Source organism: Melopsittacus undulatus, chromosome 5, assembly GCF_012275295.1.
Source record: "Melopsittacus undulatus isolate bMelUnd1 chromosome 5, bMelUnd1.mat.Z, whole genome shotgun sequence".
NCBI lineage: Eukaryota > Metazoa > Chordata > Aves > Psittaciformes > Psittaculidae > Melopsittacus > Melopsittacus undulatus.
Window position 1 is genome coordinate 72,325,821 of NC_047531.1, and position 71,633 is coordinate 72,397,453.

Here is a 71,633-nt window from a genome sequence, read left to right on the forward strand (position 1 = left end):
TTGTGCCAGTGAAAGTTTCTTAAGAGAGAAGTACGTTAACTAGCCATTTGTGTTATTAGCGTTCTTTGTGGGTTATTTACAGATAAAGAAATTGTCAGACAGAATCAAGGACCTTATTGCAGCTACTGTCAGCTACTGCAGTGGGTCTCATGGCAGGATCAGTTAAACAGATTTATAGGAATTTGCACAGATGCAGGGAGTCAGCTGAGTTCAGGTTACAATATGATGATAACTAGAAGTTTATTCTAATCAGTAGGCCCACATACACTCTAGGATCTGAGAATAAAACTGTAGTGGTTGAGAGCAGATGAAATTCACTGGCTGACTCCATCAAGATAAGCAAAGTCACAGTAGCAGTAGTTACAGTCATATCAGTACTTCTTAAGAGCTTTGATTTATAGACATTTAATTGTTTTTGGTGGATGTGGAGGCTTAAGTATAGCAAAACAAAACACTGACAGTTGCCTTGCTTTATAGGTTGTCCATTATATGCTTCAGACATTGTCTCCGATCGCAGTTAGAAAGCACTATTAGGACAGGAAGACATCAAAAAACCTCACCATTACTTTCTCAGTACCATAGTTTGGACACCTAAGATATGCTTTAGAGACTTAACCTCTAAGAAGGTCTGGTTACAGCTAACGTCTGCAGTGAGGAGGCAAGAACCCTAGCTCTTCATTTGGATGAAAATCTGAAATGGTGTAAACACTTTTTAAAATAACAAATTATTACGTCTCAAATTGTGTTCCAGTGACACGATGATATAGAAAATCATTCTTCTTCTGCCCTTAGGCTTATAACTGTTTTATCTTGAGTATTATGTTCATACAGAAATTGTAAGAGATTAAAGAAAGAAGAGGCAGCGGAGCTTTGTCTTCTTTTTATTTGTGTGAGTAGCATTTGACAATTCACTAGGCTGTTTTTTTATGTACTCGGCTTTGTGAACCATGTCAAGGCAGCTTGCAGACAGCACATTTCTTTTATTTAGGAAATGTATGCTTAATGGCTTTAGTATCTGAATCAAGTTTTGTGTAGTGCCAGCTTTGGTTTCATTTCATTTGGAATCTGGCAGAAAAGAAGTCACAGAAGGGAAAACAACAAAACCCCACATTCCTTGTTTATGTCCTTTCCCCAGCCACAGTTGAGACAGACTATGAATTAATTATGTGTCCATATGAAGCCAATACCTTGGTGACTGAGGTTTTTATGTGTTTTGATGTTTTATTACAATATTATATTCAGTGGTTGTATTTCCTTTGTTTTTGTTTACAATTGGAGTTGCAAAGATCTATGTGCATGTGTTTCTTGGAGTTTCTTTTAACAGATGAGTTATGTGAACATAGTTAATTTAAGTGCTAAATACGTTCATTTGGTTCATATTCAAGTAGTTGCTGTAAAAAAAAAATAACCAAAGAGGAATGCTGAATAGCTTATTTAAGTCTAAGAATTGCTATTCCCCTGCAAGTCCAAATGAGCTATGGGAATTAATACTTTTTTATCTCTGGAAAGAAATACAGACCTGTGACATTAATTATGGATGTGTCTTTATCGAAAGTATGGATCAAAAGAGAATATATACAAATATAATTATATGGCAAACATATACAGTACTGTCCCAGAAACAGATGCAAATCCCATTGTAACTTTGCAATAAATAATTAGAAAGTTACTGTTAAAGAGGAACATGAATCATTAAATAAGCATTTACAGTGCTACGTTTGTTACAATGCAGTCAAATACCGGAGACCTGTGTTCAAGAATTCAGATGCAGGTTATACTCTTAAAATACAAATACACCCTTAGGATACTCAGAAAGGTTTCAAAAAGCTTGTAAGTTATTGTCTCACAGCTCTCCAGATCTTCTAAAAGAGGTAACAATAACCTTAAAAGATCTAAACTAGGAATATTGAGTTTATGTGGGAAATGAAGTCATGTCTCTGCAACAACAGATGCTTCTTGGGCTGTCTACTGTGTCTCACATAATCTGTTTCTCCTGCTTGGACACTGATGCTGCAGATTTGCAGTATCATACAGCACAGCTTGATACAGCACAGCTGCATGGCCAAGACTCAGATCTCCTAAAAATTGTTATTGCCAAGCTGAAAGAAAGTTGCTAAGCTAAGGCCATTGCAGATAATAAAAGTAAAACCAGAGTGTAGTTGTTGAGATAGTGAGTGGCTCAAGGGTTCAGGAGGAAAAATACTGACATGAAAGGATATAAAACTCTTAAGCTGCATATAACCTGTTTTCATTGTACACATAAAAAATCTCAAACAAAAGTGACCTACTGAGCTAGATTGCAGACAACATCCTACCACAAGCGGTGTAAGACTTCAAGTCTTAACAAGCCTTTGGATTTGATGTAAGAGAGCAGTGTAAAACTTGAGAGCCTGTCATACTGAGTAGGTAAGACTACATGATTTAGACATCCTTTTTGAGCTTAGCTTCATGAATTTAAGTCTCTCTCAAGGAAAGGATAGCTTTGATTTTTAAAGAGAAGCAGTAATAACATTAGAATGCCTAGATGATAACAGCAGCATCTTTCCCAGGCTGGCAAAGACTTTGTAAGCAGAGGACCCAGAATAACCGTGTGAATAGCTGCCATAACAATACAGGATTGTGCCTGACAGTGGTATGAAAGAAAATTATCCTGTAGAATGCCTTAACTGCCTGAAATAAAGAGGATTTTTTAGCCATGTTTAAAATATGTGTGTATATTATTTTCCAAAAGCAGAAAGAGCATGCAAGGAGAATCAGCCCACAGAGATAACAGCCTAGCCAATGCCTAGGTGGCCCTGAAATGGTAGCATCAAAGAGGTCAAAATATTTCATATTTTGGCCAAAACAACCTTCCTTGCTGCCATATTTGTTTTCATCAAGAAGCTATGAAAGTGCAAATGAGCCTCCTACAAATCTCAAGTCTCAAACCTTTGAATTCAAAAAGTGACTTAGAAGTAAGCTAGACAAAATTTTATATGAAGGCATTTTCAGAAGTGCAAATATTGTCAAGATGGGACAGTACAGAGATCAGTGATTTAAGAGTAAAAATACTAACACAAAAGGATAAAAATCTTATCCGGGAAAAAAAAAATGTGAAAAATAGGCAGCAACACAACAACATGAAGGATTATCCTATACAAGAGAGCTGCAGAGGCTAATACCTCCTCACTTCACAGGCAACTCTTGGGTTAGCACAGTCCCGTCATTGGACCTGGTGAGTATATTAATACTTACCCTCCTACCTAATTAGTCTTAGCTATCTATCTGTTGTGTACAGTCACCAAAAAACAGAGACTCTGTGATTGGTAAAAGATCTCCAAGTGGCCAAGGCTGGGTGGAAAGACAGCTCTCAGCACAGTGTGCAGGTGTCCAGGCTCTATCCTATTTTGTATTCAGCTAAATTAACCCTGAATTATTTAAAAGAAGTTGAGATAACAAAGCCATATTTTCCACATCCTATTATTTTAACTATCAGGAAATAATGTAAGTGCAGTACCAGACTGTCCCTACCCTCTCCTTCTACAACAGTCATGCTTTGAAAATTCAGTGATTAGCTCTTACCGTCCTTTCAGTGAGTGCTGAAAAAAGGTTAGGGGATTACTCTCAGGATAAGATTCTGCTTCCTGAATTCCAAGCAGAATCATGTCTTTTGCAACGAGTGGTCTGACTTCAGCACTAAAGCTCCACAGAGGAAACAGAGATTATACGTTGTGCATAGCTGTTTCCAACCAGCTCTAGGAGGCCTCCAGCCAAGTTTGGGATTTTTTTTAATTCACTCTCTGAAGTTCTAGTTCTCCCAACACATTATATAAGAATCCTCATCAGTCTTCATAATTCTCCCTGAGGCCATTCAGCTACAGTTTAGGATTCTGAGTACGTGAAATTATGGACATGTGCAAGCTGTTAAGGATTGCAGCCTGGCCTAATGTGTATTTGTGGAGACAGAATAACTGATTAGTTTTGCCGATTTCAAGGACAAGCCATCAACATTAAGTCAAATATACAGTACACATTAAAATCCACATAGATAAAAAAGCATTGAGTCTTACTAGGAGCCCTCTTCCTGCAAACTTCAAAACCGTGAAAGCAAAATTAAAACGAAGAAAAACAAATAAGCAAACACAATAAAACACTACCCCCAAACCAATCCTTTTTATTCATTGAACTCTTAAATATTTATTACAAATTGGAAGGATCGAACCACTTGGGCAATCAATAATTAATCAGTAGAAATGTTTCAGATCTCTTATAAATATCAAAGGCTTTTAATAATTACTTTACAAATCCAGATCAGCACAAGTAGTGAAGACTTCAAACGCTGTGGGAGGTGGAAACACAGTAAGTTGAGAGCTTTAAAATTTATAGAAGACGAATCAAATATGTTTTGATCCTATACTGTCTTGTTACACATGAGGCAAACACCATAAATATGATGCAGCATGGATTTTCTGATGCTCACCGAAGTTACCAGTAAAGCTTTTCACAACATTAACGATCCAGAACTAGAGCCATAGAAAAGTCACTATATCCATGACAAACAGTTCAGGTATTAATAGCACTTCAAAGCAAGCGAGCTTGCAATTGCTGTTAGAAAATAACCTCATTTTTGAATCTGAAAAATGAAAAACACATTAAAATGTGTTTAAAAAACAAAAAACAAATTAAAAAATGAAAAACACATTAAAGGTTCCTAAAGTACCATTTTATTGGAGCAAATTAGTAAAACTCCAGTAGTTCTGACAGTTGTCCTGCAAAGGCAGGATATCCATGAAGAGTATTTTTTAACTGTATGCAAAAAGTAGGAGTTTTCTATATAAATGATGTGAAATCTTCTTTTACAGTTTTGAAATGTATGCTACAAAGACCTGAATTTGAAAGCTGCATTTGTCACTCTTTCCTTCCATTCTTCTTTCAGTTTAGGAAACAAAACCATGTTTTCATTATAGGTTATTTGGAAAAGCCTCTTTCTCTTTGGTTTTACTTTCCTTCCTCTCTTTGCCAAAGTCCACCACATTATCATCAGCTAACCTACAGAAGACATCAAAATCCTATGTTCCACCTCAAGTGAAGCAAAACACTAGGGCATAACTTCCCTTGTGTTTTTTGTGTGCTTGCATTTTTTTCAGGCATCCAACAGCATAAGCTATCACACTTCTGATAAGGCAGGTATTCCTCACATAAATCATACACGGTAGTAAGTGCAGTGTTAAGTTTACCTTTGATCTATGCATACTTAGCAAACCTGACACATCAGACATTCTCAGCATGCAACAAAGAATCTGTTAGAAACAGTGGAGTATATCTGTCCCAGCCTATAAACACCTCCGATCAGTACCACAGTCAGTAACCAAGAGGATTAAAATAAGTGGGGGAACAAAAAGTGGCTGGTAACAAGTGCACGATCCTGCAGTGAGGTGCAGACATATGGAAGTCCGGACATTTATTTTAACTTGAGCAGTTGAGTCTGTTTGTCACTGTCACTTTATTCAGTCACCAAAAATCCCTTCATTGTCAAAACATACCCTAAGGTATGCAATTATATATTACTTCTTCGCTTGCAAAAGAAGGCAAAACCATTTCTCTCTCACATTCCATTATAGCTCAGTAGGTTGAATTTGCACCTAGCATTTGGAATTTATCTATGTTCCTTCATGCAAAAATTGAAGGTGTTAATAAATAGACATTTCTAATTTAGATCTTATGCTGTAGTCCACCCTGTTTAGTTAAGAAGCAAATGCAATTAACTGTCATAACTGGCATAGATTAATTCTGGTTATTTATTCAGAGGAAGAAGAAGCAGCAATAATAATCTAGTAGACTAAACTAAGCTAAAGCAGTTGGATAGAAAAAAATCAATCCTGGTCTTAACTGTAGCAGTAGTACAGGATGGCTCTAACTTTTATTTTTCAGGAGAGCCACAGTCTATGGCCCACCCTATAACATCACCGACACCAGTGAAGGGGAAAAGAGCAAACTAAGAGGTCAGCTGCATTTAAAAGCATTTGCCAGTGGAGTCCCCGGTAGAACCTGCACAGAGCTTCTATTTCTTTGTGAAAAAAGATCACTCTGTTGTAGAGTTATTTTCTGGTTTACAGGAATATATGGGTTGTGCCTACCTGGTATACCATGAATTAATCCTGTGCTGTATCTGTCCATATTTCACCAAAGAGGTCGTATTGTGTTAACTCTTCACTAATTAGGGGTTTTCTTTCTTAATTCTGTCAATTCTGTCAAGTCTACTTTCTCACACTCTGTGTTTTGTAAAAGTTTAAATACAAGCTTCCTACTTGGAAGCTAATGGTTCAATTTCCAGCACATTCTTTTGGCTGAAGTGGATATCATGCAATGAAAATTGAAGTCTTAATCCTCTTAAATTTAACTCTGAAGTTGAGGTTATATAACAGCATTCATCTCATGAGTGATTTATTTGTAGAGTGAAAGCTGGACAGAAAGTAATATAATTACAGTGATTGCCTTTGAGATCTCAAAAGGCAGAAACTTGCAAGACCTAAGAGTTTAACCTTATCAAAGATATAGCAGCATCTCAGAGGAGAAGATCAGGCAAGGCCAGAGAAGACTGGCCACAAAATAAATGTTTGATTGTTGCTGAACTGTTTTCTTTTGGCAAAATGAAAATGATTTCTTATTTATTAAGTACTGATACAAGGGTGACAGCAGATATTCATAAAAAGTTGGGTATAGTACCATAGCACTGTTTTCTTCAGTACAGAGTACCAAGGGCAGAGGATAGAAAGAAAGAGTAAGACTTTGATCACTACTTTGCAGCTCAAATGAAACAATTATAATAGCAGTATTTATTTTAATTTGAAGACCCAGAAGTATAAATCAACAGTACCTTCTGTTTTATTTTATAGCTACATTCTATGGTTTGTTCTAGATTTTAATCTTGTTTCAGAAAGAAACCAGCTAAAAAGAAATGGCTACATTAGCATCATATTTTTCTATTTTTACTTCCATCTTGTGCAAAATAATGTTTTGACTGCCAAGAAACTTGTAGAACAAAAGAAGAACAAGAGTGTAACAAAATATCAAAGTTCCCATAAATGCTGTTATAAAGTAGGTGGCCAACTACAACGGGAAAAAACAAACCAAATCAAACTAACCCCCTTTGCTTAATTCTGCTTCCTCTTCCTAAGTCACAGCAGGTACTGAGTTGATATTAAGTATCAAAGAACCCACAGAAGTCCTCAATCTCAAGATGCATTTCCAGGAAAAGCTCTTTGAAAACCTCACCTTGTTCACCTGTTTGGTTTGTTTGTTTTGCTTTGCTGACTTTAAACTTTCAAACGTATAAAAACCACTTGTAGGCTATAAGCTGTAGTTGTAAGCGTCCCATCCAAACTGAATGGCCACAAAATAACACCTATTCACATCAAATTCACAAAATGGTTTTTCCTCTTGACTTGTTCTCCTTCAACTCCCTCACCTGTTAGTACTTGTCTTGTATTTCTCAGTCATGTACCTGTTTTCAATTATTTCCTTCTTGGTCTTATGTTAGACTTTTCCCTCCTCCCACTTTCAAAGTTTTTCCTCCCTATTTAATCAAACTTAATTAAAGTTTCATCAACTCTGTTAGAGCAGCAAGTCTCAAACATTATTCAAGATAATTATAACAATATTATTCAATATTACTGTGTTCAATATTATAACCAGGGCAGTTAGAACATCATCTAAATGTGTTAACAAACCCCTGGCTGCAAACAGGTGACACACACTGGGTAGACAGGAGTGAATTTGGGTTGATAATCAGAGGTTACTGATATGTACCTGCAATCTACCATACAATAAGTATGCAGAGAGAAGGGTGCTCCCATTCCTTACAGACGGAAAGCTAAATACAAAAGGCAATTCAGAGTACTGAGAAAGAAGAGGTACATCCAGCTTCTGTAACAGGTTCAAAAGCCCTGCTGCTTTTATTATACTTAATGTCTGACCAGCTTCCCATCCAGATGCTCATAGAGGACTTTCCCAGAGGCATTTTCACCATAACTACCTGGCAGCCCAAGTGCCAATTCATGCTTGGGGACTGTAGAAAGCAGAAGTTGTCAAAGGGTCGGGTAGTGTATCATTTGAGATACCCAGTGAATTTCTTCCCCCACAATGAGTCTTTCTCAGCTCTTTTGCCTCCAACATTTCCTAAATAACTTCTGTGGTTCATTCTTTGTCTCTACCTGTCCCACACCTGGCCCTTTAGTTATCTTGATTAACATAGCTACCTCAGTTTTTTATGACAGAAATTAGGTTAAATCTTCGTCATAGCTACCTCAGTTTTTTATGACAGAAATTAGGTTAAATCTTCGTCACTACACACTCTTCACAGTTTTTGTGCAGTTACACTGAGACCTCACTTCTTTCCCATTAGCCTCAACAAGACTGCAGGGTACCTCCACACCCCAAGTCATGCCTTGGACAGTGACTGTAAACTGCTGCAGCCTTTAATCCTACCTAGAGTTTACTTTTGTCTAATTCACAGCTCACGCTGCAAAGAAAACTCTCCTCTTTAAGATGTGGACCAAACCAACCGTCCTCCCTGATGCCCCCCCGGGGAGTATTGCAACTGTTCTGCATTTGTAAGTGAAAATCCTGGGAGCAGGTGAGAAAGGAGAAACAGGGGAGCAGAAAAGCACTGTCTTACCTAAAGGTAAGGGAAGTGTCACCTTACAAAGAAGGCGTCATTTACCCAATCACTGTCACACTTCTGCAGTTAAATTCCATTAAGCTACAACAGAACCTATGCAAAATAAGCAGTGCTTGTATGCTCCCTCCCAGCACAGCAGAGAGGCTGAGCAGGATGCCGCCACATCTTATGCTTCATTAACAAGTGTCCTGGGTTCAGCAGCAGCAGTCATTTTTTCTCTTTCTTAGTAGCTGGTGCACTGCTGTGTTTTTGAAGTTCGGCCTGGGAGCAGCGCTGATAACATCAATGTTTTAAATTCTTGCTAAGTAATGTTTGCTCTGACCAAGGACGTTCTGAGTCTCATGGTCTGCCAGGGAGGAGGGGAAACTGGGAGTAAGCAAAGACAGGACACCTGACCCAGACTAGCCAAGCAGGTATTCCATACCACAGCATAGCATGCCCAGGATTTAGAACTAGAAGCAGTGACCCAGAAAGGAGATCACTGCCAACACTGCCGCGGTCAGGCTGGGTATCTGTGGGCAGGTGGTGAGCAGTTGTATTCTCTTCCCTTGTTATTTCCCTTATCATTATTATTATTGGTGGTAGCAGTAGTGATTTGTGTTATACCTTAGTTATTGGACTGTTCTTATCTCAACCAATGGGAGTTACATTCTTTGGATTCTCCTCCCCATCCTTCCAGGAGCGGAGAGTGAGCTAGACTGTGTGGCTGACTGGGTTTAAACCAGGACAACAAGCCTTTTAGGGACTGTAGTGATAGGACAAGAGGTAACGGGTTGAAACTTAAACAGCAGAGGTTTAGATTGAATGTGAGGAAGAAATTCTTTCCTGTTAGGGTGGTGAGGCACTGGAATGGGTTGCCCAGGGAGGTTGTGAATGCTCCATCCCTGCTGGTGTTCAAGGACAGGTTGGATGAAGCCTTGTCTGGCGTGGTTTTGTGTGAGGTGTCCCTGCCCATGGCAGGGGGATTGGAACTACATGATCCTTAAGGTCCTTTCCAACCCTAACTATTCTATGATTCTATCTGCTAAAGTCTGCTAAGATTACACCTTGGCAATCCTGACTGTAGGCCCTGTGTTTGCCAAGGTGCTGCTAATAAATCAATGAGAAGAGTGGAGTTTGCACGGGCGTCATAGAGAAGTTAAAATTTGATTCCTCATCATTTTCAATATAGATCATTCCTTGGGAAAGAAAAATAAACCAACAATTCGATATTTCCGGAGGCCTAGTTGAATTTTTAGTGTTGGTAGCTCATAAGACTGGCGTTTGGGGTCTTTTTTAGTGGGTTGACCATTAATATCAGGAGATTATTCAGAGACAATACTAATTTATACCATATTTCATAGAATCACAGAATCGTTAAGAGTTAGAAAGGACCTTAAGATCATCTAGTTCCAATCACCCTGTCATGGGCAGGGACACCTCACACTAAACCGTGTCACCCACGGCTCTGTCCAACCTGGCCTTGAACACCGCCAGGGATGGAGCATTTATCACTTCTTTGGGCAACCTGTTCCAGTGCCTCACCAGGTTAAACTGGTCTCTCAGTAGTTGCCTACTAGATGTAGAAAATGAAATTAAATGAAATCTAGAACATATATTCATTTAAATGTATTTCTGTGCTGACCACTCTATTATTAAACATTTTTAAGGCAAAAAGAAAATAAATCCATGTTACAATAGATTTTGCCCTTTTTTTTCTTTAATTTTTTCATTTGCTTTTTGTATTTGTCTGTAGGAGACAGTCTGTGTTGGTTGGCTGGTGTGCTTACCTCACAGCAAGTAGGTGGTGCGAGAAAGGGTAGTTAAAAGCACATAATAAAAAATCAACAAAAGCCCCAAACACAGAGATTTTCCACAGCAGCCAAGAGGTTATTTTTTCATGAAGCCTTCAGATCCCTTAAAACCAGAACATTTAAGCAAACACCACAGACAGTTTATGAGACTGGGATCAGCAATTTAAATGAAGGAACTCATCTTGCCAGTTCTCATCCTAAACCATAACACTGACCAGTTATGTATCAAATGATTTTTAAAGTAATACAAGGAAATCATTTCATCGTACAACATGCAGTCTGCAGTAAAATCTAGGCCTCTGAAGCACAGCTCTTTGAGAAAACTATGGAAATGTGGCCTTCCTCTTAGTATTTGCTCATCTAGTAACTTGCAACTCCGGTGTGTAACTCTGAGAGGAATGGGGGTGCACACTTGAGGATGAAGAGGACAGTTCTCTTTGGGGAAGACATTTCTTCCACGCCTCTCCCAGATGGCTGCTGGTGCAGTGTGCTCAGAGTCCCAGACCAAATTTCAAGCTGTGACCCTTCAGTGTAAGCCTGATTGCAGAACCACTTCCTGCCTGTTTCACAGGGCTCAGAAGTAAAAGACAGTGACAGGCACTGGGAAGAATAATCTGACCTACTCATGCAGCTTACATCACTTTACAGGGCTCTAAATTACCTGCAACCACAGTGGGGAAAAAAAGGACTTGAATACTTTTGTGAACAACTCAGTCACAGTCTCTGCTCAATACATGGCATCAATCAAAAGAGCAAACAGAATGTTAGGATGCAGACAGAGCAATGTTGAAAATGATACTGGAAGTGAACACCCTCGTATAAATCAATGAGAGAGATTCCTCTGAATCCCTGTTCTGTGCTGATTACTACATCAAAACGGGATGTGGCAAAAAGCTTACAGACAGGCAACAAAAATGAAGACAGGCTTGGGAAAACATTGATTATGCGCAGAATGAAATGACTGGGACATTTCAGTTTTGAGAGGTAATATTTAGGGTGCCATGAATAATACATTCACTCAATGGAACTCAGGGAGAGCTGGTGATTTTCTAACTGCTTTGTTCCAGTAGAAATTGTGAATGTGTCAAAACAAAAGGTTTTTGTGGGAATGGATCATTTTAAAAAATATTGTCAAGGGAATCACAGTCAAGGTTTCTGCCCGTCAAGAACTTTTCTGCCATTAGAAACATTCCTTATTTTCTCCAAGCTGGCTATCTGTGATCTCAACTTTCCGTGACAGATCTGTGTCCTGAGCCCCCTAGACAAAAGGCAAGGGACTATTTATGCTCAAAACTCCAGGGCAAAGCCACTCTAGGGGCAGCCAAGTACTTAAAAATCAAAATTCCCAGTGCTCAAGGACCTTGGATCTGACAGCTCCCCCCAGGTGGAGTCTCTCAGGATTTCATGAGTACGGCTTGAGCATATATGACCCTTTGTGGCTCATGTAGCATACTCTTCTTCATAAAGGCAAATGAGTAGGCACCTACAGACAAGAATCCAGGGAGAGCCAAAGGATGAAGCACCGTGTCTTTCCCAAGAAGCCTTCTAAGACAACAGTGACCCTGCATGAATAGTCCTCCAAACCCAAATAGCAACTCAGTGGTAGATCTCACAGTTTAGGTCTGCTCCTGTGGCTTAGGTGCTGGACTGGAAGAGCATGATATCTGCAGAATTAGTTCAGGCACTCCCAGTGAGAAACTGTGTTGATGGTCTCAGTCATGTTTTCCATTAACACTATCCGTAAGAATGGGCCTGGAGAATTGCTACAGATATCTCGATGATAGTTTTTTATGTCTTCGTTTGTATTTATCTACCTCAAAATGGCCAGTTGCTGAGCAGTCACGTTGGCTCAGTCAGGCTATCTAGGGTGATAACCACTGTCTTGAACACTTGCTCCTGAAATGCTGTTGAACAATGACAAAGACATGGTACTGTTCTTGGCAGAAGGCCTCCACTCTGCCCCTCCGCATGCAAAGGGCTTCCAGCATCCATTGCTAGTCATCGCCTGTCCGGAGGACACTACCCCACAAGCTGGATGTTGCCTCATTCTCTAGACACAATCTCTGATCAATAAGAGGCAGAGCAACCGCAAGGACTCTGAGGATTTTCTTAACCCATCTTCCTGATTTGAGAAAGTTGAGAGCAGATGTCCTCTCAGAAGTATGCTGCAGCTGTTTGAGTAAGCTTGTCACTCCCTCATCTATCATTGGGCCTTTGCAGTGGACATCAGCATTTCAGACAGCAAGTATTTCAATGTCGTCTGTAAGAAAGCTGGAAATGAATGAGCAGGAAGAGAATTCACACTTCATTGAGGGTGATGGTCATCGGGACAGTGATGTGCAATCATCATCTGCGTGGGACAGGTGAAAGGACACAGTAGCAAATCTTCATTAGGTCCACTGTCCTGACGGCAAAGGTTTCAGGAAAACATTTCCATTGTGAGAGCTTGGGAATGCATCTTTTCTCCAGAGCACTCTAATACGCACAATTACAACTTCCTACCCCAACCTGGGGAACACCTACTTTATACTTAAATAAAAAATAAATTTACAATTCCACAGTTTTCTGACAACAGCCTGTGGAAAATTGCCTTTGCAGGGAAACACAGGTATAGTGACATCACAAAATTCCTAAGAACTGAGAAAGCCAAGTGCTCTGATTTCACAAACATTATTGGGGAGGAATTAGGAAAGGGGAACATGATGACACAACTTGTACAAAATGAAACATTTCATTATAACCTTTTTGAAATGTCAGAATTTTTCACAGAATAAAAATACCAATTGTCTGTCTTCAGTGTAGTTAGTGGTTTATAGAAAAAGGACACATGATTTAAGGGGAAAAAAAATCAAGAAGCTGAAATCTGATTAAAAAAAAGAATATGTTAAGTACCACAGTGGAAAAAGAGCTGTGGAATTCACCATTGCAGTTACATTGGGCAGGAGGAAAACATATTTAGAAAGAAATTAAAAATCATGCACTTCAAGCCCGAAGATCACTCCTAAACAAAGAAACGTGCTGCTCATCGTATCTCTGCTTTGAAAATGCCTGCAGTTTGCCTGAAGCACCCTCTTTTGGTCACTGCTTGAAACAGATTATGGGGATAGCTGCATTGGTAATGAGTCTGTAGAGTTTCAATCAGTATAAATATCCTACACATGCAGTGACTACAAGTTGTAAGCATTGTCAGTTGTAGGTCCTAAGATGAAAATGGTACAGTTTAAGAATTTACATTACAAGGTCACTGAAACAAGCCTTGTAATGCAGTAAATACTAGTCCTATCAACAGTAAAACAGCGTTCATGTAAAAAAATATAAAAATCAGGAAACCTGCTTTTCAGGACATGAGCTCTTTGTTACTGTTTGCCTGGAGCCTACATGGGACTTAAGAGATTGGTTTTGTCTAGAGCAGCTCTGATGAGAGTCATGTATGAAATTCTTGAGAGATGAATAACATGACCTGGTAAATTAAAACTTATTTCAATTATTTACCCTAATGAAAAGTGGTTGCTAATGTATTAGAGTAGATCTTATGCATTGCTATTCCTTGACTTTTAAATAACATTAGTGTCTCTACTATTTAAAGGATTTTAAAACAATGGCTTTTAAAACAGTTTTCCAGCAAATCAAATATGGGATCAATCATGCTGCAATAAGAGGAGTGAAGTCTCCTGTGAGTCCTTGAGGTGTGTTACTTGAAAATAGCTCTGTGCACTCTAGGGCAAATAAAACATTTGTAAATCAGGAGAGTTCAACTCTCAGTTTTGTGGCTGTTTACAGCAACTTCATGTCAAGCTACACTGGTTGTTTTTCTAATGCCTTAAGTAACTTAACAACAGATATCTGTGGCCTCAAGGTAAGAAATACTAAACATCTGCTAGTTTCCAGACTTGAAACATTGCAGCTGCCTTAACTGAAGGAAATTTTGCTGTTGGTATACCAGGAACCTCAGAGCACCATTTGGTACTTTTTCACTAAGTAATACATGATTGTCACTTTATAAAACACTGGGAAACTCACTCTCCCAAAGATTAAATTTTAAGCAAGTTGAAAAACATTTTGGTTATACTTCCCTATGCTTGTCACAAAAATACAGCCACAAACTATTCCATTTTAGTTCTTTAACAACCCCAAGACTTCTCTTGACTGCTGGCAGTGACATTAGTGTCTGTTTCAGCAGTCCACATGTCCAAGCTGTACTGGCACTATGCCTCCCGAATTCTGCTTTTGCCCATGAGAAAGACCTGCAGATGTTAACCTAATGGAGTAAACTGAATAATCCCCCCCAAATTAATATTTAATTTCCTAATGTTAGTGATGTGGTACTTTTGAGCACAAGCTATTCGTGTCTTCTGTCTTCTCTTCACCATCAGGTTCTCCCTATGCCAAAAGAACATACGTTTTGATTGGCACCTACCAACTGAAAGAGCTGTTTCAAAGCACGTTTTATCTGACTTGCAACTAGTTGTCACTTTTCCATACTTTATTGCTCCTTCTGCACTCCTCTACTATATTGGCCCAGTCTGCAAATTTTGCTTCGAAAATTAAAGTCTTGCTGCATTATATGCTTTCATTTATCTCCAACAGCAATACCAATTTGGCAGGCTGCAATGTGTGCTGCAATGAAAACCTTGGAGGTCACTCTTCTGTGATCACTCAAAATACACTTGGATTTCAGAACAGGAATAATTGTGTTGAAATCAATAGAATTACCACGGGTCATGTCAGATTACTTACTCCTGTAAGGCAGAATAATCTTCAAGATCTGATCTGCAGATTCTCCTGGGGGACAGGAGGAGTTGTAAAGGTGTAAGCAGCATATTTATACTTACAGTGGGAATCCATTAATAAAACTTCATCATGTAGGAACAGCAACAAGAAGGATACCAACCTTGACAGCCATTGCTTTGTTTTGCTCCAAAATGAGTCCTAAAACCCCTAAAACAAGTGTATTTTGTATATGTGCTCTTAAACAAAGTGAAGTCTTGGCTGTTCACTTTACCTTCTCAGTCCATAAACTTAGTTCTCCTCATTACCTTTTTCTTAGTCATTCAAAAAGAGGAAAGAAGCAGGAGGAATTCACTTGTGTTTGAAGCATAACAGGTGTCTCAAATATTACATACCGTAGTAATGTTTCTATCATTATCTTCACCTGTAAAACCAAAACCAAACAAAAAACCAGAATGTGGAAAGATATACAATTATCTAAAAGGTTTCCAGACTGGAAAGGTTAAAGGAGGCTCTCAATCTATGAACACCTCATTTGAAAGACTATTTCACTGAGAAGAAGCTGTGGTGAGGGCTGTCCAGATCAATAGGTAACAGAAATGCCTTTTGGAAAGCCTGTAGCAAGAGGGAGAAGTAGGGAGACATCATGCCTGTGTTTGAAGAGACTAAAAAGAGCCATTTAGCAATTTTAATTACAGGTTGTTGTACCGACCCCCTGAATTCGGAAGCATAACAAGCCTTCTCTACCCTTTTCTCTTAAAGCTATTACAGAACACTGCAGAGAGGGTTAAGCTCTGAAGAGCTGGAATGAAGCTCACGCTAATTCAAGTTCGCTCCTGGGCGTTGCTCGAGCCCACTCCTGGGGCTGCACTGACCCCTAGTGACTGCAGAGATACTTAAATAATCCACAGCCTTTTTGAAAAAGAAATGTAGGAGTTTACATAAAGCATTGCTATACAAGGGATATTTTATAAGTAAATGTCTTCATTAGAAGGATATTGTAAAAATCCTTCGTTTCTAAGCGATCTTTATAATTCCTGGGGAAGTTTCGCTTTGTTTTTATTTTACAACAACCCATTTTTTCATATTTGGGTGTTGACTAGAGATGGACTTTGCTACCTTAAGTAATAAACAGCTGATGTAAAACACCAGTGCTGCTAAGATGCTGGGACTTGGTGGTTTCAATTCAGCTGTATAAGTTTATTCAGGAATGTAGAATCTCTGGCTGGAATCTTTGCAAACTATTAATAAAATATAGGTGGTACCTCTGTTAATCTGTTGACTATTTAAGATGATTCCCCTATTCTAAAGGTCTGATGTGCTGTTAGAAGTACCATCTAGAAAAAGTGTAGAATGCTTTAATATGTATAAGGTGAAAGCAACAAATTTCTTTCCTCTTCTCCTTTCAATTCACCAGCAGATAATGCACATGCATACAGAATACTAGGGTAAATTCAACTCTCTTGCAGTAGCCCTCCAACTCTGATCTTTGGCATATTATCTCAGAACTTACTTTCAAGTACTGTTAATTTTAACCACTGTGGGAGATCTGTCATGCAGTGGGTATATGAAAAGAGAAATACAATCTTTAGGACCTCATTGCATGAAGTGATGAATATCCTCTGGCTCCTCCTTGGGGCCCTAATGATGGAGACAACCAGGCACAAGGGGATTAAGGAACATAAGATGGAATTCACCTGTGATCTGGAAAACATGCATGTCTTTTTATTACGTTAGTGGATCTTGGAATGTGCTACAGGAAAATCTTATATAACAATTTCATCATACAACCCACTGATCCCTTCCTGTTCCTCTGATATCAGCCAAGAGTAGTAAACACCTCACAGGAACTGTTAATAGATTGTTGAACTGTATATTTATTGTACAATGATGAGGTGTTTCACACTATCTGTGACCTGCCAGCTTGAGCAAGTAACGACTACAGAGAACTGTATCTGTAATTTCTCTGCAGGAAGATCCAGTGAAAAAGGAACAGATATTGTAATGAGGCTCTGGTTCCACAACAATCCATGATCAGACAAGTATTGCTCTCATGGCCAAGTCATTCTCCTCCCAGCATTTCTGGTTTTTTCCCTTGAGCTGGGCCTGACACTTAGCCCAATACTCTGCTGGGAACAGTGGCATGTTAAGAGACTTGAGAACTATTTGCTTTTGACTTTGGCTTGGTAGGTTGACTTCTCAGGGCTGGGGAGTTGGGTTAGACTGCACCAGGAGGTGCTGTTTCTTTATGATCTCAGCTAGTATGACGCTCAGATCCTATAAAGCAGCTCTTACAACGTAGGGGTTTGGAGATCACACAAAAAAGACCAGGAGGATACTATGGATAATCATATTACCGTTCAGATGCTGGCAGCCCCACATTGTCCAATATCAAATCCAATCTATGCCGAGAAAAGCCTGCAGATCCTGTCCAGAGAAAAGTGACCCCATTTGAGATCTTACAGGACTTCCCCCAAAAAGCAACTCTATTCCTCAATTCTACTGTCAACCAGAACGGATGATCATCTGAGAACTTCTCGTTGCACTGTCAGAGATGGGGCCAGGCAGGAGGTCTTATGTGACTGGACACAGCATCCCTCTGAATTGAGATTTTAAATTGCCTAGGGCATACACTATATAAAATATTGCTGCAAGGCATAATGTACTACAATGATGTCCACAGCTCTGCTGCTCTGCTAAAATGGCAAAATCTCAAGATCAAACTCTGACTGAGCCCCAGAACGTCAGCCAAACCACTAAACCATCTAAGAATCTGGTTTCACCCCAAAAGAAGCTACTTTCTGGAATGCAGTATTGTTGCAATTAACATTAAGTCCTCTGCAATTGCTAAGTAAAACTAATTGCTTTTATTCATACTACTCATTATGCATTAAAAAGATTTGCAAAAATCAATACACGGAACAAACTTTTGTAAGAGATTAAACTTCTTGAATATATTTATGAACTTTATATGTGATAATTCAGGGCACTCTTTCAAAGTTTCTGAAGAGTTCTGACACATCACGTGTACTTCCTGCATCTTATTATTTGAATTTGCAATATTATCATCTTTGGTTTTTTCATTTGAATATTTCCTTATTTCAATTCAGATTTTTCTTCTGAATTCAAGATATCGCTTCCTCTCCCTCCCATCTTCACCTAGTTTTCCTTTTCGGTTCACTTCCATGTCTTCTTGTCTCTGTTGTCAAAATAGAAACACAGCATTTTGTGCATAATTTCTTATGGCAAAACTATACGTTCTTTCAGAAGCAGTTTAAGTAGTAAACTGTCAACACAGGAGACAAGGTCAAGTTGTCACCTCTGCTTTCTGCTCAGCTGTAAGATCTATTAATTTTGGGCCCTCAGGGCATCCTGTGAATGTTTGCTAGCCTGACTCCTTCCATGAATTTGGACCATGGCTGATCAGTGTTTGGCTTTTGGAGATGCTACATAAGCAAAGAGAGACAAATAGACCACACTCATGCAGTGTCTCTGCTGAGCTTTGTCCAGTGCCACAAGCCTAAGCCCCTCCTGTAGCTCCTCACTTTAAAGGCAGGTACAACTTTTGCCTTCAGATCAGTAATACTATACAAAATTAGGAATCAGGCCAAATTTCATGTCTGCCAAGCAATATGACACTTAACTGTTATTTCAGACTGCTCAGCATTGCCTGGAATCTTTGGGGATTTGGCTGGGGAACTTGTTACTGTGAAATTTTGCTTTCTAGGAGGGAGAGACCAGATGGTCAAAATCTCTATCAAGCAGTTACCTGAATGGTTGTTTTAGTCTTGGAGAATGTTTTTGCCTGTGGATTTCTATTCCCCCAAGTTGGTGCATTATAGGATCCTGAGGTGTATTTGTCTGTGGGAAGAGCATAGACATGGTTTCCTCACTTGAGATGTGCTTTCTGGGAAGACTTTCTTAGCCTGACAGGTGAATCAGATACTACATGATTACAAATACTACATTATCTGAAGTATCCATGAATGCATCAGGGAGTCCTGTAGCACCTCTAAAATAGAAGCTAAGATTAAGTACAGATTCTGTCTATATATATATATATATCTTTTCAACGAGTTTTTGTAATCTTGCAGGCTTTCCATGAGGCTCTGAGGACCTTACAAGCAAGGCATGGTTTAAGTCCAGCTGGTAACTCAGAACCACACAGCCAATAGCTCACTTCTCCTTCCCCAGCTCCAAGAGGGATGCGAAGGAGAATTGAAAAAACACAACTCTCACGGGTTGAGGTAAGAACAGTCCAGTAACTAAGGTATAACACAAAACTGCTATTGCTCACCACTTGCCAACTGATACCCAGCCTGACCCAAGCAGCAATCTGGGCCTTCTGGGTAACTCCCCACAGTTTATACACTGGGGATGATGTGCTGTGGTATGAAATACTCCTTTGGCTAGTTTGGGTCAGGTGTCCTGTCTCTGCTTCCTCCCAGCTTCCCTTCTTCCCTGGCAGAGCATGAGACTGAGAAAGTCCTTGATCAGAGTAAACATAACTTAGCAACAACTAAAACCATCAGTGATATCAACGTTGTTCCCAGGTTAAAAGTCAAAAAACATAGCACTGCACCAGCTACTAAGAAGGAGAAAAATGACTGCTACAGCTGAACCCAGGACATTCTGCCATGGCTGTTGAGGACTTTAACTAAGCACATGTTCCTGTACTGAAAATCTTCCAAAAAGCTGCTTTTAGAGGAAACTAATCCATTATTCAGTTCTCCTGTTTTATCCCTGCTTGTGAATACACTTAGGTGAAAGGCAACGCTATGTTTAAGTACCCTTGTTTTCTCTTATTTCCATACTAAATGCATTAATTCACGTTATTAATTCCAGACTAAACCTGAAATGTTCAGTTTACACCCAACACTGCAGTATTACCATAGTTTTCTGTTTGTGTCCCACGTCTCCTATTTTTGCCAGGCTCATTCTTTCCTTTGGAGCATTTCTGAACAGATGGCTCAGGAGCTGCTGAAAAAAAAAAAAACCCAGTAACCAAAATGGTAACGGTTGTTCTAAGAATAATGCTGATCACCTTGTTTTAGACGTGCTGTATCCTTTTTTAACCCAGAAGCTTGATAAGATGTAGTCTTCACATTAAGAATGCCATTTCTGTAATTGCTGCACCCAACTGTCCACATTTTATCAAAGCAAACATTAAAAGCAAAAATAAAAACCCCACAACTGCTAGTTTCTGAGACAGAGTACTGATTTTGGGATTCATTCCCTTTAACCTATCTTCTCCATATGAATGAAGTTCCCTTCATTGGAAAGACCTGGAGGCACGTCGAGATGGAGATTCAACATGGTTTAAGATAGGTGACCAAAACTGTTTAGAGGAAATGACTTTTTAACTTAGGGTTATTGAAATACTTTAGAACTAATTTTTATGAAGTGACAGATAAACAATTTTCCAGAGTTATCATGGACAGGGCAAGGAGAAAGGCACATAAATTCAAATTATGTACTTGATTATGAGAAGCTCATTTCTTTGTGTGTGTACTCCTGCAACCTACTTGTGAAATTTACGTTGGATCAGATTTACTCTTGCCCATCTTTAACCATAAATCTTCATATTCTACCTGCAGGGACACAATCAACTGTAGCACAACACAGGCAGGGCTATTAGAGGTATTTTAAAAATCTTCCATTTGAAGCAGGAACTCACCTCTAGGTTCAGCGAACTTAGGTTCTTGGGTGACAGTGACAGTACGGTAGACTACATATGCGGATCTTCGCGGTTCTGAAGAACTGAAGTAAGACTTTCTCCCGGTTTCTCTCTTATGTGGAAGAGAAGAAGTTTCACCATCCTTACATTGGCCATTTGTTTTGGAACTGGGCTGTACTTTGGGGCTGGCAGTGTGGCTTCCTAAAAGGGAAAAAACAAATAATAATGTTTATTTCATGCTGGAAGACAAGACTGAAGGCAAAAAAACATTTTACTTGTGGACAACCCAATCCAAATATACACACATATGTCATTCATAAGGGAATGTTCAGCTATGAGAAGTTCACGCTCAAGTATCTTACCTCCATTTTCAAAGGATCTGCAAGCTGTACTGGAAATACTCCCTTTTGCTACTCTCCTTCCTGTACTCCCTCCTTCTCTACTTGTGTTTTTGAGTTCTGGAGGAACTATGTTGCTGTCACCTGTGAAAGCATCAGAAAGAATATTTCTGCTGCTGGTATTTAAACACTGGGAAGGTGACAGAAGGGCACTGCCATTCGCTTCCTCCCACCTCTGTGAGCATCTCATGAGTTCAGTGCAGTTGCCTTCCAACTCTCTTTTTATATTCTTCTCTCTCTTTTGGCTGTTCTTTGGATCCTGCCTGGAGTAACTCCACTAGCTGAGCTATAACACCCATGCCCTCTAAGAAAATACCATCGTACATAGAGTAAAGAAGACACTGGCTCCAAAGGAAAGAACCAGCTAACAAGTTACCTGCCTTTTCTTTGGCTTCTCACTTTTCATGACTGATATTTATGAATGCTACCTGACCAAACTGATGTTATTCTCAAGGTACCTGTCATCACAGAACTTAAAGCCTTAGAGAACTCAATTAAAGAAATGCTTTGGGTAAATCTTTCTATCCTTTCCTCAGAATGTATCTTATGACAAATAAGGAATTGCCTTAAACCCAGATATTTCTTACTATTTCTCTCATCTGTACTCTTAAACATATATAAACATGTGCCAGAAAAAAATCATCAAAACTATTAAATAACATGCATTTTAAATGTAGAAATGAGAAAGCCAAGTATCTGCCAAATTCTGTGAAATAATTTAGGGTTCCAAATTGGTCAGTCAATACTATAAAGGGAAAAAAAATCTTAGGATGGTTCAAATTACACTACATAAATCAAGATTGTGAAGAAAAATCAAAAGAAAGACCAGTGTTATGCATCTCTGGAAAGTATATGTGGGGTTAAAAGCTCATTTGCACATATTCCATTAACAAGTGATGCAGGTAGCCACCATGTGTATGATACCCACACACATAAATAACAAGAAAAATTATTTTTATGATACTTGCAAATGCCTTAGACTCCTCCTTAGAGGAGGAGCAAACTGTGTCACAGTTTCTCCTTGTAAGAGTCATTTCACAAGTGGTACTCATTGTCCGAGGTGATGAAAAGTACTTGCCTTTCTGCAAGTCCCCCTGGGCAGCTTCCAAGCGCCGTAGCTCCTGAGATGGTGACACACGATTGGGTGACTGCTGCTGCTCAGGGCGCTGAATCCCATAAAAATCTCCTGAACATTATCAAGAAGGAAAAAAAACCCAAAGTTCACTGTGTGCGCAGCACAGCTGCTCAGAAAAGAGTGACAACTCCTTTCATACTTACCAGATTTATAGCATATTTCCTTTATCACTTTTTCCTCTTCGATGGCCTGAGTAGTCTTAGGCACCCAGTCAGAAACATCTGTGGGAAACATTTTTAAAAGATTAGGAGATAACTAAGCAAAGACCTTCAACAATTCCTAACAGTCAAATACATAATGAATTTCACTTGATTACGGTTTTTGGGGGTTAGTTTCTATTTCCATCCCAGTTACAACCTCTGCTTCCAGACAGTGAAATCATTCCTTTAGATAGGTACTTCCAAGGGCAAGGGAATTGCAGTTACAAGCCTTGTAAGAAGGTAACATGTGTTGAGTTAAAATTATTAGTAGTGTGATTTGTGCAATGTGCGCCTTAGAGCAGGCTGTTCTCTCGCTTTCACTCTCTGGCAATGTGCAATTCATCCCTTCCCTATGGATCTCTCATCCCTAAATGAGATCCACTGAATGGTTCAACCACATTTAAAAACTTTTAAAACATAAGGACCTGAGTATATAAACATACACATTCAGGTAAATGAGGAAAGAGCTTGATATGGATTTTGTTTGCTAGATTTCAGAATAACGTTCTGTAATGAGACTACCTACGGAATTGAGGAAATCAGTGGCACAAATTATTTTAGTTGAAGTCACACAATTGCCTTTTGTAACCAAACCAGTGACTTCCATCACGTTCACTGGTGAGTGAGTACAGCCCTAGCTCAGAAGGCTGTTTCCAGGAAAAGAAATACCTCTTAAGCCTGTAATGTCATCCCTGAATTACGAGGACTTGTGAAGACTATTTGATGGCCATCTGCATTGTGGATCATATTATCTGATTTGGGGATCACCTTTAAAGTCTAGTTAATGAGAAAGAGGAATGTGAGTTATACCACACTGTTGAAGCATACACCTGGGCATTTCACAGGAGTGAGAAAATGGTGCCTCACTCACAGCTGGTGACTGTCAGGTCTGAGAATTTGGAGATTTGCTGGAAACTCTTTTAGCAACTTGTCAACCACTCTTTTTTTCAAATAATGTTTATTCTAATGATCAGTTGACTGAGAAGTACATAGTAATGTTTTACAAAACCCATTCCATTAGCTTATAGAGGATAGAAAAAACTTGCTTACAGTGCTCTTCATCATCCTCTTCATTATCTTCCTCATCATCCTCTTCATCATTGAGGTTTATAATCAGTGGAGGGTGAATTGGTATTACAATATTCTCTGGACCTGTGAGTGCACCCTGACACTGGGCTGGAGACAGAATCTCTTCTTCATCACCCTGTGGCAAAGGAGCATCTGCAGAAAAGAGCAGGAGCAATACCAGAGAGATTTAATCTACCAAATACTCAAGTCAAAAACATTGCTGCTCTGTGGATCTAAGCAATCTAAGCTACCATTCATGACTTTATCTTTCATATCAGTGGTAGCTATGATGATTTGTAACATGTTAGGCAAAATTTCTGTAACAAACCTATTCCAATGCCACAGCAATTCCATTCCTTGAATTCGGTATCTTGCTATAGCGTATCATACCGGACTGTCTTGCCTGGGTACATTCCTTACCTTAATATACAATATGGAAGCACTGGAACAAGAGTAGAAGTATATTTCCTGAATTCTAATGAAAAATCTGTTGAGAAAATATTTTTACTCACTGGTAGTAGGTGGCAGAAAAAGTCCATTGATATGACGAGGTTTGCTGTGCCGAAAGGCACAGTTAGTCCTCATACAGCCTGAGGGTTGTCTTTCCCAGAAGCAGGCAGTGTTCTTCAACTTCTGCTGCAGGAGGAAACAGTTTTCAGGTACTGTAAATGAACTAGTAAAAATGGACTTAATGGATTACTACGTGATGTAACTACTGTGCACATACAAGTAAGACTTGCTGGGAGCGTATTCTGATATTTTAGAACACTTAAAGATACGTTGAATAAAATCTGCTGTACATGTGCAAACCTTACATAATTACTCTCTTACTATTAGAGTACATGGGTCTGTGGGGAGATGAGAAGTGAAAATCAACCCCCACAAAGATTCCCAGCAGGAAACAAAAACCCAAACATTTGAAAAGTTGTAATCCTTGCACAGACCTGGCACACTCAGACTTAAAAATCTGGTAAAAAATCTTTTTTTCCAATTCCCATTGGAAACTTCAACTTGGCTGCAGAAAGTCACTTTTCAGACTAAAATATGTGTTTTGAAGGGACTTGCTCCTTTCCACCTGTATTTCCATATCTCTAAATCCACTGAACAGATGTGAATATCTCCATTTCCATAGCGGGTGCACAGTATCACACCCAAGAGGTTTTCCTCACTGACAGAATCTGCACCCCAGGAAAATTAATTTCTGGATAGTCACACTGGTTTCCCATACCCCCGTGGCTGCCACAAAGGGGACTCTGCTCTTCTAAAGGATTTTGGTTTTAATAAATGGGGGTGATGATGCAGTAGTCCCTTTATAACAGTGTCACAGTGACAAATGTAAACTCAGGTTTCTGTCCTGGATACAAACCACATGCCAGCTTAGAGTTGCATATGCCAGGTGACCTGTTGTTTCTCAGTGAACTTTTAAGGCAACAAAGACACACTTAAAAATATTAGAATATTTGAAGGTCGGTTTCACCCAGTTCCAGACATTTAGAAAGAGGCCATGTCTGGACTGTAGTCAGGAGAACTGGCCTTTACCTGGAGAACTGCTGGGATCTGAAGCCAAAGCCGATTTCCCACCCATCAGTGACAATCATCCCCCAGTGATGAAATGTGGGCAACCACGAAGAGTCCATATAGCCACCCTGATTTTCACTCAGTGGAATTTAAGGTTGGTTTTTTTTTTTGAGGACAATCCCTTTTGGAAGAGTTTTATTTTAAACAAGAGATACTACAGGAATTCTGGAAGTTCCTACAAAACCAAATTACAAATATGGTCTATTTGTTCAGAATTAGGATTATGTTGACTCAGTAAGAAAGTGATGAGTGGTCTATAGGTGTGATTTCTAACTTCTGTGTCCTTTGATTGCCTGTGCCCAGTTGAAATTGTATAGAGTTTAGATTACCTTTAGCTCTTCTCGTCACCTCCGAAAATGATGTATTTTGATTTATTTTTGATTTACTGCCGTGACACAGAGTGCCATGTCAACTTGAAAGTTTACATAATAGTCCTCCCTTTCAACATGGAGATATCAAGAAAATCAAGGATACAAACCACTCTAAGATCTAAAGTATTTACCTGTGCATAGGGGGAATAAAACTGGAAATAGCATTCGGTCCCATTCATGGCCATTTTCACCTCCGTCACACTCTACAGACGTGCTGAGCTGACGAAAGCAGTCGCAGCCAGTAGTCTGTGTTCCGTAGAATGTTTCGTGGTTGTCAACGGCTCCTCTAGTTGGTGACATCAGCGTGATGGTTCCATGTGGCCTGTCCAGCTTGAGCATCTTTCTTGATCTCATTTCATCAAAGTAGAGAAAAGCAGACCATCTCAAAGAGGCTCCTATTCTCCCACCCCAATTTTCTTTCACGTATACTGAAACAAACCCATCTTGTGGTGCTTAAATAATACTCAACTTCTTCCCGTAGAACCTGCGGTCTTGGAAACAAATCTTTGAGAACACCAAGATGAACATTATTCTTTGAGCGGTTTTAACCCAAGTCATTGTGCCCCACGTTTCTTACTGCACTTCTTTCTGTGGACTGCTGCTTCCCGCTAGTAGGGTGCTAGGTGTTAGCTGCCTACACTGCTGGGGTTCATTGTTTTTTCTTGTTTCTGTGATGTCCAGTGCCACAGCTACAGCAGAAAGAGCAGCGGACACTCATGTCCCTAAAGAACAGCTCTGATCCCATTCAGGTCCTAGGCATCCTCTGAATAACAAGTATCTGTGGGGGAGAAGAAGCTGTAGATTTGACATCAGGGACTTGGAGATGAATGTTTCCGTGCACTGTGGGAACAAAACACGGGAACTTGGTAGTAAAACAGAAATGGAAGCACAGAAAAGGAGAAATGACCTCTGGAGAGAAAAATGCCATTGCTTGGAGAGTAATAAGGATAGAGATGAAACCAAACGGGAAGATACAAGGTAAACTGCAAGAAAAAGAATCAGTGGCTCATAGCAGCATCAGAAGTGCATCAGACCAGTGGTTCCTTGAGAGAAGGAACAACAAAAAAGCACAAACAACACAAAACCAAACAAATCAGAAAAACTCCATGAGAACCCAACCCAGCAGTGCATGGTGACTAGACTCACAGGACAAGTCAGCAGAGCACAGCAGTGCTGTACGGCATTGGTGTGCCAGGGTAGGACGGACTGGGGCACACAGGGGAAAGAATTCAGGAAAGCAGGTGAAGGCCATGAGTAAGGAGCCATCAGTGGGCAGGAACAGCCCTAGGAAGGACAGATCAGCCGTGCCAGGGGCTATCCACACAGAGGCTCTGTAGTTGTGCGGCTGAGCCTACATGGGGCACAGAAGCAAGGCTGGTCAGGAAGAACTGCACTGGGTTTGTGTGGCAAAGATGTGGTAGCTGGGGGCTACAGGGAGAAGTTGCTGGAGGCTTCCCATGTGTCCAACAGGGCCAGTGCCAACAGGAAAGACACTGGTGGGGGGAAGGCATTGGCAGATTTGACTTTTATTTTTTCACGCCCCTGCTCGGTTGCGATTGGCAATAAACTGAGAGAAAAGGGTGAGTGATCTCTGCCCGTGTCCTTGTGTCGACCCCCGAGCCTTTCATTGTGTTCTCCCCTCTGTACAGCTGAAGAGGGCAGTGACAGCAGCTTTGGTGGGTGCCTGGCGTCCAGGCACAGCCAACCCGGCAGACACTCAAGGGTTGTAGGCCGAGGCAGAGAGCCTGGGGAAGGACAGGAGGCGGCTGTCCTCATGGAGAGGTCCCCACAGCTTGGGGCCTCAGGCTGGCCTCGGCCTCAGCCTCGCGGCCGTCTGGACCCATGTCCGAGCACAGCTGTGGCGGCCGGGTCGGCCCTGGCCCGGCGGGAGCTGTCGCCGCTGTGGAGAAAGGGGCTGTCCCAGGCCGGCAGGCGGGCGGGGCGCCGCAGAGCGGCGGAACCGACCCCAGGCTGCGAGCCGCTGGAAACGGGCAGCCACGTTCATCCCACCGCGCCCAGGGCCGTGCAGCAGGTGCCGGCGGGAGGGCAGGATCGGGCTCCACCTCCCGTGGCGCTCCGCGGGAGCGGCGCAGGCGCAGTGTGGGCTCGGCGCGGGGCTGGCTGCGGTGGTCCTGAAGTGGCGGTGCAGCGGGAGGTGCCGTGTTTGTTCGTGACGGAGGTGATGGAGGAGCCGCTGGCCAAGCGGGAGCGGTCGGTGGCCGGGGCGGGGCGGGGGTTTGGGCTTCACGGGGCTGGGCGGGCGGCAGGCACTTGGTGTCCCAGCCCCCGCCGAGGGTCCGGTGCCGGCCGAGGGAAGTGAGGCCGCCAGGTGGCGAGGGGTTTGTCTGCAAGTCTGTGGCGAAATGGACGGTGATGCATCCAGGTGCTCACGCAAGTGTTGTGTTTGCTTTTTGTAAGTGTCGGGAATGGTCCCGGCGAGGAACGGTTCCATTCCAAGATAATGGTACTGGGAAACTTTCAAGGGACCCAACCAGTATTCTGACTTCCCGAGCTGGAAAAGGAAGTCTACAGACAGACTGGGAAAACAAGAAGTAAGGGGTGGGGGGGAGATGTTTGGCGTGATGTTGCTTGTGTAAAAGACGAACTCCTCTACACAAGATAACAAGGTTTTATTGAGGGACAAAGTCAATAAAGCAAAAGCAAACAGCGCTGGGAGCATGACCGTAGCCAGAGGTGCAAATGATTAGCATTTGTTACAGGTTTATATATTTTCACAATTCCATTAGTCACATACATATTCATAATTCCAACGTATAGGCAGGGACTATTATAACTAGGTCCAGGATCCTATTACTATAAGTCTCCTCTGAAACAAGGGGAACACAAAATCACAAAATGGAATTTATAAACCTTTAGAATTAGTTTTAAGCAATGTTAAGTTCAATGGCTTTGGAACAGTAGCAGTGGAAAATTACTGAGGTGCATAATACATAGAAAAAATAGAGTACAGATAGAGAACATACTGGCACAAGATAAATTGTTACAGTTGATGTGGTCTTAAGAAAACCAGTCTAGAAAAACAGGACACAGGGATAAGGAGTATCTGGGAATAGCAGGTATCCAGGATAGGCTACGGGTAAAGTAACTGATAAGTAGGAGGATTATTATGTCTCTGGTACTAGCAAACCAATTAAACTGGTATAAGCATCTACTGCGCGTGCTTCAAAGGCTGCCAGAAGTGATGAAGATTGTTGGAAGAAGTAAATGACCCTCAGAGACCACCACCACAATTCTGTACGCATGCGGGGAGCTTTCTGGAAAATGATGAAATCCATACGTAGCCTCATGAATATGTATGTATGCCCAGGGACTATATAAGGATGGCTTGTGTAGCAATAGGGAGACACATGTTAGGAGGAGTTATCCCCCGTGTCTGCCGGTGCCGCAATAAAGAATACCTGCTTGTCAGCTTGAAAACTTTGTTGGCAAGTTTGTTCCTGGAGTTTTCTCCGAATCGCCTCCTCTTAGCGTCTGTGTGCTGCTCTGCGGTGATTGCGGACAGGGGTCTCGAGGATGAAGTAAGCAGTCTTCCTCATGTGAGTAGGGGTCTTCAAGATGAAGTAAGCCGTCTTCCTCACAGTGTACTTTTCCCCTTTGGCACAGTTGGACGCCCCAGTAATCGCACAACTCGCTAACACCAGCCATATCTGTAATTATTCTGATAACTAGCAAAGATTTAAAACAGTGTGACCTTCCTGCAAGCTTTATAGCAGGATGGGCAGACAAGGAGTATCCCAAGCTAGCAGATGTTTGGGAGGCTCTGTCTCTAAACTAACTGATAAGTAGAAGGATGGTGTGAAATAACTCATTCATGTTCAGTGAACAGTCACTAAAAATCCTATTATCTCACCACAGATTTACAACACAAACATTGTTCTTTAAAACTAAAGATACTTCAGAAGACTAGTGTAAAACAACTCCTGTTTAGTGGGGCCACTAAATTCCACAGATTTACAACATAAACATTGTTCTCTTTCTACAACCTAAGTTAAGCTAAAAGTACTTTATATTTTCCAGGCACTAGCTTTTCTTATGTCAAGCCCTGCCCCCTCTTTCTTTACAGATTCTTTTACGATGTGACTCCGTTTTGCTCAAGAGTTCTGACCCTTTTTTAACTTGTTGTCTAATCTTGTGTCTTTAGCGACCTTTTTTTGTTACTGTAAGCTTGTACAGTTATATCCACCACCCCTATGATTTGGAAAAGCCAATACATTTGTGTGTTTATCACACTTGTCTTCCTGACCTGTGATGGTGCCCACTTTCCCTGGAGATGTCTGAACACCTGCCTGCTGATGGGAAGTGATGAGTGAGGTCCTTGTTTTGCTTTATTTGTGTGTGTGGCTTTTACTTTACCTATTAAACTGTTTTCATGTGAATCCAGGAGTTTTCTCACTATTGCCCTTCTGATTTTCTCCCACAGGTCAATGGGGGGGGGGCAGTGAGTGAGTGAAAGAGCAAACTGCTGTGTGGGGCTTAGTTGCCTGCTGGGGTTAAACCATGGCACTTCCTCAGTTGGTGTTCCTTCATAACGAAGAATTTGACACAGGATTAGATCTCAACCTGGCCCATGCATATTCAAAGATTCTGTATTTTATGCTTATGGATGCAAACCCAGTTCCTAAAACAGAAAGTATTGAACAGCAGGATGCGCTTGCCATAGTTCACTGAACTGGCATGGGTATTGCTTGGAATAAAATGGTGCTGTTGGCTTTCAGCTCCAAACATAGAGCTCAGAGCAGCTCATTGGGATGAATTCCATTGCCTGTTGTCATAGAGGAAGGCACATCTCCAAATATTTCAGTGCTAGACTGGAAACCCTTCTAGTGTATATGCACTATTTGACCTGCATACAGAGGTAAAATTATCTCTAAATAGGAATAAAGAATGGGAAAGGCAGAGACAGTTTGCAAGGAGATTGTCTTTCTTCTTTTGTCTTGGAGCAGTTTCCAAGCTGGCATGTCTTCGGGAAACCCTGGAGTACATAGATAGGATTAGAAATCAGGAATAGGATGGGTAGGGCTGGGATTGTAGAGTCCAGTTGTCAGGTACAAGAATCTGCATGAGAACAAAGCAGTAAAGTAGACATAATGAAGGATTAAAATTTAATCACTTTTGAAGTATTACAGTGTACTTCCTACATGGTGTTTTTGGAATTTGCATTCTTATTGTGTTTGGGTTCTCCTCCTGAGAATTCCCCAATCTTTCTGCAATTTACGTTGTCCTTGTGAAATCAAGATATCGCTTCCTGCCCCTCCCGTCTTCACATAGTTTTCCTTTTCGGTTCACTTCCATGTCTTCTTCAAGAACAAGATTGTAACAAAATATCACAGTTCCCAAAAATGCTGTTATAAAGTAGGTGGCCAGCTACAACAGGAAAAAATAAACCAAATCAAACTAACCTCCTTTGCTTAATTCTGCTTCCTCTTCCTAAGTCACAGCAGGTACTGAGTTGATATTAAATATCAAAGAACCCACAGAAGTCCTCAATCTCAAGGTGCATTTCCAGGAAAAGCTCTTTGAAAACCTCACCTTGTTCACCTGTTTGGTTTGTTTTGCTTTGCTGACTTTAAACTTTCAAACGTATAAAAACCACTTGTAGGCTATAAGCTGTAGTTGTAAGCATCCCATCCAAACTGAATGGCCACAAAATAACACCTATTCACATCAAATTCACAAAATGCTTTTTCCTCTTGACTTGTTCTCCTTCAACTCCCTCACCTGTTAGTACTTGTCTTGTATATCTCAATCATGTCCCTGTTTTCAATTATTTCCTTCTTGGTCTTATGTTAGACTTTTCCCTCCTCCCACTTTCAAAGTTTTTCCTCCCTATTTAATCAAACTTAATTAAAGTTTCATCAACTCTGTTAGAGCAGCAAGTCTCAAACATTATTCAAGATAATTGTAACAATATTATTCAATATTACTGTGTTCAATATTATAACCAGGGCAGTTAGAACATAATCTAAATGTGTTAACAAACCCCTGGGTGCAAACAGGTGACACACACTGGGTAGACAGGAGTGAATTTGAGTTGATAATCAGAGGTTACTGATATGTGCCTGCAACCTACCATATAATAAGTATGCAGAGAGAAGGGTGCTCTCATTCCTTACAGACGGAAAGCTAAATACAAAAGTCAATTCAGAGTACTGAGAAAGAGGAGGTACATCCAGCTTCTGTAACAGGTTCAAAAGCCCTGCTGCTTTTATTATATTTAATGTCTGACCAGCTTCCCATCCAGATGCTCATAGAAAGGAGATCACTGCCAACACTGCCGCGGTCAGGCTGGGTATCTGTGGGCAGGTGGTGAGGAGTTGTGCTCTCTTCCCTTGTTATTTTCCTTATCATTATTATTATTGGTGGTAGCAGTAGTGATTTGTGTTATACCTTAGTTATTGGACTGTTCTTGTCTCAACCAATGGGAGTTACATTCTTTTGATTCTCCTCCCCATCCTTCCGGGAGCGGAGAGTGAGCTAGACTGTGTGGCTGACTGGGTTTAAACCAGGACAACAAGCCTTTTAGGGACTGTAGTGATAGGACAAGAGGTAATAGGTTGAAACCTAAAAAGCAGAGGTTTAGATTGGATATAAGGAAGAAATTATTTCCTGTTAGGGTGGTGAGGCACTGGAATGGGTTGTCCAGGGAGGTTGTGAATGCTCCATCCCTGCTGGTGTTCAAGAACAGGTTGGATGAAGCCTTGCCTGGCGTAGTTTTGTGTGAGGTGTCCTTGCCCGTGACAGGGGGGTTGGAACTACATGATCCTTAAGGTCCTTTCCAACCCTAACTATTCTATGATTCTATCTGTTAAAGTCTGCTAAGCTACACCTCAGCAATCCTGACTGTAGGCCCTGTGTTTGCCAAGGTGCTGCTAATAAATCAATGAGAAGAGTGGAGTTTGCACGGGCGTCATAGAGAAGTTAAAATTTGATTCCTCATCATTTTCAATATAGATCATTCCTTGGGAAAGAAAAATAAACCAACAATTCGATATTTCTGGAGGCCCAGATGAATTTTTAGTGTTGGTAGCTCATAAGACTGGGGTTTGGGGTCTTTTTTAGTGGGTTGACCATTAATATCAGGAGATTATTCAGAGACAATACTAATTTATACCATATTTCATAGAATCACAGAATCGTTAAGAGTTAGAAAGGACCTTAAGATCATCCAGTTCCAACCACTCTGTCATGGGCAGGGACACCTCACACTAAACCATGTCTCCCAAGGCTCTGTCCAACCTGGCCTTGAACACCGCCAGGGATGGAGCATTTATCACTTCTTTGGGCAACCTGTTCCAGTGCCTCACCACCCTCACAGTAAAGAACTTCTTCCTTATATCTAATCTAAACGTTCCCTCTTTAAGTTTAAACCTATTACCCCTACTCCTATTGCTACAACTTTTGATTAAGAATCCCTCTCCAACACCTTTGTAGGCCCCCTTCAGATACTGGAATCCTTTACACCCCTTTGCAATCCTACAGTATTCAGTAGGATATGTAAAGCTCCTCTTTTAGGAGGAAGAATTTCTCCCAACACTTGCTTTTATCATACTTTCAGGACATGACTGAGCAAGCTAGGATGAGCAGGTTCTCTCCTGGACAGTAGGTTCCCAAGAAGTAATTGACAGGTAAATTGGAAATACAAGTTGTGTTGCTATTGAGGTATAAATGTATGCAAAGAATCCTGCCTACTTTGGTGCTTTAGTAGCTGACAAATTTCTCTCATGAGCATCCACTGGCAGGAAGAATTGAGCTGGGAATGTGATGGAAGACAGCTGTTGGAAAAAGAAATCTAGTTTAATCCATGTTGTTTTACAAGAATCAAACTGTTACAGTGCAAAAGCCCAAGAGGTTAAACTGATCTCTCAGTAGTTGCCTACTAGATGTAAAAAATGAAATTGAATGAAATCTAGAACATATATTTATTTAAATGTATTTCTGTGCTGACCACTCTATTATTAAACATTTTTAAGGCAAAAAAAAATAGATTTTGCTCTTTTATTTTCTTTATTTTTTTTATTTGCCCTTTGTATTTGTCTGTAGGAGACAGTCTGTGTTGGTTGGTTGGTGTGCTTACCTCACAGCAAATAGGTGGTGCGAGAAAGGGTAGTTAAAAGCACATAATAAAAAATCAACAAAAGCCCCAAACCACAGAGATTTTCCACAGCAGCCAAGAGATTATTTTTTCATGAAGCCTTCAGATCCCTTAAAACCAGAACATTTAAGCAAACACCTGTCCTGGTTTGAGCAGTAGCAGTCATTTTTCTCCTTCTTGGTAGCTGGTGCACTGCTGTGTTTTGACTTTCGGGCTGAGAACGGTTGCTGATAGCAAGTATGTTTTGAATTACTGCTCAAATGTTTGGTTTTGTCCAAGGCCTTTTTCTGAGCTCATGCTCTGCCAGGGAGGAGGGGAGTCCAGGAGGAAGGAGAGACAGGACACCTGACCCAGGCTAGCCAAAGAGGTATTCCATACCATAGCACGTGATGCCCAGGATGCATACTGGGAGGGAGCCGGAAGGGCGGGAGCGCTGGGTGGGAATGGAGGAGGTATCGGTCGGTGCTCGGTCGGGCAGGGTGGGGTGAGTTATGGGTCGGTGGCTGGTGAGGTGTTGTATTCTCTTTGCTTGTAGTTTGTTTTATCATTATTATTTGTAGTAGTAGTAGCAGTAGTGATTTGTGTTATACCTTAGCAATTAAACCGTTCTTATCTCAATCCGTGGGGGCCACATTCTTTGGATTCTCCTTCCTGACTCTCCGGGAGTTGGGGGAGCGAAGGGGGGGGAGTGAGTAAGCGAAATGTGCGGATTTGGTTTAAATAATGACAACACCACAGACAGTTTTATGAGACTGGGATCAGCAATTTAAATGAAGGAACTCATCTTGCCAGTTCTCATCTTAAACCATAACACTGACCAGTTATGTATCAAATGATTTTGAAAGTAATACAAGGAAATCATTTCATCATACAACATGCAGTCTGCAGTAAAATCTAGGCTTCTGAAGCACAGCTCTTTGAGAAAACTATGGAAATGTGGCCTTCCTCTTAGTATTTGCTCATCTAGTAACTTGCAACTCCGGTGTGTAACTCTGAGAGGAATGGGGGTGCACACTTGATGATGAAGAGGACAGTTCTCTTTGGGGAAGACATTTCTTCCACGCCTCTCCCAGATGGCTGCTGGTGCAGTGTGCTCAGAGTCCCAGACCAAATTTCAAGCTGTGATCCTTCAGTGTAAGCCTGATTGCAGAACCACTTCCTGCCTGTTTCACAGGGCTCAGAAGTAAAAGACAGTGACAGGCACTGGGAAGAATAATCTGACCTACTCATGCAGCTTACATCACTTTACAGGGCTCTAAATTACCTGCAACCACAGTGGGGAAAAAAAGGACTTGAATACTTTTGTGAACAACTCAGTCACAGTCTCTGATCAATACATGGCATCAATCAAAAGAGCAAACAGAATGTTAGGATGCAGACAGAGCAACGTTGAAAATGATACTGGAAGTGAACACCCTCGTATAAATCGATGAGAGAGATTCCTCTGAATCCCTGTTCTGTGCTGATTACTTCATCAAAACGGGATGTGGCAAAAAGCTTACAGACAGGCAACAAAAATGAAGACAGGCTTGGGAAAACATAGATTATGTGCAGAATGAAATGACTGGGACATTTCAGTTTTGAGAGGTAATATTTAGGGTGCCATGAATAATACATTCACTCAATGGAACTCAGGGAGAGCTGGTGATTTTCTGCTTCGTTCCAGTAGAAATTGTGAATGTGTCAAAACAAAAGGTTTTTGTGGGAATAGATCATTTTAAAAAATATTGTCAAGGGAATCACAGTCAAGGTTTCTGCCCGTCAAGAACTTTTCTGCCATTAGAAACATTCCTTATTTTCTCCAAGCTGGCTGTCTGCGATCTCAACTTTCCGTGACAGATCTGTGTCCTGAGCCCCCTAGACAAAAGACAAGGGACTATTTATGCTCAAAACTCCAGGGCAAAGCCACTCTAGGGGCAGCCAAGTATTTAAAAATCAAAATTCCCAGTGCTCAAGGAGCTTGGATCTGACAGCTCCCCCCAGGTGGAGTCTCTCAGGATTTCATGAGTATGGCTTGAGCATATATGACCCTTTGTGGCTCATGTAGCATACTCTTCTTCATAAAGGCAAATGAGTAGGCACCTACAGACAAGAATCCAGGGAGAGCCAAAGGATGAAGCACCGTGTCTTTCCCAAGAAGCCTTCTAAGACAACAGTGACCCTGCATGAATAGTCCTCCAAACCCAAATAGCACCTTAGTGGTAGATCTCACAGTTTAGGTCTGCTCCTGCGGCTTAGGTGCTGTACTGGAAGAGCATGATATCTGCAGAATCAGTTCAGGCACTCCCAGTGAGAAACTGTCTTGATGATCTAAAAACTCAGGGGTGGTACGAAATCCACAAGGGATGGCCTGGTATGTCCAGGATGTCACAATGATAAACCACTGGGCAATGGAGGAGAGAGAGCAAATTCAACGTTATGAACTCCTTGAGGGAAGGTGGTAAATGATTCACAGGGAATAATGCTTGGAAAAGCAGGAAGTGGGTTATTTGAGAAACCTCACACTGAAGGCTGAGCTTGAAGCCAAGATCTCCGAGCTTCTTGCACTGTGTTTGTACCTCTGTGCCGAGCTGGGTGGCCAGTGCTGCAATGACACATGGCTCTGCAGCCACTGACACCCCCTCTTGATGCCACCTGGCTGTTTTTCATCAGGAAGCAGAAGACTCCAAGAGGGCACTGAGGACAGTCCACATTTCTGGAAGAGAAGCCAGAGCTGGGTTTGCCAGGCAGTCTGAGAGAGGAGCAAGGAGAATAGCAATAGCAGCTCTGTCTCCATAGCACCCATCTCCCTGGGCCTCACAGGAGAATGAGAGACTGCAGGCCAGTCTGGGGTGCCTCTCTGTGGTGGGCAACTGCCTGTCTGCACAGGGCATTGGTCCTCAGGCAACCAGGACAGAGGAACACCATGTCTGCCAGCCTCAGTAGGGATCAGGGTTGTGGGTGATCAGCCCTGCTGTACCCAGAAACGTATGGGCACACAAGGGCCTCAGCGGCATGTGGATGTTGGCAACGAGTGGCATCAATGACATCAACAGTCCCAGAGCTGTGGGGTGGGGCGGAGGCCAGGAGAGCCCTACACTTCAGACCCTGTCATGCCTGCATTTTACTCAGTAGTCTAAAGATCATAGAATCATAGAATAGTTAGGATTGGAAAGGACCTCAAGATCATCTAGTTCCAACCCCCGCCTGCCATGGGCAGGGACACCTCACACTAAACCATATCACCCAAGGCTTCATCCAACCTGGTCTTGAACACCGCCAGGGATGGAGTATTCACTACCTCCCTGGGCAACCCATTCCAGTACCTCACCACCCTCACAGTAAAGATCACAAGGGATGTCCTTGTCTGACCAGAACCGAAAAAGAATTTTCTCAGAATAGCTCTTAACCCCATCCTTAGCAAACAGCAGTGTGTTGCACCCCTCCCATCACCTGCCTATCTTGTCCAACATGAGACCATGGTGCAAAGGGCATATCTAGGCCTAATGGAACCATACCATCCTCCCAGTGCTGGTCCGTGCCCAGGACATTGTTAAGCCACCTTTGCCGTGGCCAGAACTGCTCCCCCTCGACCCAGTGACACCTGTGTAGCACGGCCAGAGGCAGGACCGAGACGCTTGCAAGGGGAGTCCCAAGACCTCAGTGACACAGGCTCAGAGCTCATTTTGGGAAGGGTGCCATAAAATGCAACAACCAAGAGGTGCTCCTCCTCCCCCCCCCCCCCCATGTTTTGCTGCAGGCGTCCCCACAGCAGGCTCTACCATGGTATCAAGAGAGCATGCAGGCACCAGGATGGGGCTGCTGCAACAGAGGTGCACTGAGCCTCCTTAAAGCTGCCGGGACCTTGGCCTTGATGCCCTATGCACTGCTGTGGGAAGCTGGGAACCTGGTTAACCTCCCTTACAAACGTGTTGGCTTTCACAACTTCTGCCTGTGGTCTTGGTGTGGGGGATGTGTGTGACGCTAGTTGGACTGATTCTTCATTTCAATAAAGGCTCTTGCACCTGCACTAGCCTCATGTGGTTTATTCATCCCCCCTTCAGGCCGGGAAGAGGATGCTGAGCAATCCTGCCAGCCCCATAGGCCACCAACACATCAGATACACAGCCCACTCCACACCCTCCTCCCACCATCCTCCGAGCTGTCCCCTTTGCTCCTGGGCAGCCGCGGAGGGGACAGCGTTAGCTGAAAAAGATCTCCCTGACATATTTCAGAACATCACTCTGAGAGTCCTCCCAGCCTGTCCTCTCTGCATCAGCACCAGCGCCAGGAGGGGATGGGAGGGTTGGACTGCGGTCGCTGCCTCCCCCCGTGCCGGCTGTGTTTCCAGGAGCCTGGCCTGACGCTGGCTGGAGCTCCTGCTCCTCTTCCCTCCGGGAACAGGCCTTCTCCCCTTCTTCCTCGCGCTGTAGCTTCTGACGAAAGGGAAAACAAACAGCCCCGGCTGTGCGCGGCTTCGCCCCGGGAGCCCCCAGGAGGTGGGGATGAGGACAGCCCAGCACCCCGCGGGACACCCCTCGCCGGTCCTCAGGGGCCGCTGGGTTTGTCCCGCAGCGCCGACGGACAAGAGCACTGCTCAAGCCCCGGCAGCCTCCGAGAAACGGAGGAAGGGGGCCGGGAAACGCGGGCGGTGCTCGGCATTGTTCCCAGCTCCGCATCCCGGAGAGGGGCCGCCCGGGAGCTACGGGCGGCAGCGCTTCCTGCCCGTGCCCCGCCAGGGCCAGGGCCGCGGCTCCAGGTCGGGGTCAGGGCTCACCTCGGCCAGGACCGCGAGGGCCACGTTCACCAGCTCCGCCTCGTTCATGCAGTGCACCGCCGCCACTCTGGGCGCCGCATGGGGAGGGCGACACTCAGCGCGGGCCTGGAACGGACACGGTTCCCCGAGTCCCCAGGCCCAGCTGCAGCGTCACTACCTGGGCCTTGCCGCCGCCTTCCGCCGCCTTGTAGCGGGGACCGGGGCCACGGCCGCGGGACCATCGTCACCCGCCGTCCGCATCCAGGCTGGGAGGAGCCGCCGCCGTGGAGCCGCCTCCGCCATGCCCGGCACGGGAGCCTCAGCGGGCAGAGCGCGCTCCCGGCAGGGGCACAGCGCGCTCCCGGCAGGGGCAGAGCGCGCTCCCGGCAGAGGCACAGCTCGCTCTGGCGTCATCAGTCCTCCGTGACGCGCCGAGCGCGCTCACCGGATGCAGGGAGGGGAGCAGGGTTCGGAGCTCAGTGCTGTCGAGCAGCAGCAGCGGTTCGCGGCCCCCGACGCTCACAGCCATAAACGCCCTTACTGCCCACTCCTCTCCTACGGCCGCTCACCAGTTGGACGCCCCAGTAATCACACAACTCACTAACACCAGCCATATCTGTAATTATTCTGATAACTAGCAAAGATTTGAAACAGTGTGACCTTCCTGCAAGATTTATAGCAGGATGGGCAGACAAGGAGTATCCCAAGCTAGCAGATGTTTGGGAGGCTCTGTCTCTAAACTAACTGGTAAGTAGAAGGATGGTGTGAAATAACTCATTCATGCTTAGTGGGGTCACTAAATCTTGTTATCTCACCACAGACTCACAACACAAACATTGTTCTTTAAAACTAAAGATACTTTAGAGGACCAGTGTGAAACAGTTAACTCACATTTAGTGGGGGCACTAAATTCCACAGGCTAATAATATAAACATTGTTCTCTTTCTACAACATAAGCTAAGCTAAAAAGTACTTTATATTTTACAGGCACTAGCTTTACTTCCGTAAAGCATGCAAACCCCCCCCCTTTCTTCTTTTTAACTTTACAGATTCTTCTATTATATGACTCCGGTTTGCTCATCTTATGTCTATATTGAGCTTTGATTTTGTTACTATAAACTCGTATAATTATATCCACATAACCACACCTATGATTTGCGAAAGCCAATACATTTATGTTTTTATCACAATCCCCCCTTTTTCTTAATCCATTTGGCTTGAGCCATAGTTTTAATTTCTGGCTTTTCTCATTCGCTCATTTCTTTCAAAGATTAGTTTTGCCTCCTCAAAGGAATCATCACGAGACCGAATTTTTAACATTCTGATTTTAGATTCTGCTCCCTCAGGAGTAATTATCTCAAACCGTAATTGTTCTATGGTCCTACGAACCATTCTACTCATCAGGGGAACAACGTAAGGTACAATGAGTAAAACAGTTGTTAGCAAAACAAGACTCAGCAGAATTCCTCTTAAACCCCCGAAGTTCCACCGGTTATTGTTCCACCATTTTTCCATATCCAAGTTAAATCCTCTCCAGGTTTGAACGGGAACATGTGTGACCTTTTTCATTTCAGTAATTATCTTTTCAATAGCTTTTCCTTCATTATCTATCTGTAAGCAACAGTTAGATAGGTTGAATTTACCACACACACCCCTCTCCTGGGTCAAGAGGTAATCCAGGGCTAGGCGATTTTGATATACCGCTGTACAAATTTTGCTGTTCTGTTTGGCTAATATAGTTAATGCATCACCAGTTTTGTTAGTCACAATTTCCAGGACTGCCTGCAGCCTAATTATGCAATTTAACATATATATAGGAATCTGGTATCCCCAGGATCCATCCTCAGCCCAGGAGGCAGGATCGTAGTATACAATGATTCACTCTGGGGGCCACTGATCATCTTTCCAGTTTCCAATCTGAAGGCCCCTTTTAGCACAGGATATTTCAGATACATCAGAACAGACTGGTACCCCTAATCGTTCCCCCCTACGTATTGGTAACAAAAAGAAACTCGGCCAGATGGTTCCCAAAACACATGTTCCGGTCCAATTTCCAGGTAATTCAGAGTAAGCATATTTTCCACAGATCCAATATAGTCCTTCTGGAGCTTCCCACTTATCCCCAGGATTCTTATTTAAAGTCCAACTTTTTCCCCTTCTGCAGTATCTGAAGGATGGCCCCAAGTTATTAAATTTTTTACTGTTTCATTCCAAATTCTACTGTTTTCACAAATTAAATCTCCCACTGGCTTCCTCCTTTGTCTCCCAGGGGGCTTCTGTCAACAGTTCTGGCCAGTAATACTCGTTTGTAATGCCCATTATTTTGCTCTCTGGACTTTGCTTGAATTCCATATATTATTGTCAGAGATATTAATTTCCTTCGATTCCCAAGGCAATTGTTCCCCCATATTGGTACCTCCACACACATAACAATTACTTATATTGAGTACTTTTGCTATATTTTTTTTTTGCCAGGTTCACAAACAAATTTCTGGCAACTGTGGGAATTTCATATTTGGCTCCAGTTTCCATTTCATGATAGAAAGAATGGAAGAGTAGTTCCTCCTCCTTGTCTGAGTGTACAACTTCCCGGATCTTCATATGGACTAGAGTTCCTGGGTCTGAACCAGTGGTGTCAATCTGCAGGCCAAAAGTGTGTTCGGCTTTTTTTTTCCAGTCCTCATTCCAAGTTCCGGGTTTATTTATGGTTAGGTTCAGTGGATTATACTGGTTTCTCCTGCATTCATTTGGGACAGTCAGTCTCTTTAGCTTAACTACCCAGTATCCTAACTCCTCCAGTCTCTTGGTATACTTCCCTGGAGAATAATCTGTGGTCCAAAGAACACAGGTCCAAGAAGAACAATAATTCCAGTTCCTTGTACAATCAGTACTTGCCCATTTAGATTTGTATCTTCAAGAGGAGTACATATATTTTCTTTCGTGGGAGTAGGTTCGTACCCATTCCATACTTCCACATTCTCCTGACCACTTACCACTGTCTATTGCTTCACAAGCATCAAAAATTACACTTATTGGATTATTTAGATTAGTGATTTCAGTTCGCCCTACTACTATACCATCCTTCCCCAGTGACCACACTTCCAACCACTATTCCTTCGCCTTCGTTTTAGGATCATAACAGATTATCTTGCCTTTAATATTACATCTGGCATACTCTGTATTATTATGGGTATACGTCTCGAGTGGGGTCCCACTGCATTGATAATGGGTGTGATAAAGTTTGCGTAGTCAAGTGTCCACTCAAAGTGGTCTTTATACATTCCGTGTAATTGGAGGAGGCTCGTACTTGTGATAGGTACAGTAGCCATAAGATGATCAGAGGTCCAGTATGACATACACCTCCACCCCTCTGGCCTGTGAGGTTGCTGCCCACAGCCAAGGTATGTTTGTGCTTCTTGGTGGCAGGCATAGAGGCCAACCTGGGCTTGCCCTCGGCCATCTTATTTTCCCCCATTCAGTTCTCACACAAACTTTATTCACAGACCCTTATAGTAAATACCTTTTTAGTTACCTCCCACTCCGATGGTACCAATAACTCCCAGTCACAGAATAAAGTAAACATCAGCAATCCATCTTCTGTGTATACACAGTAAACAGAAGGGAAGGCCATCACAGTAGTTTCTAAACCAAAGAGAGATCGTTAGTGCTACATTTTGAACCTCTGCTGCTTCTGTAGACCAGTTGTCCTTATGGCAACCATTTCCATCGGAGACAAGCAGCTCAGTACTGCTCTATTCTGCTTGTCTCGGCTTCTGCAGCAGCAGTTTTAAAACTCATTGGAAAGAGAAATCTGAGAGGTGTGGGGAAAGAAACAGAAGAGGCTGATCACTTCAAGTGCTTCATTCTGTCATTAAATACAATTGCAGCCTTCTTCCCATTCTCTCCTCCCACACTTACATAAGACTTGCTTTCTGTACTATATCCCCTTTGAATTTTAGAGAGGAAACCCCCCTCTATTTTTCCAAGTTTGGTGCCTGATCTCCTGCATCGTTCAAACTATCTTGCATTCACCTTTTCAAAGAAGAATGCACACTACAAAGAACACATGAGGCATCCTTTGTTACTTCCACACATTCGCACATGTGTCTGACTACAAAAGCTCAAGCTGCTTTTAAAGCAAATGAAAATACTCGGGCAATGGGGTGTGGGGGGAACAACAGCTCCCTAAAGAGCAGGGAACATTTGTAAACAAAGTTGGAAAACACAGCTGGCTCATTCCTGCTTCTTGGCATGCTTTAGCTAAATAACCTCGGGCTCTGTCAGCTACTGCGGTCTAAGAAAATATTAAAGAAGCTGCATAGAGTCTTGCAGTAGGTCTGCAAACACAACCAGACAACTGCCAGTATACAGCAGTGATACAAGAGGAGATAACGGGAACAGTGCAGAGCTCTTGGTCTCGTCTTATCTATTACTGGGGAAACCACTACAGCAGAACTGGCAAAGTTGCTCAGCTCCACTTCAGAAGTCTCTAAACAACCTATTTTGTCTGGAGCAGTAGTTAAGCCAGCACATCGTATAGAGCCATAAAGAGCAAAAGTATGGAAGCTAGTGCCTTGCCTACTAATAGAGGTCTGCGGCTTTAGCAGGCACCAGTAGAAAACTGATGTCAAATACCCTGGCTAACACTGAAGCAGGCAGTTCAGCTGTTAAATGATTTCCAGCCATTAACAACACACAAGAGTACAATATGCTGGAAACTGTTATTGAGCAAACATGTGAGAAAGGGTTTTGAAAATGAGACAAATGCATATTGAGCCTAATATGCTTTAATAGCAAGTGTCAGAAAATGTCAGGAAGGTTGCTGAATATTGCAGGTCATCCTCTTCCTCTAGACATATCCACTCTGAACTGTTCCTATCAGTGGCTTCCAAATTACCTAAGCTGGAAGGAAGGCAGCCCCAATAACGCAGTAGTTTGAACACCCCCTCCCCAGTGTGCTTCCAGAGGAGCCTGACCTTGTTAGCCAGGGAGCTGCAGGCAACCATGACATCAGGGAATTTACTGGCCACAACAGGAGGCTAAAACCTCAGGTAGCAAGGATTATTTTAAAGCAATCAGACTTAAAACCTCTAGTTTCAGATGCAGCCTTTTGACCCGTGTGAAATCCCTGCCTGTGAAACAGGGAGATCATGTTTTTCTTCTACTGAGAACATACAACCTTATTAAAGTGGGACTCACACAAGAACACACAAGTTAATTATAACAGGAATCACACAACTGTGCAACACTTGCTGCCACATATGGCTTGCTGGCTGCACTCAGTCCTTGCTGAGACTTCCAGATCCCAGTAAAATGCCAACAGCAAGCAACAGTAAACTGAGAAACGCGCCTTCCCCAAATGACTGCATTCTGCTAAGAAAGCAAAAAAAAACCAAAACCAGTACCACTACATTTTAGGCTAAAAGCCTGTAATGTCAAGGATTTTAGACTTAGTAAGTGGTTCATAAGCAGTACTGGATTTATATCCTTATCGTGCAAGGGTGATGCAACAATGATGGACTAGGACAGATGGATTTCCACAGGTAGTTTTGTATTTTGCACTTATGCAGGTTTCAGCTCAAGTACCTGAGACACTTCCACTTCGTTATGAGGGAGTGGGATTAGTTCACACACTGATTTTCAATTCTACTTCCAGCTTTCTGGTTGTTATTACAAGTGGCTATGAAATGTGCTTTGTGGACATGAGTGGATACAGCCTAGTCCATTCAATGCCTCTTGATAGGCAACTTTTATTGCTTCAGTGCTTAGAGAATTAAGGGGACCTTGCTATTGTTTTCATTTTGCACTTAGTATCAACATTCATATTTCCATGCTTATAACAAGAACAAAGTAACACCAAGAAAATTAAGACATGCTGTAAAGGGACAGCTCTTTGGCTTTAATTAAGACATGCTGGGTTTATCATCACTCAAACTGGAAACCTAAATATTATACGAAATACATCAAACATAGTTCCTATTACACAGAAACAGGTAACCTTTACAACAACAGAGGCACTTTTCAGTATCTCAGTGACTGTGTTCAAATGCTGGTGTCCTACCATACACGCCTGAGTATGAAAATTATTCCTCACCTTAGAATTCACCTCACTTAAAGGCAGCAGAAGTTTAGCGTCCCCTATCAGCTGTGTGAAAAAAAGGGGACCTATTATCTAATCTTGAAGCTGAAATAAAAGTTGAAGAATCTTGTCAAAAAGCAGATGCAATATGCTGTCAGCAAACCTATAACTCCACATCAGCAACTTACCTACAGGGACACAAAATCATTAGGTTTTAAGTAGATTCCCCTAAACTACAGCACAGGAAAGAAACCCTGGACTTCAAACTGGTTTTATTGGGGGATAGGTGGAAGCACGTTTCACTGTGCCAAATGAAAGTTACGATTAAGAGCTATTTCTATCTGTTTGCAGAGACACGATTTAAGTACTCACTGCAGCTGTTCTAAAAGACACTGAAGTTTCTTGGTTTTATTAAGCTAGCATCTCCAGAAAGCCACTGGCTAGTTTGGGGTCACAAAGCCTTAATAAAGCACAAGCACTTGAAACGTGAACCCTGTCCCAGCTGAAAAGTTTTAATAACTCCTTGGACATAAAAGTTTGCTTAAAAAAAAACCACCAACATCTAGTGTTTTTAGATAAGGCTAGGAAGAAAGACAGATGTGTTGCAATTGATCAATAGAACCTTTAAGACAAATCAAACTGCAAGGTAAGACATATTGACTGATGGTGTTTAAGTAAAGCGGAGAACACAGGCACTAAATCACAAGCAGAGGCACCATACCCAACAGAAGTTTGCAAAGCATATAATCTTGCTGAACTAGTAAGACTTCTCCTTTCCCTCCAATATATTTTTAAACTCAAGCAGGTGCTGCAGGTCCAGTCTACTAATAGTTGTAGGACTCCATAACCCATCTGTTGCTGCAGATGCTCCAATAAATAACGAGAAGAATAAAAGCAAGCAACAAATTTTCTAAGACCGTTAGTCAGTTCTCCCTGGACACTGCAGTCTTCCTAGTGTACCTGCTGTTGAAATACAACATACTAATTTTGTTGTTTCATTTACCTTAGATTTATTTGCCTTTTTTCCTGTTATCAGTGCTCAGAACTTCTTTTCTCTGTGCCTGTAAGGCAAGAAGGTATTAAGAAAGTACACCACCTCATTCTCCTTTACACATCTTGTTAGCAAGAACTGATACATACCAAACTGTAAACTTCTATGTTTATTTCAAAGTCCTTTGACACATTGTGCCTAAAAGGGAGAAGAAGGGAAAAATGAGTTAACAGACTGAAGCAAAGAGGTGGTCCTTTTAAATGATACTACTTACTTCTTCCCTCTTTTTTCTCCTTAAAACAGGGAGCAAAGAGGTTCTACACAAGAGAACTTACTCATTTGATTGTTTCACTTCTACAGTAATACACTTCAGTGCACGAAGCACTGCTGTTTTTAAGACTTGAGTGTATTGCCATTTCGAGATACTTTAACTCAAAGATCAAAAGGGGACGGAAGGACAAGGGGCAGAGAGAGTGCATTGACCATTTCTCAGTTTGCACCCTTCAGTCCAGTGCCGGCACACATTTCCGTGAACAGAGACTGGGTGGTTTGTTTTGAATAAATATCTTGAATTGAAAATTCCAGTTAGGCTGGATTTTAAAAAAGGAGCTCGTTTCTTTATTTTAGAAGACTTCTGCTAAAAACCAGCTACCTGAACTCACAACACCTTTCAGCTACATATGAGAGTTGAAGTTTTAAGCATACTATTTTTTTTCCAGATACCAAAACCAAATAGCCATATAAAATGTTACTGAAAAAGGGAAAACCACACATCATCCCTCTGTCATTGCAGATGTTCCCTTGAGAGAACAAAAGTAGAGAAAACAACAGATAACTTAGCTGGTAGATGGTGGAATAAGTCTACGTTGCTCTTTTGAGAGGAGTGAATTCCAGCTATTTCTTGAAGTGGGAAATAGCAATACCACAAGATGTCATCCTGTTTGTTGGTAAAATATGACATCCTTATATCAAGCTGTTACACAGTTTTATGCATGCTCCATCATCAGAGTTGAAAGTGGTTTGAAAGAAGTTCCTTTATACTCAGATAGCAAATGTCGTAGCAAGAGCATCTCCATTCAGGGAGCTGGCAGTACTCGCCAATGGGACTGCAACCATGTTTTATGCTCCAGATCTCAGTATGATTACATAGTAGTAATTTGCTGCTTCTGTAAATACAAATCAGATAGGCTTATTAGCCAGAGGTGTTCAAGTATCTAAAAACCAAAAAAAACCCCAACCCCTCAAATACTGCAAACATCTCTGCTTCACCCCCACTTGAACACTTGATTGCAATCAACATTTGCTTATAAACTTACTTTTAAAACAAGTTTTTACTTGTAATCACTACTGTCTCCACAGGATTCACAACTACTTGGCACCTCAGGCCAGACCTACACTACCCAGTGTGAAAGGGGAGAGGAGCTTTCAGGCAGATGCAGCAGTTCATTTTAGTTCCTTATACTCTGGTTGTTATTCTCCAGGCCTGCCAGCTTAACCATACATCAGCATTGCTACTCTCTGTTCTTGTACATTTTTCACTCCTGCGAAGGAACTGGTAATTTGGGCAACTCATTTCCCTAACTTTTCACAGAAGGGAGGAAAAACACCTCTCAACAGTGGCAGGAGATAATCTGGAGTTTGTGCAGCAGACTGCTGAACAGTAAAAGCAAATATCATACCACATTACGCAAACAGTCATTAGCCCCCAAACACTTTGAGTCACAGCTTTCAGAACAACTGTTGAAGACTCCAGTAAGCACTGGTTTGTAATCTTCTCTGAAGAAAGCAGCAAATGTAAAGCTGATTAGTATGAAATACAATTTTGTCCAATGCCTTTTGTCCTCAAGTTTTACTCTGGCAAAAAGTAGGAATCTGTCCAGCTACAATCATATTTGGTAGCATTATATAAAATAACACTGGTTATTGTGGGCTTGCAGATTCTTTAAACAGCTGCATAACAGAAGCTTACTATATTCCAGAGTTAAGTCTAGACCTACAGAGAGATATTGCCAGATATTCTTCTGGAACAAAAGAAGACATAAATTGACATTTTAACTTTAAAGTTAAAAAATTTTAACTTTAAAGTCAACTTTAATGACTTAAATATGACACAATAATGGAAGACTAGCCTTTGTAAATGAAGTACTGTGGGATGTTAACAGAAAGACTGGAAAAAATTAGAGGCTTAACGAGTCTGTCAGAATTTATGTAATGATATTTAGGCACTACACTTGCACCCATCAATAAAATTCCAAGGCAGCAAGACAGAATACAACCCAAGATACAAAACTGTACTTCTTCTCCAACAGGCTACACAGGACTATAAAGATCTTTAAGTCTTGATTAAGTTTCTTGAACTTCACAAGCCAAAACAGGATGAAACTAAAACCACCATGGAAAATACTGAAAACTTAACCAAAAAGCAGACCAATTAAAAGCAATCGTTAGATTTTCATTGCCCCCTGATCTATGAGAAACACCAATGCAGAAGACAAAAAAAAACCAACCCAGGCGTATGAACCAGAAATATGTGTAGCGAGGGTGGTGAAGGGGGAGGAAATGGGTCAAGGGTTCAGTTGCTGGTTTTACCTGGCTTTTGAACTGTACCACATACAAAGTCTGCTTTCAGAGGTAGACGCATTTCTGAAATGGAAACAGATCCCCTGCATGGAGCATATTCAGTGGATATAGAAGCAGCTTTATCTATTCCACAGATGGGCTTTCCTGGCAGCCTTGGGCAGCACTCACAGGGACAGAGGTGTGTACTTGGCCCCTGATTTCAAGAAGATGCCGTAACATGGCTGTTTCTAACTCATTTATGCCCACTTCTAAACTGTTTTAAGCTTTTATTTGCTATTTCTAAATTCTCTCTGCCATTTCTAATCCATTTTTGGTCACTTCTAACCCTTTTAAAGCCATTTTTTAAAATTTCCATCTTTTTTTTTGGCCTTTTCCTCACTCTGTTTAAGCCACCTTTTTATTTTTCTAACCCATTTTTTCCCATTTGTCAGCAGCTTTAAGCCATTTTTGACCATTTCTAACAAAATTTTGTCCACTTCTAACTAGATTTATTCCATTGTAAGCCATTTGCAACCCGTTTTATGTCCAATTCTAACCTGGTTTAAGCCACTTTGACCATTTCTAAACTATTTTTCTTCTAACCATTTTTTTGCCACTTCAAACACATTTTTGCCCATTTCTTAACCTGGTTTAAGCCATTTTCCTCCTGTTTCTAACCCATTTTTCCCCATGTCTACCCTATTTTAAGCCATTTTAGTCTATTTCTAAACAATTCGTGGCCATTTCTATCCCAGTTTGGCCCATTTCTTACCAGTTTTAAGCCATTTTTGGCAATTTCTAACCCATCTTTCCCATTTCTAACCCCTTTAAAGCTTTTTTGAGGGGCGATTTCTGAACAATCTATGGCTGTTTCTGTCCCATATTTATCCACTTCTAACCCATTGTAAGCCATTTTTGCCCACTTCTAACCGATTTTTACCCATTTATTGCTTGTTTTAATCCATTTTGGGCCATTTGTGTTCCATTTTGGACCATTCGTAAGATGTTTTGAACCATTTTTTCATTTTCTAACCCTTGTTTGCCCATTTCTTATCTCATTTTAGGTATGGGACGCCTAAAAAAAAGTTACTGAAAGAGACTAAAAAGCAAAGACAGCTGAAAAAAACATTAGTGAAAGAGGAAATAAATAAAACGTGTAAAGAAAATAAAAAGCAAATGAGAAGAATGTGATTATAAATCCCTACAAAGCAAACACAAAGCGATAAAAGCCTGAAAGAATCTCGAATAAAAGTTCCCTGAGCAACTTAGCCCCAGCCCCAGTATTGCAAACTGTCCCCACTCAGCAGCTGGGGTCCCCGGAGGCTGTCAACGGGGAGGGGAGCGGTGCAGGTGGGGGGGCACGGCGTAGCTCAGGGCACTGCTCGGTGCTGCCATCCTGTGTCCACAGCTCGGTACTGCAGGTACTGGAGATGCGGGGGGGAACCCCCCCACTCCTCTGATTGGCTGCGGCGCACGTGACTCGCTCCTAGTCCCGCCCCTCTTTGACCACGCCCCCCCCGCTCCTCTGATTGGCTGAGGCGAAGCCGAACCCTCCCGAAGGGGCGGAGCCGCACGAAGGGTTGCCGAGAGGAGCCGAAGCCGCCCGAAGCTGCGGTGCCGCCCGAAGGGAACCGAGCGGAGCCGAAGCCGCAGGAACGGTGGGGGCAGCCGCCCGAAGGGACCGGAGTGGCTTCGATGGGGTCCGAGGGGAGCCGACAGCTGCCATTGCCCCCCTGTTAGCGTCCGCTGAGTCCACTTAACACCCATTATTCGGCACGGAACGGCTCGAAACGACACAGTCCGGCACATTACGGAACGGTCCGGCTCGGTACGGAGCAGCTCGGCTGAGGCCCTGCCAATCACTCTTCTTCCCGCCCCGCTTCGACACCGCCTCCTACCCCCCTGATTGGCTGTGGGCCTGTCAATCACTCCGAGTCCCGCCCCACCTCCATTTGACTTTGACATCGCCTCCTGACTCCTCTGATTGGCTGAGCCACCCGTCAATCACTTCTAGCACGGCCCTCCCTGCGCTTTCATTGGCTGAGGCGTCACCCGTTCAGCCGCCTTTCTCCACCGTGTGCAGTACCGAGTATTGGCCAAATAATGGCAGCACCAGTCGTCTCTCGGCGCCGTACCTCCGCTTTCCCGACCCGGATTACCGCACGAAGGACACACGGTAGTACCAGACAGCGGCCCTCAGCCGCTTTCTCCCCCGTCACCCCCCAGTTCAATGCTGAATTTTCGACAGAGCGGCCCCCCCCTCCCGTCCAGAGCCCTCCGCTCCCCCACCTCCACCACCTGCAGTACCGACACTCGAACACATGGTGGCAGCACACGCTCACTTTTTCGGTGCCACAGAGGCAACGGGCTCCGGAGCTGCTGCTCCTCGCCCGGCTTCCATCCTCCGAGGAATGCTCCTCGGAGCAGTTCTTTTGGTTTTGCAAACCCCGCAGGCATCACCTGCACACACAGAGCTCCTGCCCTCGCTTGGCCACCTAAAATTCAGAGGGAGTTCTGCACACGGCCTCTCCGGTGCCCGTTCTCTGGTACCCAGAGATTAGGCTGTTCTCTGGATAAAGCACGCTGGGGTTTGCTCTGTTGAAGAATCCTTTTCTCCCTGGACCCCCTCCTGGGCTGCAGCCATCAGCCAAACCGGAAAGCACTGCTCATCCTACCTCTTTTACCCCAGGTGCTGCTTTGCCCCATCTCTGCCCCAGGTCATTGAGGGAGGGGTTGTGGGTGCTGCCTGGGGTATAAAGGCGCAGTGTTGCCGCGAGGACCTCATTCAGCTCTCGGGCTTCAGCAGGGTGAGTTCTCTGGACTGTGCTCTGTGCTTTGTGTTTGTAGCTTTGGAGTCTTGTGGCGTTTTGTGCTGTTGTGCTGGGATGTTTGCCGTAATGGAATCAGCTGAGTGCAGAGCATCAGGACCTCTCAAGGCTTCCCGGTGCGTGCATTAACAAGTGTCTCTGTAAGGCTTTCTTTTTAGGGCTGTTATATTTATATTATATTGTTATAGGTATATTATACTTCTCAGTCACAGCACACGGAGCGTGAGCGTCCAGCCCCGCTCCCACAGTTGGGGAGCCGCTACGGAAAGCTGGTGCTGGGCATCCCCTACACACGGAGGCACCCGGAGCGGTGCCACCAGTATGCTGAGCAAGCCTGTGTAGGGGATGGCCAGCGGCAGCTTCTCCAGACAGATTTCAGCCGTCCGTGCCTCAGTTTCCCTACCTGTAAACCAGGAAGAACAGCAATTTTCCCCTGCTTCCCTGCGCTTCCCAGTTTGCCGGTTTTATTTATCCTCCTCTCTGTTCCTCTGGAAGGCAGCTCCCACCCGTAAGCACCGAAGAGTCCTCCTCGGCCTCAGGTCTGAGTCAGCTCCACAGGCATAGGCCATTGTGTGCCGCAGGGAACAGAGCGTGTGGGCGACACCGGTCGTGCACGGGCAGTAAGTAAAAGGCTCAAAGGAAAAGAGGGGGAAACAGAAAAGTCTAAAGCCATTTTCTAGGGTTCCAGCCCCTTCCCCAAAGTGGTTGCTTCTTTTTGGCACTCCCCACTGTTTCAAAGAGCTTTGATGCTGCTGGATTGTATGGGCCAATAGGCTCAGAGCCCCGTAGTCATGCTTTTGCTGGGCTGATGTCAATTCTCGTTTATTTTCCCTCAGCCTCATTGCCACTCTTGTCTGTGTGCTCTCATCCAGAGCAAGACCAGGGGACATCCCAGGAAGACTGCTGGGATGCCTTCCATCTTCTCCCTGCGTACCAGGAACTCGAACATCTGACGGTGAGTAATATCTGTGTGCTCTTATACATGGTACGCAGCCTGCTTGGTTTGCAAGTTACCATCATGTGTTACCCAGAAGCAACTGAGATGTTTGGGGTTAGCTTTGTATATAGATAGAGATGAGGCATCTGAAGCGTGGCTTTCTGTAGAAAATACCTATGTTTAGATCAGACTCAAATCTATCTGGAGAAGATGTTGTTCCTTATGCTCCTGCTGAAGTCTGTTTGGAAGAGATCCCAAGTAAGGGTGGCTCTGTCTAAATAACAAGTGTTATTAGTTTGGGCCAGTTTTATTGGCTGGGAAGGCTTCTGAAGAAGCACACCAGCATACTGGGAATCTGGTGGGAGGTGTAAAGGGTTTGTTAACATTTACAGGGACTTGAATGTTTGTGGTGGAAGGAAAATTTGGCAGGTGTAGGTGTTAGCTTATATAAGGGAAGTGTTAGGTTGGGTAGTGTCAGTGTTGGTTTGGGTCTTACAGGGGTCAGGTTGGATACTGCTGGTGGACCTTTGGGAGCCATTGCTGTTAGGATGGATAGTACAGAGTGGGTGAGGTTGGAAGGGACTTCCTGATGTTTACTCCAAGCCCTTGCTCAGCCTCTGGTGCCTTGTTCCCTCTGAACATCTCCAAGGAGATCTCTACAAGTTCTTTGGGCAACCTGTTCCAGTGACCACCTTGAGAGTAAACCTTTTCTCTTAATATTTAAGTGGACTTTCCTGTCCTGTGTTTCGTTTCCTGCCTGTTGCCTCTGTCTGCGGTTTTGGTTGTGGTGTGAAACAGGGAACAGCTACATGGGGTGCTACACAATGTCATCAGGCAGCCTGGGTGACCTTTGAAAGTCCTGCCTTTTCCATTGGCAGTGAGATAAAAACATGGTTTGGGTTTTTGCCTTTCCACCCCTCACCCATGAGCGTCTCTTTCCCACATTGTCCATTTGAAATGTCACTTTCCTGGGCAATCCTTTGGGTGTCTTCACCTTTATTAAAATTCCAGAATCCAAGCTTAACTTGTTAACAATTTATGCTCATATGTATGAGGAGGAGGAACATAAAGATGATGTAAGGATAGACAGGTTTGTAAAACCAGCCATTTCTTCAAGGGACGGCTGCTGCAGCAATACCCTGCTTGCACGATATGAGTGTCTGTTTTGAGTGAGTTTTACATGTGACCTGAACCCTGGTCATGCGTGCTTTTTAGGCTGCACACTAGCCTATCGGCCTCATCAGTGTTGATGCTGTGGACCCACATCAGTGGTTTCTTGAGCTTTGAGAAAAACCCAGTTCTTGTTCTTAGGTAAATATAAGAACCCTTCTGTTTCAGAGCAGCGTGCAGCCGTGTGGACACTGTGTGTGCCAGAACAGACCTTTTCAAGAGCTCCAGAAGACTTTTTTAGCCTCTTCCTTTCATCTGCAAGACCAAAAAGGAAAGAGAGGTTTCTGTGACTGGGAAGCAGGAGAGTGGAGCAGAGGTATGTCTGGTAATTGTAGCACATGCTCCTCTGACCTTGCCGAGAGAGGAAATCCATTTACCCTCTGCTTTCACCAATTGGTCTGTAATTTGCCTGTAGTTATCCTTCCCATTTCTACATTCTATAGAATCATAGAATGGTTCATGGAAGGGACCTTAAAGCTCATCCAGTTCCAACCCCTGCCATGGGCAGGCAGGGACACCTCACACTAGAGCAGGTTGCTCCAAGCCCCTGTGTCCAACCTGGACTTGAACACTGCCAGGGATGGGGTAGCCACAGCTTCTCTGGGCATCCTGTGCCAGCGCCTCGGCACCGTCACAGGGAAGAGCTTCTGCCTAAGAGCTCATCTCAGTCTCCCCTCTGGCAGGTTAAAGCCATTCCCCTTGGCCTGCCCCTATAGGCCCTTGTCCAAAGCCCCTCTCCAGGTTTCCTGCAGCCCCTTTAGGCACCGAAGCTACTCTAAGGTCTCCCCTTCAGGAGCCTTCTCTTGTCCAGGCTGCCCCAGCCCAGCTCTCTCTGCCTGGCTCCAGAGCAGAGCTGCTCCAGCCCTTGCAGCATCTCCATGTTTTCCTCTGGCTCACTTGAGCAGCTCCACGTCCCTCTTGAGCTGGGGCTCAAGATGTGGATGCAGGACTTTGTTTCCTCTTACATTGGCATAAATGCAGAGTGACACTTTAACAGCCGGACAGATCTAGATCCTCTTACAGAAATACCTGGGGCCAGTAAATGAGAGCAAAACCACATCCTCTGCTTGAGCAAGGAAGAAATTATTTTGTTCACCTTGTTTATGTGCTTAATTCAAGAAGTTTTTCCCTTCCAGTCAATTACATTCACGTAATTGAAAACATTCTCACAGGAAATCTCAGCTTGGTTTGCTTTCCTGACTGGAGACCATTGTGTTGCTTTTTGCCTAAACAGCAATTGCTTTGCCTGCAGGCTGTTTTGCAGCACCTCTATGGGGAATTACCAGTGTTTTTCTAATCATCCTGTTGGATGTTGTAACAATGCAGGTCCCCAGTTTCCTCTTGAAATTTGGGTACTGCCAGAAGACTTTGTAGCTCTTGCTGTTGTCTTTGTTGAATTAGGAGCTGCACTGCTGAGAAGGCAAGGCCTGGAGGGAGGGAGGGGGAACCAGGAACTGCAGGTCATCCCCATTATTTTTTCTGTAATGAGTGTGGTAAAGCACTGGCAGGGGTTGGCCAGAGAGGTGATGGATGCCCCATCAATGGAGACATTCAAGGCCAGGCTGGATGTGGTTCTGAGCACCCTGATGTAGTTGAAGATGTCCCTGCTCATGGTAGGGGAGGTTGGACCAGATGACCTTTAAAGGTTCCTTCCAGCCAAAACCATTCTGTGCTCCTATGATTAGAATCCCAGGGAATGCAGGTGCTTCCCTACAGCTGCTGAGGGTCTCTTTAGAACCCCAAGGCCACAGTTACCCTTCTTTCTTAGGGAAGGACTTCCTGTCCTCATGCTCTTCGGTGTGTCTGGTGGCATTGTGCCCTTGCTGAAGCTTATCTTTGGTCCCTTGAGCTAAAGTGCTTCTCTGACATGAGGTTAAATTCATCTGGAAGAACATGTTTTAATGCAGCCAGGGAGGGGAAACTGGCTTATTTGTAATACTGAGGTCTGTTCACCAGGTGGTTCACATGAAATGTTTGCTGCCACAAGTACTGGTACCAATGTGAGTAACACCCAGCTCTGGGCAAATGCACTTTGATTTCAACCTATTTGAACTGGTCACTTACCAGCATAGCAAGTATCACATCCTGCAGGCAAAGCTGCTCTGGTGCAGCTGATGGACCCCTGAGCCCAGCAGGAGGCCTGAGGCTGCTTTTCCATTTACCTATAAGAGCAATGACACTTGAACTGCAGCAGGACATAGAGCTTTCGTGTGCATAACCCCAAATGTATCTACCTTTTCTAGCCTGCCAGGGGGGCAGCATTACTGCCAGTTTCTAGCTCACTAAAGGGTATTATCTGCTGCTGCCTCTGCCACACCCTGGTGATCACAGAGCCCTGCAAGTGATGTGTGCTGCCCAGCACACAGTGTGCTGATGGGAACAGCCATACAGGGACAAGGTCCTTGGATGCTGCAGTGAAGCATGGTGAAGTGGCATGGGAGGAAGAGGTAAGGCCACTGGGGATGTGAATGGGAAACTCTGTAATTGCTGCTTAGTGTGCACTCGGTGAATGCTTTGGGAATTTGCCTCTGCATTCCGTGCACACAGCAGCATCCCCTCCTGTTTAGTGGCTGCTGCCAGAGCTTATCTGCTCCGTTGGTGGTATTAGTGTTGCTGCACAGCTAACATTGGGTGGCTAGAACAAGTCACTGCTGAGCTGCTTGCCTTAGAGAAAGGATTCCCTTTGTGCAGCTGCCTCTCACAGCTTGATGACTGCTGCAAAGGTTTGAAGCTCCATGACAGACAAGACTACATACATTTAAAGATTGCTGCTTCTAATGAAATTAAATAATTGTCCTGAAGAAATAAAGATGTTATCAGGCCAGGAGCACATTACTTTTGGCTTTGTCTTCTCTAATACTCTCTTACAGTCTCTTCCCTTCCTGTCTGTCTCTTCCCTTCCTGTCTCTTGTACTCTTTTCTCCTATATTATTTTAGTCTCTTCCATTTTCTTACAGTCTTTTCCCTTCCCTTTTGGTTCTGTTTTCCTAGGTTCTTTTATATTCTTTTTCCATATATTCTCTTAGTCTTTTCTAATCTCTATTCTCTTCTCCTCCCTTCTCTTTTATCCTTTTGAATTTTCTTATATTCCCTTCTCTTTACTCTTTTTTATTGTCCCATATTCTCTTAGTCTCTTCTAGTCTCTTCCCTTATGCTCTCTAATATTCTCTTATATTCCTTTTTTCTTTTAAATTCTCTTTCCTTCTCTTAGGTTCTCTTATAGTCTTTTCTCATATATTCCTTTCTCTTATGTTTTTTGCCATCTCTTTTGCTCTCTTAGAGTCTCTTCCCTCTTTTCTCTTCCCTTTTTTTATAGTCTTATATTTTCTTACTTTTTCTTATGTTGTCTTATCCTATATAGTGTTTTCACTTACTCCTGTCTCCTCTATTTGCTTATATATTGTTCTTTTCGACTCCCTTCTATTTTATTTGCTTATATATTCTCATAGTCTCTTCCATTTCCTTTTCTTAGATTCTCTAAATTTCTCTTCCCTTTTCCTGTATGCTCTTCAATTTTTCTCTCTTGGCTTCTCTTAGATCTCTTTTCTACTTGTCTAATCTTAGATTCACTTCTTTTCAATGATATTCTCTCCCCCTATATTCTCTTCTTAGATGCTATTCAATTTTCTTCTCTAATCTTATAGTGTTAGATTCTATTAGGTCTCTTACGTTCCCTGATGTTCTTTTCCCCAGCTGTTCTTCTCTTGTAATCTCTTAGATTCTCTTCCCTTCTGTTCTCTTCCCCATATTCAATTGTATTCTTACATTCTTTTCCATTAGATTGTCTCAGAACCTCTGCTCTTGTATTGACTTTCATTCTGAAGGAAGAAAGGAGGGAAGGAAAAAAGGAAGGAGGAAGGGAGGAAAAAAGAGGGAAGCAAGAAGAAAAGGGGGGGGAAAGAAGGAAGGGGGGAAAGAAGGAGCAAAGGAGCCATTTATGGACATTTGGATCCCATTATTGCCTGTTTCTTACCAGTTTCGACTATTTTTTGGCTATTTTTAACACTTTTTAAAACTTTTTTTCCTATTTCTAAACCACTTGTGGCCATTTCTAGCCCAAATTTGGGCACTTTTAACCTATTTTATGCCTTTTTTGCCACTTCTAAGCAATCTTTTACTATTTCTAGCCCTTTCTAAGCCATTTTTTGGTAATTTCTGGTGATTTCTAATCTTTACTGAGCAGCAACTAAAAACATCGGTGTTATCAGCGCTGTTCCCAGGCTGAAATTCAAAGCCACAGCACTGCACCAGCTACTAAGAAGGAGAAAAATGACAGCTACTGCTGAACCCAGGACACTATGGAATGTAAGAGTGAGGGATTTACTGTGCACTTTTTAATCAGTTGCAAAACATGACAGAGCTACCTATTAGAGAAATGTAACGTTAATTTTAAAGAAGGGAAACTTACCTGAACTTACTTGAATGGTTTGTAAAGGACTTGCTCATGTATGTCACAGAGGTGGTCTGTGTGTAAATGTGTACCTACCAAGGCCCCTGATGTTGCAGACATTTAATATTGGGCATGCTGTATTGTTCTCTTTGGGAAACAGGTGATTTTTATGCTTCATCCTTCTTGTTGCTGTCAGCTGCTGGTTTTGGTCTTGCCTGCCACACTGAACCTGGTCAAGACTGTGCTTATAACAAAACTTTTTGTATGTATTGAGTGTTTTGACCACTGACATGGTCTCAGCGTGCTGAGTCCTTGTGCTTTCTGGGTTAGCAACCAATTTGATGTGAGTGATGTTACCAGGAAGTTCATTTTGATATGCTGAATTAACAACTGCTGTTCAGATAAGCTTTGTAGCTGTGCTGACATTAATGGTTCAGGCTTTGAACATGAAGCCAATAAAACAGCTGTATCCATGTAGTAGCATATGGGGAATTCCCAACTTTTATGTTACACGTCTTTCCTGAAACAGCTTTTTAAATACTGGAATTTAAATGAAAATGTTTACTTATAGTCATCAACAAGCCAACTTCCATCAAAACTACACTTTGTGCAATAGAATGTGTCTGTTCTTCCAGACTACAGCTTAACATATGTAAAGCCTGGTGGCTTTGCTATCTTCTGGAGCACTGTGACAACCTAGTCAAGCTCCTCCTTTAGAAAACCACCGTAGTCGCTATGCTTGCCTGTAGGTGCTGGGAGGCTTAATGGTTGATAAATTTTCTTTAATCACTGATCCAACCACTTCATAAAATCATAAGCAGGTTCTCCAAAATAGTTGCATAGGTTAAGTCCTGTTAAGTGTTGTTCATCTTTACAAACTTGTAGCCAAATGCTCTGGCTCTGCTTTTTACTTCTTCCCTTATGGAAGACAAAGTAAATGTCCCACATAGAAAGGTCAGAAAAATTAGGTGGGAGTTCAGTCTGTGGCTGCAGGTGGGTTGTTACACTGGGATTTCTGGTACACTGAGGCAATGTTTGTTTTTCAGGATTCAGCCTATAGCCAGCAGCTCCTTATTTCAAGTACAGGTTTACCTTTGAAAAACAAAATATATGTAGCTGTAAGAGCTATTACCCTTGATGGCAGGTACCATGTCTGATGTTATTTCTTGTTTTGCTTGCTATTAATCTCTGGTGTTGCAAATTTTTCTGACTTAGAAGCAACTGTCTTTCCTCATAGCCTTTTAGATGTCAAAATACTGGTTGGTGTTTGGTAGTCACTGCCCTCACATCTAGGGTATTGGGTCCTTGATGGTGAATTGAATGCATATCTTGCTGCTGTCATCATAGTGAAACTTATCCTGAATTATACTTTAAATTCTATATTGCTCTTATTTAAGAAAGGGCCTCTGTAAGATCAAGTGAGAAACTCTAGGGCTTTTAAAAGTGGGATGGTTTTGATTCTAGTCCTGTGTGACCATGACTTCTGAGAGGAAGTACACAAGCTGCGTTGATATGGCAGCTGACTTGCATGAAACCAAATGATTTATGTATACAATTCTGCTACACTGTTCTGTTTGGGTTTTTTAAGTAGTGGGAACAAACAGATGATATATTGAGAATGTAGGATGACTTGCATGTGACCTGTTAAATACAGTGGCTCAGCTTCAGTGTAACAGCCCGCGTTATCAGTTTATACACTTGCCTTACTGTCTTCTTGCCGCGGCCAGGTGGAGGGGAGAAAACACCGATATGATGTAGGTTCACAAAATGCTCCGTTTATTGATTACAAGGCTGCTCTTAATATACTGACTTACACGCGATCACGCATTACTTGATTGGCTGCTTCACTTTGCCCATGAGGGGTACACGCTCCACTTTACCTCTCCTGATTGGTTTCACACCTTCGCTTCAGCTTAGCGTTACATCATGCTTCTGGCATCTTGTTATTGCATTCCTGTTTTGCTGATCTTGACGCTTCTTCTTTTAGCCTGGGGTCAGAGGTTCACTTTCTCACAGCTTGCTGTAGGCCTGTTCAAGCACCCATGCTCGACCCCCAACAGTCTTCTAATCTTATCTCATTTGCTCTCCACTCCTACTCTTACGTTGCCAGTTCATCAATTTGCTTCTTGCGCAGGTGGAATATTTTGATGGACTACTGTTACACCACACCACCTGATAATCCTAACAATGATATTCAATATGATCTTTTTTCAGGTATGTCCTGTGCACACCCAGTATCTTGTGGGTCTTTCCTTTAAAATTCAGTTATAAATCTCTCCAATAGCAGTGTTCTAAACTGCCTGGAAAGTCTAAGCAGTGTTAGGAGGGAGGACCAAGGCTAAGCTTACAGATAATATGTCAGGACTTAGGTGGCTTGTGAACATAAACGTAGAAGCTAGCGCAAAGTCATAAGAATTATGAAGGTAGAGAAGCATATATCCAAAATGACTCCACTAGAGATACCATAAACATACAAACTGAATAGCTAAATTGGCCTTTATTTTACTAAAGTTACCATTGTGCTGAATGACAGTGATATAAGCCATCATAGACTCCATTTCAGGAAATCAGTGGAGCAAATAATTTAAGATAAATAGGTGCTCCTGCTTCTACTCCTAGCAATAACATTTATTTGAATTGGAACTTTGAAAAACATCACGGTATATCTCAGATTAAATCTTAGCAGTGACAATTGCTGGAGAGATATCTTCACTTGAAGTTACTGCTTGAAGTTACCTGTCTATACTGGTTAGCATAACTGATTACTCTTTGCTTCAGGTCTCAATTTTCTCTGGGCATTTGAATAAAATGGTACCTTGCTTATAGCAGTGTTGTTGCCAAACAAAACCTTCTTTTGGTAGAAATGCCTTTCTGCAGAGGACTCTGCAGCTTAACAGGCAGTTTGTGGCTTCCCATGTTTCACATTTAGGGTGCGGCATTCTTTTCTGAGGAGCTGAAGCGCTGAGCTTATTGCTTAAGTTACCTTATTCTCAGTCAAGAGCTTCAAAATGCTAATACAACTGCTTATCCTAGTTTTAATATTCTCTACGAAAACTAGCTGTGACAAGGACCCACAGACAACTATACTGGAAAATGGAAAGAGCCAAATGGGCAAATTTTCCTTTGAGGTGTCTCACTTTCTGAAGCACAAGAACCAGAAGATGTCTGTGGTCTTCCTTCACTGCATGACAAAGCTGTGCAGAGCAGATGACAGTCCCTTTCTTGTGCCAGTAAGTTTCAGTGGATGGAAGCTGCTGTTAATTATCTGGGTATAAACTAGGCACACTGGTGTTATTTTGCATACAAATGCTATCTAAGTTTGGATGGCACAGGATTAAGATGTCTTGTGGTCTGAAGGATGTTTTTTGTGTCTGAAGAAATGTAAAATAACTGATGAATATTGTAAAGTAAGAATTCACTCCTCTAAATAAAATAACAAGGTTTTATTGAGGGACAAAGTCAATAAAGCAAAAGCAAACAGCACTGGGCGTGTGACCATAGCCAGAGGCGCAAATGATTAGTATTTGTTACAGGTTTATATACTTTCACAATTCCATTAGTCACATACATATTCATAATTCCCACGTATAGGCAGGGAATATTATAATTAAGTCCAGTAATTTATTATCATAAGTCTCCCCCTCTTGGTGTCTGCGGGCTGCTCTTCAAAGATTGTGGGCAGGGGTTTTGAGGATGAAGCAAGAAGTCTTCCTCATGTGAGTAGGGGTCTTCAAGATGAAGTAAGCCGTCTTCCTCACAGTGTACTTTTCCCCTTTGGCCCAGTTGGATGCCCCAGTAATCACATAACTCGCTAACACCAGCCATATCTGTAATTATTCTGATAACTAATGAAGATTTGAAACAGTGTGGCCTTCCTGCAAAATTTATAGTAGGATGGGCAGACAAGGAGTATCCCAAGCTAGCAGATGTTTGGGAGGCTCTGTCTCTAAACTAACTGATAAGTAGAAGGATGGTGTGAAATATCTCCTTCATGCTTAGTGGGGTCACTAAATCTTTTTATCTCACCACAGACTTACAACACAAACATTGTTCTTTAAAACTAAAGATACTTTAGAGGACCAGTGTGAAACAATTAACTCACATTTAGTGGGGCCACTAAATTCCACAGGCTAATAACATAAACATTGCTCTCTTTCTACAACCTAAGCTAAGCTAAAAGTACTTTATATTTTACAGGCACTAGGTTTTCTTATCAAGCATGCAAACCCCCCCCTTCTTTTTACCTTTACAGATTCTTCTACTATGCCACTCTGTTTTGCTCATCTTCTGTCTTTATGGAGCTTTGTTTTCGTTACTATGAACTTCTGTAGTTGTATCCATATAACCACACCTATAATTTGTGAAAGCCAATACATTTATGTGTTTATCACAATAGGGCAGTGGTTGTTGTCATCCAGACAGAATAATACTAGACCTGCAAAATGCAGCTTGTTGAACACATGAAAAGTGACTTATTTGCCTTTTGGTCCTTAATACATTTGTAAAAGTTAAAAACTCTGAGATAGCTTCAGAGCTGATATTTTTAGTATCACATTTAAGAAACAAAATATCCACAATTACAGTGGATGAATAGAAATACCTTAGAATGAAAATTTTTGAAAACTTAAATTTATAGTAAAGTGCCATTATACCATCAAGGAAAATTTGAATGTTTCTGATAGATGGAGAAAAAAGAAATTACAGTGAGGTACTGGAATGGGTTGCCCAGGGAGGTATTGAATGCTCCATCCCTGGCAGTGTTCAAGACCAGGTTGGATGAAGCCTTGGGTGATACGGTTTACTGTGAGGTGTCCCCGCCCATGGCAGGGGGGTTGGAACTGGGTGACCTTAAGGTCCTTTCCAACCCAAACCATTCTATGATTCTGTATTTCAGCTGAATCACTTCCTTAGGAAACAACGAATTGTTCGCGCTGGGATGGCATTGTGAGAACCGAGATTGGAGGTGAAGTAGGAATGGCTTCAGTTGGCAAAATCATCATGGCTGTCAAAGCCTTAGTCCCAGGAAAGTGCTCTGAGAGGAAGAGACACTGATCAAGTGACCTGATAAAGTGTTGGCAACGGACCTGCTTTGAACAAGGTATTGAAGTGAGTTCCAGAGGTCTCTTCCAACCTCAATCTGTGGTTCAATAATTCAAATGTAAATCCTGTTTCAGGCATCCTTTGACTCTGTCATGCTGTTGCACATATTTCTTCAAGAGCACAAAGCTAAAATCAATTCTGTCCAACACTGATGTCCTCTTACCATCTGGTATGCTTAAAGTAATAAAAGCCATATCACATCTATCCAGTCTTTATTAGTAAGAAACACTAATGCAACTTTTCTTTATTCTTTTTGGCTTTGTCCTAAAGAAGAATTGTAAATGTGGGACTACACTAAGACTGTTGTATTTTGATTTGTTACAACTTACTTAGTAAGGTAAGGGCTTTTCTGCTTTGTAGTCAGTGTTGCAGGAGGATGGACTATGTGCAACTACTTCGATTCTAGACTAAATGCCACTTCTGATTTATCATGGCACTTGTGTCAGCATTCCCGCATGAGCCACTTCCTTTCAAAAATGTTTTTAATGAATGAAGTTCTTAATGTCCAGATCCTTTTTTCACTGATACTTTATTTCAGTAGATGCAGTTTCAGTCAGTATCTCCCTAGCTTTTAAGTGAATGATGTTATTATACCTCCACTTATTCAGAGGCAGTCAGGATCTGTAGTGAGATCAGAGATGTCAACCACCCTGTGATCTTCATTAACAGTGGAAGACACAGGGAAAGGGTTGGCTTTTTAAAATCTTTGTCTCTTCAGACCATAATAATGGAGCAGTGATCCTTGCTTGGTTAAAGGATGAAGGGTAAGAAGCAGAACAGCTCTGGAATCAGACAATTTAGTAGTTTCCTTGCTTTGTGTGTGAGGAAGGCCCTTTCCAGAGCATTACAAATTCTTTGTTGCCTCTGCGTTTTACAACATTGTATGACACTGTAGGACATTGATTGGAAGGAATGACCTTGGGAATGGGTTTACAATTCCAGCTGCTGCAAATTTAAGGACACGATTGCTGGGCTTATTAAGCTATGAGTGAAAAGGAAGCAAAGATATTATCTTCGTCAGTTCCAGGAACAGAAAGACTGGAACTTTCTTCTTAGTAATCTTGCACCTTTGCATGACAGTGTCAGGGCCCTGAGGGCACTCCCAGCCCTGACTGCCCCTCCCTGATCTCCAGGTGCTTCCCCCACCCTGCCTACAGCCCAGGACCCCATTTTAGCCCCCTGAGACTGTTGGTCCCTGCCCCTCTGATGCTACAGCAGTGCTGGTGTCCATCTCTCCACAACCCTGCCCAACCATGGGCCTTCCAAGCCGGGCCCCCTCATGGGTCCATGTCCCTATCCTGAGGGAGATGCCCAGTGCCTGGGGCTGGGATTGCCTCTGTGCCCTGGTGCCCCCCGGTAGCCCTGTTCTGGGCTCTGTCCTGCCACCTCCCATGGGAAGCCTGGCCCCAGGGAGCCTCCAGCCATCATGGGGTGCTGACAGTTGGGTTCCTTTGCTGGAATTCAGCCAGCACCTTTCTGAGGGCTTGTTCCTGGTGCTTTCTCAGATACATGAATACATCTAGACTGACTAAAAATATTCTTATCTATTTCAATAATCTCTTCATCTTTCACCTTGCTGCCGGGTTGCTTTGTAAAACTTTAACAATAAGCTCATTTGATTGAATCAGAGATAAGGTGTCAGCTCATATATGTAGATTTCTGCTGGAGAACAGTTTGTGAAACCCATGTGTATTTGGTGTGTCTGCTGGTTTCAAGATCTAGTGAAGCTACTGTAAGAAGAGGGTGCTTGTTTGTTTCCATAGACATTTCGAGTACGTAACATAAGACAAACATATTCTTTTACCTTTATTTAAAAATATCTATTGCAAAAGCACTGAGCGCGATGCTAATACCCAGGAATAGCAAGTGAGCTGTTCACTAATGTGAAGCAATGCTCTAAACAGAGTGTTTTCATTACTGTGGTTTTTCATTTGAACGGTTTTTTTTCATCAGTGTCAGAATGTTTGGTGAATGTATTTGATAATATTCTCTTAAAGAATTTATGACAGCCTAGAGGCTAGAACAGGAGAAGAAGGAAGGGGGGGAGTTACTTTATGTAAGAAGAAAGAGCAGACTACAACAACCCCCTGCCACTTTTATCCCATTTTGGATATTATGACACAGTTCTGGGTTTGGAAATACACAATTTCTTTTTTTGCTTCTGAAAAAAGAAAAAAAAAAAAGGAATGATTTTCTTTCAACGTGTTTGTGTGAAGGAACTGCCATTATCCATCCTGCGCAACCTGTGTGCATGCGCTGTGCACAGGCAGGGTGCAAAAGTCCGTCTCAAGAAACTACTTGTTCAGAAGTGATAAGGGGAGCCTAACTCTAATCCTAAAGCCTAACTCTAGTGGGTAGTTTGTATGGTCTGAAACCACAATCCTAACTTCCTTAGAAAATTTCACTACCAAGTATCTGAGTGGTTATTCTAGTACAGAAAGGTGAATATCTGTCACCTTCAGCTGCTTTTGCCAAGGAGGTGGTAAGTGCGATAGCAGTGGCTTCTCCATGCTTGCTGACGAATTTCTTTCACTTGAGGTACCCCTCTAGGTTTCCTATGTGAGCACGACTGACAAGTAAGCCACCTGTTTCCTCAGTACTTCCCTGAATCACAGTCCTGAAGGAAGGGAGGGTTAAAAGCAGTTTTGAATTAAATATTAATTTAAAATATCTTAATGAGCCTCTTCGGCCTTAACTACACTGAGAAAATAAACTGATTTAGCATGTGCTTTGTACAAGACACAGTTGTGTTTAATAATGTGGTAGCTTCCCATAAATTTCTGCGCTTGCTCATTCCAAGGACAAAATGAAGTTTAACATTGGAATAGTTAGAAAACATTTTACCTCATACATTTTAACACTGCATTTTCCCTGTATAGTGTCTAGCTTAGTTATTCTAATTTTATCTTCAGTAATGGGCTCCTAATTTTATTGTTGTGGCTGTTTTTCCCTCAGGGAATTTGGAAATTAGATTCAGCATTTGAAAAAACCCTTAGCTGTAACTGACTTTTAATAATGAAATCAATGAAAAGAGTATTTCTGACTATAAATCCTGAATACTTTGATGTGGATACATGAAGAGTTGCTACTGTTTGTTGAATGCTGAGTTTTCCAGGCCTGTTGCATTTTACCACTTATTTGTCCTGGGGATGTTCTGCACAGGTCTGGAAATCTCCATTCAGAAGGGCTGGGGGTTGACATTTTTCCACCGTAGCATTTGTCAGACGTGGTAGAGTCCACAGGAAACCTTTTGAAACACAGGAGGACTGTGCAGGGAGTGCAGTGTTGTGGCATTATGACCAAGAAGCTGTTTTAATTTTTAAACAACAGCAGACATTTCCTCTGAGATAGAAATAGATGCAATTTTTCTTTCACTTACATGGGCAATTTGCTGCTCCAGATCTGGAAGGAGGGATGTATATGTCTATATGGTGTAGGACTCTGGATGGCTGCTGTTTTTCAGCAGGGTACAAAGGTAATTGGTATCTGCTATGTGTGCATTCTCAGAAGGTGAGTTTTTCTCCTGGGGAAACTCCTGTGGGTTTCCTTACTGCCTGCAGCTTCCTGCTCTACCCTGTGCCTCCCCAAAATTTTTAGCTGAACCATTCAGGGCATCTGAATGCAAAAGGAAAGCCCTGGAAGAAGGGCTTTGGAGTGGCCGGGTGCTCACTTCCCATGGTGGCCATAGCATCAGCAGAGAAGAAATAAGCAAAGGGGCCAGTGGGGCACACACCCGCAGACTTCTTGATTTACATGTCTGCAGATTACTCACATAACATGTGAGGATAACATGTTTAAAAAAGGATTATCTTGCTGGGTCTTGTTTGCCAAATGTCAGCCTGGAGCAAGTTTTTACAGCTGAGATACAATGGCCTGATAGCAATGTTTATGATAGAAATTCCGCTAGCTATTTAATGCCAGCAACACACTGGCCACTTAGTCACTGGAAGACTTTGTTGTTGCAATGACTTTTTCTTTTGCAAATGGCAATATGTTTGTGGAATATTGCTTGGTGCTTCTGAGAGCAAAGACTCCATGCTGGTTAGTGGTTAGCCAAGCCCACAGGCACTGTGAGCAAATGTCCCCACGTAGCTCTGCCAGTAACAATAACGGCTGGTGCTTACACAGCACTTTTCGTCTTTGGGCTTGTTCCCAGAGTGTGGGACCCGCTCCTCACAAGCTGTGGCTGCTGCTAGCTGCAGAACTGCTACAGCAGCTCTCTGGTGGCGTGGGGCAGGAAGGGTTGTGGCAGTCCATGGGACACATGATGCTTGCCACTGCCACATGTGTTTGGGAGAAAAAGCAGTATGTGCCCTAAGCCAGGACACGCAGTGCATCTCAGCTCAGGTGCTCATCACTTGCCAGGGCTACCACATTGTGCCTGCCTGCAGATAGGATTCCTCTATCAGGCTAAATAAGCAAGGATCTCTTTATTAGGATGTTCTTGATGGGAAACATGCCCATGAAGCACCAGGGCACTATGGCTTCCTAAACTCTTGACTACCCCATGTGTCGCTCTGGGAGATTTTGTTCCTCTTAAGGCAAATGCTTTTTGATCCTGAACTTATTTCCCAGACTTGGGAAAAGAATACCAAATATACAAAATTATATAGTGTGTTACTAAATACCATTCAATGCCCTTATGCAAAAAGGTCATGGCATGCAAAGTCATGACAGGGCTTTGCCCTCATAGAACTGCAGGATAAACTTTCTTTGGATATACCCTTGGGAGATACTCAGAAATGATGGTCTCACGTGTTTGTATGGACAAAAGCTACCTAGAATACAGATAAAAATGAAAATGTATTTGCTGAGCCATTCTTGGTAATGCAACAGCTAATCTAACAATGTATTTGTTGTCACTGGCCTCGTATCAGCAGCAGAGTATGTTCAGCTCATATTCAATCACATAAAAACCCATGAAAAATGACACTGTGATCCAAGACCACTCAGCCTCAACTTACATGGTATGTTGCCTGCTTTCAGTTAGGCTCAATTTGAAGAAAATTGTTGCCAGTTGTGTTTCATTAGTGCACCGAAGAAAGGGCTGCATTTTTGTTTTCCAGAAAGTTGCTGAATCGCATCACAGCGCAGAATATACTCCTCAAATGGCCTCTCTATAATGATGCAAGGAAAAACAAAAAAGCTGCTATCAAAAGATGAAATGTGTTATATGGGTTAGCTGAGGAAAAGTAATATCTTTTTTGAATGCCTCATGCTGCAGTGTCTGGGAACTGAAGGGCATAAAGTGTTCCTTTTCTCTTTTACTGCTGCATGACTTGTGCTTAACTATTTATGTTGCAATCCTAAGACCCGTTCTTGCTCCCCAGGAGACAAAAGCTGAAGTATTATTAGACCTTAGTGCATGGGGGGAGGAGTTCTTAGTATAATTTTAATGTTTAAATATTGTATGCTTTATGCCCATTCTTGAGTTTTACAGAAGTGTAAGTTTGCTGGTGCACACTCTGGTGGCCAGTCTTTCTACAGAGAGAACTCCTGGGTGCATCATGTAAATAAGAAATGTGTTTGCCAGGTATTGCACACCAGTTTAATTTTTAATTGTAATTTTTTAAGCTAAAAACACGTATTCCACTCACTCAAGCATCTTACAAGAGTAATGGCTCCCAAACAGGTATTTCTCAGTTACTAGTCTTCTGATCTCAAAGGCTGACTCTGGGTTTGTTTGATCGGATACAGTTTCTGTTGAATGTTTTTGGTCACAGCTCCCTATCTGTTTAAAAAAGAATAAGAAAAAGAAAACAAAAAAATTATTTTCTCTTTTGTTGGTTTAGTGAGAGGTGTCCCTGCCCATGGCAGGGGGGTTGGAACTAGATGATCTTCAGGTCCTTTCCAATCTTAACTATTCTATGATTCTATATAATAGACATGGTAGGGCAAATGCTCTTGGTACAGACTTGTGTCATGCTCAGCAAATGTGGTTTTGAGCAGTTACCATGCCTTCTGGCCTTTACAGTCATACAAATATCTCCAGTACAGCTATGCATGGGTTAAAGATTGTTAGAAATGTTTGTGTATGCACATAACCATAATGTTCAATTCAGCACATAGCCTCTGCTGACAATAACACTTTGATAGTTCTGCATATTCTGTCTTCTGAATACAATTTTAATACCGGTTCTTCTTAATACTCCTTCTCTTATGTTGTCTGTGATGTACAGTTATGGATTTTCTAGTTGCTCTTTTTGTTCAACAGGAAACGCCAGGCTTTTCTCACCTCATTCTGCCCTTACTTCTGGTAGTGCTCTATTACATTGGCCACAGGTGTTGGAACTAAAAATTCTGCTCCATTTCCAGTCAAGCAAATCTCCATCCTGCAATGTGCAGAGAAGAGGCCAGAGTACCGGGACACCCCAGTGACTGCAGAAGGGGAAGAATGCTGCAAAACTCTTGACTCCATGTAGAGCTCAAAATGAGGACGTGAAGAAGAAAGAAGGAAAAAACGATAGAAGTGGATCTGCAGTACCCTTGTCATGCCCTGAGACGCAGGTGCTGCTGCTGTTCCCCCTGTTTACAGGGTAACTGCTTTGGCTCTTGGGACTGCTCCTTAAGACATTTTCATTCTCTACCTTTATCTCTTCTTTCCCTCAGGGTCGTCATTTCAGGTGGGAAACGCCTGTCCCTCAGGAAAAGAAGGCGAACTACTCCCTCTATAGGCTTTCCCCTTTGTTGCTTTCATGAACCGGACATCCAGGGGATCAGAGCTGCATGCAAACTTAGAAGGCTGGCAAGAACTCTGAAGTAAGGCATGTTTTGCATTTCTTTAAAATTTAGATACAATTTTTGTATGTTTATGTGTGTGGCAATATGTATATGTGCATGCATATCCACACACATTTTCTAACACCTATAAATGTAGCTTCTTTTTCTGCAGAAGTCAGGTATTAGGTTCACAGAGTCATAGAATGGGTTAGGTTGGAAAGAACTTTAAGATTATTCAGTTCCAATCCCCCTTCCATGGGCAGGGAAGCCTTTCACTAGACCAGGTTGCTCAAAGCCCCATCCAACCCGGCCTTGAACACTGTCAGGGGTGGGGCAGCCACAGCTTTCTGGGGCAGCTTGTTCCGGTGCCTCACCACCCTCATAGTGAAGAACTTCTTCCTTATATCTGACCTGAATTTCCCATTTAAGTTTGAACCCTTCATCCCCTGTCCTATTGCTAGTCCCTCATGAAGAGTCACTCCCCAGCATCCTTGTAGGCCCCCTTCAGATACTGGAAGGCTGCTAAGAGGTCTCCACGCAGCCTTCTCTTCTCCAGACTGAACAGCCCCAGCTTTCTCAGCCTGTCTTCAGATGGGAGGTGCTCCAGTCCCCTGATCATCCTCGTGGCCCTCCTCTGGACTTGTTCTAACAGTTCCATGTCCTTTTTATGTTGAGGACACCAGAACTGCACACAATCCTCCAAGTGAGGTCTCACGAGAGCAGAGTAGAGGGGCAGGATCACTTCCTTTGACCTGCTGGTCACACTCCTTTTGATGCAGCCCAGGATACGGAGAAATTTTATAAACCAATGCATTATCTTTTTGTTTATGACCTTCCTGTTTCTTAACGGTTTATTACAACACCCTCCTGACTGCATTCTACCCTTCTTAGTGGAAGAGACACCACCTGAGCCAGCAGTTCCACGAACATAGGCAGGCTTCCTGCTCCGTGCTTGCTATCCCAACTGCTTTTCTCTCCTCTCTGTTCCAGGGCCCTGCTGCCACAATTGCACCAGCACTGCAGTTTATGGCATCATTCCAGTAAGAAAAGCAACCTGTATTAAGAACAATCCTGTAAATAAAAAAGATTATTTATAATAGCTCAGTGACCTGATTTACAGCACCAACAACAGTTGCAGAGCAGCAGGAGTGTGAAGAATCAGCCAGAGGCAGGGCAGGGATGGGAGGCAGATGTTTGCAAGCTGGCCTTGCAAATGAAGCCCCCTTTTGAAAATGTGCAGCTGCCAGTGTACCTTTGCTCTGGTACAGGTCAGAGGGAATTCTCCTGCAGTGTCTGAAGTAACACATTAGGGAAGAACTGACACATGGGTGAGTTATATATTAACCACTAGAGATGACCTTTCAGAGAGTGACAGAGTAACAATCTCGCTGATAAAGGAAATAGCAACTTTTTCATTTTGCAGAGCATGGGTATTCTTCCCAGTAAAAGACTGCACAGCTCTTCCCACTAAATGATACCATTTTCAGTTCTTCCATACTTTCTGAAATGGAATAAATTGTTCAGATGTTTTCAGTGCTAAATAAATGCCTCTTTCTGTTTCTTGTGGGGAGCTGAAGGTCGAAGGCAGGAAATGTTTTAGCTAAAATGATGCAGCCATTTCCAAGGAAGTGTCAGAAGAGCAACATACAAGTTTGCTTGGGTTACAGAAGTAATCTTAGCAGCCATTCAGCACTGTGCTCACTTTTCCTTCCCAAGGCCTGGCCTTGTTCTGTGTTCAGCATTACCAGAGATCTGCTGCAATGAAGTTTATGTACTTATGTCACTTAGGACACAGATGAATTGCTTTAACTTATGCTTAAAAGCAAAAACCAGCCAGAGATGACAAATCTGAGTACTGTATTTCACCAGTTAAATGACTAATGTTTTAGTTGTTTTTGAAGCTTCTGGTGAAAGCTGAAGCATAATGGTGAAAGAAAAAATAATATAAGTTACATAACACCACACATATGGAATTGATAATGCTCTGGTTTTATAAGGAATAAATTGTTCTTCCGTGGTTATATACAGAGATATAATGAGGATGATCTCATTTGGTGTCCAATGTGTGCTGTGCATATATTCAGAAGATTCAGAAGATTTAAACTTTTTGACCAAAAGTCAGAATTTCACAGAAGAATCCTTCTTTTGGTCAATATATTCCTCTCTTTAATGAAAAGAAACCCTGGCCATGTTACAATTCAATTGTTGTTTATTTTTCAACAGACATTTTTTGACCTTCAAAACCACAAAAAATATTCTTGTTTTAGACCTAAATATAATTTTTTTTATTTTTTATTCTCCACCCTCAAGCACTGCTTACTGGAATGTTATTGCATGGAATTTATGTAGCCAAGATTTTAAGCACCCTTACATAATTAATAATATGAATCAAAATCCCTGTGGT

At 42.5% G+C, this 71,633-nt stretch overlaps 2 protein-coding genes and 1 long non-coding RNA gene across 4 annotated transcripts; 1 reads left to right on the forward strand and 2 right to left on the reverse strand.

Moving 5' to 3' along the window:
- Positions 1 to 18,286: 18,286 nt before the first annotated feature.
- LOC115946311 (uncharacterized protein C12orf50 homolog) lies at positions 18,287 to 25,792 on the reverse strand. Its single transcript, XM_034063323.1, has 9 exons — positions 25,739 to 25,792; positions 24,171 to 24,294; positions 23,641 to 23,811; positions 22,534 to 22,611; positions 22,220 to 22,441; positions 21,220 to 21,339; positions 20,858 to 21,058; positions 18,950 to 19,041; positions 18,287 to 18,379 (listed from the first exon to the last, which is right to left on the reverse strand). Exons 1-9 carry the CDS (start codon positions 25,790 to 25,792, stop codon positions 18,287 to 18,289), a joined length of 1,155 nt encoding a protein of 384 aa, XP_033919214.1.
- Positions 25,793 to 37,730: 11,938 nt separating this feature from the next.
- CYREN (cell cycle regulator of NHEJ) lies at positions 37,731 to 38,805 on the reverse strand. Its single transcript, XM_034063109.1, has 3 exons — positions 38,634 to 38,805; positions 38,477 to 38,543; positions 37,731 to 38,135 (listed from the first exon to the last, which is right to left on the reverse strand). The coding sequence occupies exons 1-3, from the start codon at positions 38,756 to 38,758 to the stop codon at positions 37,902 to 37,904; spliced, it is 426 nt and encodes a 141-aa protein (XP_033919000.1). The 5' UTR covers positions 38,759 to 38,805; the 3' UTR covers positions 37,731 to 37,901.
- A 23,575-nt stretch (positions 38,806 to 62,380) lies between these two features.
- LOC115946318 (uncharacterized) lies at positions 62,381 to 70,785 on the forward strand. Of its 2 annotated transcripts, XR_004549655.1 has the most exons (4): positions 62,381 to 62,515; positions 68,825 to 69,016; positions 69,119 to 69,268; positions 70,220 to 70,785. It is a non-coding gene; the product is annotated as an uncharacterized lncRNA (long non-coding RNA). The 2 variants fall into 2 exon arrangements; XR_004080420.2 differs by lacking the exon at positions 62,381 to 62,515 and having other exon boundaries at positions 67,953 to 69,016.
- The last annotated feature ends 848 nt before the right edge of the window (positions 70,786 to 71,633 follow it).

Excerpts from the sequence above, each read along its gene's own strand:
- LOC115946311 (XM_034063323.1), bottom strand. The coding sequence starts at position 25,792 with ATGGCCATGAATGGGACCGAATGCTATTTCCAGTTTTATTCCCCCTAT. Across the intron at positions 21,340-22,219 it reads GGAGTCTAAGGCATTTGCAA|GTGACAGCAACATAGTTCCT; the intron begins GTATCATAAAAA and ends ATGCTTTCACAG. Across the intron at positions 18,380-18,949 it reads AGACTAAAACAACCATTCAG|AGACAAGAAGACATGGAAGT; the intron begins GTAACTGCTTGA and ends TTTTGACAACAG.
- CYREN (XM_034063109.1), bottom strand. The coding sequence starts at position 38,758 with ATGGCGGAGGCGGCTCCACGGCGGCGGCTCCTCCCAGCCTGGATGCGG. Across the intron at positions 38,544-38,633 it reads AAGGCGGCGGCAAGGCCCAG|AGTGGCGGCGGTGCACTGCA; the intron begins GTAGTGACGCTG and ends TGCGGCGCCCAG. Across the intron at positions 38,136-38,476 it reads CCCTCGCGGTCCTGGCCGAG|AAGCTACAGCGCGAGGAAGA; the intron begins GTGAGCCCTGAC and ends CCCTTTCGTCAG.